Source organism: Heterodontus francisci, chromosome 37 (assembly GCF_036365525.1).
Source record: "Heterodontus francisci isolate sHetFra1 chromosome 37, sHetFra1.hap1, whole genome shotgun sequence".
Taxonomy (NCBI): domain Eukaryota; kingdom Metazoa; phylum Chordata; class Chondrichthyes; order Heterodontiformes; family Heterodontidae; genus Heterodontus; species Heterodontus francisci.
Window position 1 is genome coordinate 1,084,328 of NC_090407.1, and position 72,089 is coordinate 1,156,416.

Below are 72,089 nucleotides of genomic sequence, written 5' to 3' on the forward strand. Positions count from 1 at the left end.
CCAGGTTTTCTGATGGGGCAGTGGAGGCCTTAGTGCAGGAGGTTGAGAAGAGGCGAAAGATGATGTTTCCTAAGGGGCCAGGAGGCCCACAAGGCACATCCTGAGAAGAGACTGTGAGCATGTAGCCAGGGAGGTGAATCATCAGAGTCTGCTCCTGAGGGCCTGTCTACAGTGCCAGAAAAAGCTCAATGATCTCACACGTGTGGTCAAGGTCAGTGAATGCATCTTCAACTGACTTCTCGTACCCATCTCTCCAACAACCTCTCATGCTGCTCAGTGCACTCACCCACAGCAATCAGGACTTGTACTTAACGTTCAGATGCTCCACCTCACAGTCATACACTTACCAATGCTGCCAGCCTCATTACCACATACCTCCAGCTATTCAGCTATGGCATCCACTCCACCCAATCACATTACAACACACTCAATGACATCTTCCCGCTCTCTTTCAGTACTGCAAAGACAGCAATGCTGTGGAGGTTGCAGCAGACCATCATTAAGTTGGTGACCTGCTTCTGTGAGAACTGGAGGGTTCCCCTCAAGTGGTCTAAGTAGCAGGACCATTGTTTCAGAATTCTGCTCGTTTGCTCCACAATGTTCCTGATGGCAGCATGGCTCTCACTGTAGGTGTGGTCAGGTTGCAGAGTGGGGTCATGAGCCAGGTGTAGACCAGGTATCCCTTGTCATCAAGCAGCCAGCCTCTGATTCACTGTGGTGGCCCAAAGATGGTGGGTACGGTTGACTGGCACAAGATAATGGCATCATGGCTGTTGCTAGGATAGCAGACAGACATTCACCAACGTGATATTCTGTGCGTGGTCACACACCAACTGCACGTTCATGCAGTGGTAGCCCATTCTCCCTGTTAATATGTGGGCCTTGCACAGTCACGTGTGTGCAGTTGCTGGCTCCCTGCACCATTGAGAATCCTGCTAGCCTGGCAAAGCTGAATGCTCGCTCCTCTTGCTTCTGTCTGTTGAGAGAGATGATGATGAATTCCTTTCTTCTGGTGTACACGGCCTTTGTTACCTCCCTGATGCAGTGATATGCAGTGAGCTGTGAAATGTTGGAAATGTTGCCTGTTCCTGTCTGGAAGAATCCATTGGCATAGATGGAAGGCGATGGTGATCTTCATGGCCATTGGCATCGCCATCGGCACCCTGCTCTGCGGATACAGATCCAGTTGGAGGAGATGGCACAGTTCAGTGACCACCTCTTTGATGAATCATAGCCGGCTCAGCCACTGCTCCTGACTGAGGTGAAGGTAGAGGACCTACGCCCTGAAGACTCTAGGTGGGTACGGTCTTCTATTGAGAGCCCTCCTCCTCCTCCTCCCTCTGCATACAGCTTCCCCTCTCTGCTGCCTCTGCTCCTTCTCCCTCTATGTCCTTAGCCCCCATTATTACTGATTTCTCCTGACAGACCTTCCAACTCCTCTGACCTCCTTGTCAGATTCCAGCACCACTCCCTTGTGAATCCAAAAACTTTTCAAAACTCCTCCAACAACACAGTACACAGAACTTTCATAATAACAACAGCAAAATACTGTGGATGCTGGAAATCTGAAATAAAAACAGAAAATGCTGGAAATATTCAGCAGGTCTGGCAACATCTGTGGAGAGAGAAGCAGAGTGCACACAAAACTTCCACTCTTCAGCAACAAAGGAAAGTCAGAAGCACCTCACCTGGAGGTCGTGTTGTCATCCCTTTAAATAACACTGGAGAGGAGTTCCTCCTGCAGCTGAACTACATTCAGATGGGTGTGATAAAATGAAGGTGTGAACAGGACGTGTGAGGTCCAAAATGGCAGTTTGTGTGACAAATCAACATTAGACACTGAGTGACATCATGATCTGCCCACTCTGCATGTTTCCAGTGCACACACGGCACACCCATGCTAACATCCTTAATAACCATGACTCATCATGCAGGCCTCATCAGAAATGCCTGGAAATGGTCATCCCAACAGTTTTGTAGTTTAAGGTTTCCATAGTACAGGCACCAACAGTGCAATGCGGTTAAAAACACCTAGTCAGGATATAAACACTAACACATAAGTTGTTCAAGCAGAAATTAGTCCAACAATGCTACACACCATATTTCCTCATCTGTAGGGATATTTTTGAGTATTGCAGGTGTCCACAGACTTTAGTTGCGATCGGTGCAATGCTCTCATTCAGTAAAGTAGGGTTGGCCTGTGCAATCCAATTGCAAATCCAATTACAAATTGTACTGTTTCAAGTCTTTCTCTGTAACACTCAGTTTACCCTTAATGATTTAAAGAGTTATGTGGCCATTTTAAACTTTTTGGATGACTTCAGCCTCCCTAAATACCGAAATAGTTTCTCAGGTACTTTCCATGAATGAAGTTCATTATTTAAAAAATACTGCAGGCAATCTATGGACAAGCTACATCAAACTAATCATCATGTTCTAAATGCTGCAGAAATTTCAATATGGATTATTATTTGCTGCTTTGACCGTGTCTTCAAGCATTGTCCCAGTAAATGAGCATCTTTATAGAATTACCATCAACAATTTTGCTATTATTATGGACTGTGAGTAGATTATTTGCAAAAGGATTTAATAAAGATTTTACGTTTCACTTTCTGTGTTGTTTGAAGTGTTGGTGTCATTGTTGCTGATTTCATGTTACCTGAACTTTGCTGTTAAGAGGAGATAAAGATTCATTGTATTAAATTACCCTCTTAGATTTTAGTAATGAGATTAACTATATTGTTACTGAAGGGATCTTACTGTCAAACACCTACTTAATAAATGTTAACTGTAATACCATGTATTACATGTGTGTGTGCGTGTGTTAGAAACCTTCATTGTCCTATCTGTTGTTTAATGTTCAACCAGTTCAAAATTTACAAGGGGATTTCTGTGAAAACTACCATGTGAATTTCTTTTTGGCTGTTTTAGATTATCAAACCTACACAGGCAAATGAAAAGGAGATTTTAGCTTAAAAATATAGAACAAGCAAAACAGGATGAATATATATAGGAACTCTTTATGTCCTACTCTGGATTAATCTCCTTACTGCAGAATGTCCCCTCAGTGTCTCCTAGGAGTCCTCTCACAAGAATCCATTCGACAGAAGCATGATCCTGCAGCATGCCACAGTGTTCTGAGCAGAAACCAAATGAGATCAATTGCTGGAAGAGGACGTGCTGAGATTGTAATGTGGTGGAAATAACCACAGTTCCCAATATCATGAGCTGTGTTAATACAAACCCAGAGGCAGATTATAACATTTACTGTTGCTTACATTTTAAATTGAAAACACTATCCCAAAGAGACTTCAACAGTAAATGATTCTTGTGTAATTTCAAAGCCTTTGCTATCAGAATGCTAAAACATGGAATACTAACTGGATGAGCCTGTAATTCTCTGGAAAGTCATGCAATTTATTAATGATTCCAGACATTGATTTTGAAATAATTGAAATGTGAGATCACGTGCACGTTTGGAAACTCTTGTATAGAATATAAAAGTAATGGAAAAGATGCTGTATAGATTCACTAGGGATTTAATGTAGATGTGCAGTTTACAGTTATGAACAGACATTTGAGAAAGTTAATGCTTCAAGGGGACAGAGACAGGCTGCGGAATGGGTGGACAAGTGGCAGATGAAATTTAATGCAGAGAAGTGTGAAGTAATACATTTTGGTAGGAAGAACAAGAAAAGGCAATATAAAATAAAGGATACAATTCTAAAGGGGGTGCAGGAGCAGAGGGACCTGGGGGTATGTGCACAAATCAATGAAGGTGGCAGGGCACGTTGAGAAAGCGCTTAATAAGGCACATTGTATCCTGGGCTTTATATATAGAGGCATAGAGTACAAAAGCAAGGAAATTATGGTGAACCTTTATAAAACATTGGTTCGACCTCAAATGGAATTTTGTGTCCAGTTCTGGGCACCACACTTTAGGAAGGATGTGAAGGCATTAGAGAGGGTGCAGAAAGGATTTATGAGAATGGTTCCAGGGATGAGGAACTTCAGTTACATGGATTGACTGGAGAAGCTGGGGCTGTTCTCCTCAGAGAATAAAAGGTTGAGAGGAGATTTGAAAGAAGTGTTCAAAATCTTGAGGGGTCTGGACAGAGTAGATAGAGAGAAACTGTTCCCAATGGCAGAAGAGTCAAGAATCAGAGGTCACGGATTTAAAGTGATAGGAAAAAGAATCAGAGGCGACACGAGGAAAAATGTTTTTACTCAGCAAGTGGTTTAGGATCTGGAATGCACTGCCTGAGAGTGTGATGGAGACCGAATCAATCATGGCTTTCAAAAGGGAATTGGATAATTATCCGAAGAGAAACAAATTGTAGGGCTATGGGGGAATGGCAGAGGAGTGGGACTAGGTGGGTTGCTCTTGCAGAGAGCTGGCACAGATACAATGAGCCAAATGGCCTCTTCCTGTGCTGTGACCATTCTATGATTCTATGAGTCTATGAATCTCTGCAGCTGAGAAATTTGAAGGGTGACCTTATAAAAGTTTGCAAGATTATATAGAAATCACAGCGCAGAAACAGGCCATTCAGCCCAACTGGTCTATGCTGGTGTTTCTTCCAAGGCAGTCCTTTGAGATCAAGTATGACTTGCTTCCATTCCAGTTCTTTGCATTTTAATGTGGCTTACGGGTCCGATGCATGATCCACAGACTCTACTACATGTGAGGCAGGTAGTGTTTGAAGGATCAGGTAAATGAGTTGTTTGGGTGGCTGTGCGCCCCTTCTGTTGCCTGGACGTGGCCTCCGTGTGCTTCCATCGAAGTCTCTTGAGGTGCTTGATGCCTTCCCGAATGCTCCTTCTCCATTTTGGGTGGTTGCGAGCCAGGGATTGCCATGGTGTGGATGCTTGATCTCTTTAGGGATGCTTTGAGAACATCCCGAAAGCTTTTCTTCTGTCCTCCTGGGAGTTTCTTGCTGCGACAAAGTTTGGAGTAGAACAGTCATTTTGGGAGCCTGTGAACAATGTGACCTGGGCAGCGAAGCTGGTTTTGGCTGATGCTGGGAATGTTGGCTTGGGAGAAGATGCTGACATTAGACTGCTTACTCTGACAACAAATCTGAAGGATTTTTCTCAGACAGCAACCTGTGACCCTGCTATAACGGAGTCTGTTATAGCGCAGAACTTGGTATAACGCAGATCCATCATGGACCCAAAAATTTTCATATTAATTTATCATTTCAGAATGTATTTCAGAACATTATTGAAGTATAAATGCTCCACAAATGATTTAGAACCAGCCAATGAGATGGCAAGCTCATGACTATTTAAGGCGCCAGTTTTCTCGGTATAAATACAGGTCAAATTTGCATTGATATCCATTCAATGATCAAGACAAAGTCATGTGACTTGAGTAATGAAAGAGAAAATCTTACACCATCACCGAGAAGCTGAAAATTATTACCCAAATCAAGGAAAGTGCTAGAAAGGCATCTGTTTCGCAAAGAATGGGGATTGCTGAATTAACACTTTGTGGATGGCTTAAAGATGAAGAGAAGTTGAGAAGGGTGTTGATCGAGATGGATGCAGGTGGTCAAGCAAGAAAGAAATCTGAAATGCCAACAACACACCTCTCGACAAGGCCAGACATGTGCTTCACCCAGCAGAGAGCTGAGGTTGTACCCATATCTGGTCCTGTTATTCAAGCTCAGGACAAGATGTTTTGCCACCAAATGAATGGAAACACCAATGCCACAGTAGAGTTTTGAGCCAGCAAAGGATGGGTAGCAAGATTCAAAAACCGGCATGGAATTTCGCAAGTTACTGTAAGAGGAGAACAATGGTCTGTGGATGAGCCAGCTGCAACATCATTTCCCGCTGAATTAAAGAAGATTTTACATCAAAGAACAAGTCTACAACTGCAATGAGACGACCCTGTACTAAAAAAGGTTACCAGACAAGACACTAGCAACGAGTAACAAAACCAATAAAACGTTTGGACTTAAACAGATAATGTTGACAGTCGATCTTTGCTGCAACAAAACTGGCCTGCACAAGTTGACTCCGTTTGCCATCGAAAAATTTGCCAAACCATGTTGCTTCCACCACCTAAACCTAAAATTACTACAGTTATGGAATTTCTATTTTTTGTGTTAAAACTTGGGAAGCTGTATTTTTAAAAAACTAAAAAAGGATTGCATGGACATTGAAACATCTGGAGATAGCTGAACTTTATGGATGCTTTTTTAAAAAAGGAAGGTCAACAAGAGGTTCCTGGTTTTGACCAGTAAACAACTACTGGAAGCCAGGTGATTTCAAGTAAACACCACAGGGGGTTTGACTTAAGAGACATGCTTTGTTGTGACAAGAGAGAATGTATGACTAGCATGAGACTTGCTTGGAAAAGAAGCTTCATTTTGAACTGTTATAAAAGCCAGTGGGTTTGGACTAAAGCAGGAAATTGGAATTTGCCATGAACCTGCCAGGAGTTCAGAGGAAAGCTGTTACCTCTCTTTGAAGAATCCTTGCTCTTGGAAAGCAAAAGCTTGTATGAAGTTGTACTGTTGCCTCCTGCATTTCTTTTAAGAAGCCCTGAATATTTGAAGAAACCTTGCATCTTCAAAAGAACTTTGTATCGAATGTGTGTGAGAACTGACACCTGTTGCTGCACACCTGTTGGAAGACATATGTGAAGCCTTCTGCAACTGAATTTCTTTGAACCCCTACCCAAAACAAACTGTTCCTCAACCTCGCCTGGAAAGACTCCTAGTGGCCACCAACTATTCGAGTTTGGGACACCTTGCCAAACCAAAGGACTTCCTTCCAGATCTTTTCAGTGTAAGTTATTTTCTTTATTCCTTCTATTTCTTTGTAACGGCTGTAAACAAAAATCCCTTTTTTCCCAGTTAACCAGATTTTGGATGTACGTGCGTGTGTGTGAGGGCTAGGATATAAAAATATGGGGCTTTAATATTTCAATTCGTGTATGTATTTACCTCATTATTGGTTAAGACTTGGTTTTATTATAAACGGATAATTTTGTTGTTTATTAAAGAAACCTGGGTTGGTGTGCTTCATTCTGGGGACAAATAGAGTATCTGATTGGCTGTTTCAGTAAGTGGGAAAATTTATTGATATGCTGTGATCTGTGGAGAAGTGAATTAACAGTGCACTCCTCCCACCTCAGTCATAACAGGAAGCAGCCAATACTCAAGCAGCGCCAAAGCCTGGATGACTTCATCAATTTTCGAAGACTAGTTCCATCATAAATTTGTACCAAACGCCAGAAAACATCTTAGACAAACTAACGAAGAAGGCCACCTTGCTGCTTGACAACTGCCTTGCACACCCACCCCCAGAGAACCTGGTAACACGAGATGGGAACATCAAATGTCTCTACCTACCGAAAAACACAACAAAAATTCAACCCCTTGACCAAGGCATCATATTGACCTTCAAAAGTAACTACAGAAGAGAACTAATCAAGACAATGGTGGGCAGCAAGGACGACGTGACAATTTGCCTGAAGAAACTCAACATGAAAGAGGTCTGGCAAGAAGTGATAATCAACTGTATCAAACACTCCTGGAGACACTGCCAGGGTGTTGTATTCGAGACAGAAACCAACAGTGCTGACATGGAAGATTTTGAAAGCTTCACTGAAGAAGAAATACATGAAAGTGAGAAGAGTGTTGTGGATTACGATGGATTCAATGGCCAGGACTAAACAACGCCAGGTCCATCTTTGGAGCCTAATTAGAAACTGACGACATCAGTGCATGTCTGAATATCGACACCCAAGAACCTAACAAGATGATGTCAGGCGATGAAGAAGACCCAGAAGAATCACTGAGATGGTTGGAAGACAACAAGCATCAACTGCTGCAAGTGTGACACAACTTCAGAACACCCTACATCTAAAAATGACAGAGGTGAGGAGTAAGTGAACAGTTAAAAATTATTGATCTCTTCAACACGTGTCCATCCGTTCAATAATGATTGTCTGCAGTTTTCAGTAGTCTGATTGTACATGTATATTCACATTCCTGTTACCAGAAGAAATAACATTTAATTTATTTGAATTGTCTTCATTTTGTTTGTTTTATTATTCTGGCTACTGGCTTGGAGCTTTTGAAAGGACCTCGATAAAATGCCGTCTCGTGATGTGGACCCCACGGACTGCATTATAGCAGGTTCCCAGTGTATTTCTCCAATTCCCTGAGGTGTCTGCTGCAGATTAACTAACTTTCCGAAGCATGTAGCTGCTTGGTAAACTATGACCTCAGTCCCGGGTTTGCAGTCCTGATCCTTGAATACTCTTTTCCTCTTTTTACTCTTTTCCTGGCACATTGGAGGTGGTATTGAATTTCATCATCTATGTGTGCCTTCGTTGAGAGGAGACTCCCGAGATATGCAAAGTAGTCCATGTTTTCCAAGGTCTCGCTGTGGATCTTGATCGATGAAGGGTGATGTTGTGCTGCAGGAGTGGGTTGGAAGAAGACCTTAGTTTTTTGGGTGTTTAAAGTAAGGCCCATCCTCTCATATGCTTCATATGAAGGAGGCAACAATGACTTGGAGCTCAGCCTCCAAGTGAGCATACACACAAGCATCGTCTGTGTACTGAAGCTCAATGACTGAGATTGGAGTGACTTTGGTTTTGGAGTGGAGGTGACAAAGGTCGAATAATTTCCCATCCGTCCTATAGGTTATTTCTATTCCTGTGGAGAACTTGCCAGAGGTGAGGTGCAAAATTGCAGCAAGAAAGATGAAGATGAAGTGCATTACACAGCCTTGTTTGACCCCAGTCTTCACTGAGATAGGGTTGGTGCTGGTCCTGTTGATAAGGATCATGGCTTGCATGTTATCATGTAGTAGGCGAAGGATGATGAAAAACTTCTGAGGGCAGTCAAATTTGAGCAGGGCTCTCCATAATCCTTCATGACTGATGGAGTCAAAGGTTTTCATGAGGGCAATAAAGGGCATGTACAGTGGTTGGTGCTGCTCCCTACATTTTCCTGGATTTGCCGCACAGTGAAGATCATATCCGTAATGTCTCTTATTGAGCAAAATCTACATTACGACTCTGGAAGGAGCTCTTCAACCATTGGGAGAAGGCAGTTGAGGAGGATCCTTGCAATGATTTTCCCTGTAGCAGACAGCAGGGAAACTCCCCTGGAATTACCGCAATTAGACTTGTCTCCTTTCTTGAAAATAGTCACAAAAGAACATAAGAAATAGAAGCAGGAGTAGGCCATTCAGCCTGCTCTGCCAATCAATAAGATCATGGTTGACCTGATTATGGGATTAACTCCACTTTCCTGCCGGGCCCCCATAACTCTTGACACCCTTGCAGGTCAAAAATCTGTCTAGCTCAGCCTTTAATATATTCAATGACCCAGCCTCCACTGCTTTTTGGGGAAGAGAGTTCCAAAGATTAAGGACCCTCTAAGAGAAGAAATTCTTCCACAACTCCGTCTTAAATTATTTTGAAACTGTGCCCCTTAGTTCTAAATTCCCTCACGAGGGGAAACATCTTCTCAGTATCTACCTTGTCAAACCCCCTCAGAATCCTGTACATTTCAATAAGATCACCTCTCGTTCTTCCAAACTCCAATGAGTATAGGCCCAACCTGCTCAGCCTTTCCTCATAAAACAACCCCTTCATCCCAGGAATCAGCCAAGTGGACCTTCTCTGAACTGCCTCCAATGCAAGTATATTGCTCCTTAACCAAAACTGTACACAGTACTCTAGGTGTGGTCTTACCAACACCCTGTACAGTTATAGCAAAACTTCCCTACTTTTATATTCCATCCCCCTAGCAATAAAGGCCAACATTCCATTTGCCTTCCAAATTACTTACTGTACCTGCATGCCAACTTTTTGTGATTCATGTACGAGGACACCCAGATCTCTCTGTACCGCAGCATACTGCAGTCTCTCTCCATGTAAATAATATTTTGCTTTTCTATTCTTCCCTCCAAAGTGGACAACCTGACATTTTCCCACATTATACTCCATCTGCTAAATTTTTGCCCAATCACTTAATCTGTCTGTACCCCTTTGCAGAATCTTTGTGTCTCCCACGCAACTTGCTTTCTTATGTATCTTTGTGTCATTGGCAAATTTGGCTACCAATACATTTGGTCCCTTCATCCAAGTCATTAATATAGATCATAAATAGTTGAGGCCTCAGCACTGATTCCTCTGGCACCCCACTAGTTACAGTTTGCCAACCTGAAAATGACCCAGTTATCCTAACTTTCTGTTTCCTGATAGTTCGCTAATCCTCTATCCATGCTGATATGTTACCCCCAATACTATGAGCTCTTACCTTTTATGCGGCATTTTATCGAATGCCTTCTGGAAATTCAAATACGCTACACCTACTAGTTCCCCTATACTTACCTGGCTTGTTACATCCTCAAAGAGCTCTAATAAATTTGTCAAACATGATCTTCCTTTCACAAAACCATGCTGCTCTGCGATTTTATTATGATTTTCTAAATGTCCTGCTATACTTCCTTAATAATGGATTCCACCATTTTCCTGCTTTCTGTCTCCCTCCTTTCTTGAATAGAGGTGTTACATTTGCAGTTTTCCAATCCACTGGGACCTTTCCAATATCTAGGGTATTTTGGAAGATTATAACCATTGCATCCATTATCTCTGCAGCCACCTCTTTTAAGACCCTAGGATGTGGGCCATCAGGTTCAGGGGACTTGTCAGCTTTTAGTCCCATTAGTTTTCCTGGTACTTGTTCTGTAGCGATAGTGATTGTTTTAAGTTCCTCCATGATTACAGCATCACTGAGATCCTCGGTATGTGCTCCTCCTCCCACATGAGAGATACGAGGTTGCGGAATTGCATCAGGAGCGTAACTCTGCCGTGTTTCAGAATTTCAGCTGGGATTCCACCTGCTCCAGAGGCCTTGTTGTTTTTAAGCTCATGAATGTTTTTTTCAACTTCATTCTGGGCCGGGGGTAGTGCCAAGACTGAGCCGGATAATGTACTGAGAGATGAAGTTGAGGACACTCGGGTCAAGGACACAGTCTTGTTGAGGAGCTCTTCGGAATGTTCCCTCCAACAGATGCTGACTGCCTCTCTATCCTTGATGAGCTCTCCTCAGTTCTTGGCTCTCAGTGGGTTGGGGCCTTGAGTGTTTGGGCTATAGATAGTCTTGACAGTGTTGAAGAACCCACACATGTCATGGTTGCCCACAAACTGTTGGACCTCCCGCGCTCTTTCCACCTATCATTTGTTCTTTAGGTCTCGGGTTTTTTGTTGCACTGCTGCCTTCAGGTGCCTATAGATCTGATGCTTTTCTCTTGAAGTGTAGCGATGGTTCCAGTCTTCGAACACTTTGCGCTTACACTTGATTAGTTCCTGTATCTCTTGGTCATTCTCATCAAACCAGTCTCTGTATTTCCTGGTAGAGAAGCCAAGAACCTCTTCACAAGTAATGATTATGGCAGACTTTAGACTGGACCAGACACTGTGGACACACTGAGGCGTGGAATAGAGAGGTTTCCTGTGAGGCCTTTGCGGGATTCTTGAGACCTTCAAAGTTAATTTTCTTGTGGCAGTGTTTCTGTTGCTGCCGCTGTTTAGGAGCCAGATTGATGGTGATAATAGATCGGATTTGATGGTGATCGCTCCAGCAGTCATCAGGACCTGTCATGGTACGAGTGCCGGGACAGTCCGACGATCTCTCACTTGGACAAGGTCATCAAGCATTTCCCAGTGCTTGGATAGGCATATTGCGACAAGGTCTTGTGCTTGTGTCTCTGATGAAACAGGGTGTTGGTTATCACAAGGTCATGTTCTAAACATTTCATCAGGAGAAGGATTCCATTGCAGTTTGCTTTTCCTACTCCTCCCTTGCCAATCACACCATTCCAGAGGTTTGTGTCCTTCCCAACTCTGGCATTGAAGTTGCCAAGGAGAATCAGCTGTCCCCTTTTTGGACTCGGGTTAGGGATTGCTCAAGGTCGAAGAGAATCCCTCTTTAGCATTGCCTGTTGTATCTAGGGTAGGAGCATATGCATTGATGACAGTGAGAATTCCTCATTTATCTCACAGGGGAATCACTGAGATACCAAACCAGCTTGTTTTTGATGGCGAAGCCCACCCCATGAAGGCATTGTTCCTCTTCTGGATTGCCCTTGCACAAAAAGGTGTACCTGCCACCTTGTTCCTTGTGCTAGCCTTCTCCTGCCTACTATGTCTCACTTAGGGCAGGAATAGCGATGTCATAGCGCCTGAGTTCCCGAGCTATGATAGTGGTGCAACGGTCAGCTCTGGTGTTTATGCTCCACATGAGTCTCCTTCCACTCTGTTTATTTCACTCGGTCTATCAACATATCCTTTTATTCCTTTCTCCCTCATATGTTTATTTAGCTTCCCCTAATGCATCTATGCTAATCACTTCAACCACTCCTTGCGATAGCGAGTTCCACATTCTCACCACTCTCTGGGTAAAGAAGTTTTTCCTGAATTCCTGATTAGATTTATTAGTGACCAGCTTCTATTGATGACTCCTAGAGTTGGACTCCACCACAAGTGGAAACATCCCTATCTCTATCCTACCAAGTCCTTTTACAATTTTAAATATCTCTATCAGGTCATGTCTTCTCTTTCCTAGAGAAAAAGAGTCTCAGCCTGCTCAGCCTTTCCTGATAGTTATGTCCTCTGCATTCTGATATCATCCTTGCAAATCTTTTCTGAAATTTCTCCAGACTTTTGATGTCCTTTTGGTAATACAGAGACCAGAACAGGGCACAGAACTCTCAAGTGTGGTCTAACCAAGGTTCCATATAAATTTAACATTCTGTGTCTGCTTTTTAATTCTATTCCGCTAGAAAGGAACCCCAGTGCTTTGATAGCACTGTTATTGGTTTTATTAACCTACTTTTAATGATTTGTGAATCTGTGCTCCCAGATCCTTTTACCACTCTACCCCAAAAAGACTCTCATTTCCAAAGGAGTATTATTCGTCCTACCAAAATTCACCAACTCACAGTTATCCAGATTGAAAATAGTTTGTCATTTACACTCCTATTCAGAAAGTTTGTGCTTTTTTCTTGTTGTATTTTGTTGCAGTCTTCCTCAATATTAACTATAACCCCAGTTTGATATTGCACTTCTGTATGTAAGTGTTGACCAACACTGATCCCAGCTCCAATCTCTGTGGAACAACATTTGTTATGATCCAGTTAGAGACCAGTAACTTTTTAAAAAGAAATTCAAACTCCCAGTTATCACTGAAAGAATTACGCCACGAGATTTCACCTTTTAAACAAAAAACTTGACTGTACAACACTACAATTTGTAATCACCTATATTTTAAACTTAAAATCTTAACAGAGCATGAAGACGTATATTTTAAACTCTAAATCTCAACAGAATACTACCCATTTGACTTTTACTTCCACCCAAGAGTTCCCTTATACTTTACAGGATCTTGGAGGTCTGTTCACACCTCCTGGGACCAATCCAAAGCATACCACAGCTCTTAGGAATTCACTTTGATTTTCCTTAGTTTCTCAGCTATCTTCCAAGGTATGGCATTTCTTGTAGATTCTCCCTCTGGCATTCAGCTATGCAAATCCTCCAGCTCTCCTTCAACACCTCACAAATCTGGATTTCCCCAGCCTGAGCATGGGCCTCATTCAAATCAGAAACACCCCTGGTTCCTGATGGCCTCTCTGTTCCTGAGTACAACTACTTCCAAAGCCAACTCTTTCTGTCAACAAACACAGGCATAAAACACCTGATCAGGTGCAGGCATCGCCCTGCATCATATATCTTCAAAGCAATGAGGTACATAAGGGATGTCCCAGATAGCAATTTAAGCTAATTACCTCAACACCAAAACACCCCTTTGATTTCGGATACCCGCATGCATAATTTATACTGCTAACAATGACAGGACAATTCCCTCCAGACTTACTGGAGTTCCCCAACTAAACCAGCCCACCTGCTGTTTTATGAGTCCCACCTCTCTATCTATGTTTTTATAAGTACACATGGAAAGGTCTTTGAAATGTAAATCTTTTGTAAAGAACAAAAGAACATTCTAGTCTTCCAGATTATTGTCCAGGTGGGAAAGGTGGAAAATCTCTCCCATCCTGATTTTCCTGAGTGGACAGATCTTTTTTCCCCACTTACAGTCTTCTGGTTGAAAATTAAGTTCTGGGAGAAAACAAGTGGCAAAAAACATAAAAATGGACTGAAAAGATTCTATAAGTATGTAAAAAGGAAATGTTTGGCTCAGACAATGTGGGTCCATTACAGACAGAGTCAGGAGAATTTATAATGGGGAATAGAGAAATGGCGGAGAAGCTAAATTATTCCTTTATGTCTGTCTTCACTGAGGAAGATACAAGAAATCTTCTTGTAATTAGAGATTACAGATCCAAGGAATTAGGGGGAATGAGAAATTGAAGAAAATTAGTCAGGAGGTTGTATTGGTTATCTTAGATTATAGAAGTTTTAGGACTTACATTGATTGTAGGTTGGCGAGCATCAGAAATATGGCATTGAAGTGGATGATCAGCCATGATCATATTGAATGGTGAGGCAGGCTCGATGGGCTGAATGGCCTACTCCTGCTCTATGTTCCTATCTTCCTAATTCTCAAAGTAAGCCTGCCACCCTTGTTCACCATATTTCTAATGCTTGCCAGCCCTCCACATTGTTTCAAACATTTCTCCCACAATCAATGTAAGACCTGAAACTTCTATATATAAAATAATAACACACAGGTTTTTAAGATAAGTCCCCTGTTATGCTAAACTTATTGACCTGTGACTGTTAATTTCATATATTTCACCTCTGATTTCAGCAAGAGAAATGAAATAATCATAAATGTCTAATTGTGTATCGTGCATTTAATAACTGAGATATTTACTAAAAATCTTAACTTTCATGTATTTGATATAAACAAAATGTGAGCAATTATTCCTCAAGCATTATGTTTTTGTCCAGACTTAAAAATGCACCTGTAATTATATAAGATGCTTGCAGCATTAAATTGTATTAAATTGTATTCACTACTGCTGCTGTGTCTTTGGAGAGAGTAGAAATATTCAAGAAATCGCTTCAGAGAATAAGAAATCTGAATACTTTGTGAGCTGTCGTCTTTGATGCCACCCTGTAGTCTGTTGCCTTTTGAAGTGCTCAGTGATCTGACCTGTGATGTTTACCAGCACTTTAACTAAGGGTATAACAAAAGAAATATTGACTGCAATGTCTCTGATATCTGCTTCAACTGGATTATTTTCATCACAGACATTCTTTCACTGTTTAGTCACTTGTGTCATTTTCTTGCTAAAGTGTGAAAAGTCATTTATATAGTTACAATTATCATTGAATATAAGTAGTGTTCAGACACTGGGTTGTGTTTATTTTACAGGAAATGAAAACCATGAGATTTGGTTTCTATAAATAAAAGTTGAATTGGAAAAGAAGTTTTAAACCTTGATACAGTTGTTTCAGTGAGTAATCGCTCAGAAAGGTAGCTTAGCATTCTAACATACAAAAGCAGTTTCCTAATGCATTAGTAATACTGTATCTCAGTGTATAATTTAATAAATATGTGGCGTGTATCACTGTAGTGTACTATGAACAGTTTTTTTGTCTATATAATGTTTTTGATCTGGATTCTTTATGGCTAGAAACAACATGTAAGCAGTTAAATCCAAAAGATAAACAGAGTACTTCTCAACAGAAGAGGCATCAATTCACAACCCAGAAAGGTTTGTTGTTATGGGCTTCACAAGGTGCTGGTTGCTAAGGAAAGGACAATGGAATATCTAAAGAGTTCATTGAATGTGATAGCTCTGATCATTTAAACAATCACAGACTTGCTTGCCATTGTTAAAGATTGGCTACCCATTCAAAATTAATAAGATATATACAGCCTCAATGGATTGCTATTGATCTAATGGAATTATAGAAGCAGTCATTTATTGCCTTTTGTTTCAGTTTAATGTCAAAGAGATTGGTATTGTATTTCTGTATGAGTTAGTTTAAAGCCTTCCAAGCTAAAGCTTAGATTCTAGGGCTCTTAAGCCAATTATAAAACCCTAACTGTGGAGTGAATCCATGGACTTTTACAGTTGAAGTCTGGCAGTTCATTCAGTAAAGCTTTCGCATTTTTGCATCTCTTTGGATTAACCTACACAGTTCTCTCTGAAATCTAATTATAGAATCATAGAATGGTTACAGCACTGGAGGAGCCCATTCCGACCATCATGTTGATGCTGGCTCTCTACAAGAGCCACTCACCAACCCCCCCCCCCCCCCCCCCCACCCACACTTTTCACTGAAGCCCTGCAAATTCTTTCTCTTCAAATAATTTTCCAATTCCCTTTTAAAAGCCATGATTGAATCTCCCGCCAACACACTCTCAGGCAGTGCATTCTAGATCCTAACCACCCACTGGGTAAAAAGGTTTTCCCTCATGTCGCCTTTGGTTATTTTGCCATTCACCTTAAATCGGTGACCTCCGGTTCTTGACCCTTCCACCAATGGCAACAGTTTCTGTCTATCTCCTCTATCCAGACCCCTCATGATTTTGAACACCTCTATCAAATCTCCTCTCAACCTTCTATTCTCTAAGGAGAACAGCCCCAACTTCTCCAATCTATCCTCGTAACTGAAGTCTCTCATCCTTGGAACCATTCTTGTAAATCTTTCTGCACCCTTTCTAATACCTTCACATCTTTCTTAAAGTGTGGTGCCCAGAACTGGACACAATGTTCCAGTTGAGGCTGAACCAGTGATTTTGTACTGCATGACTTTATTTATAATGCCCAGGATTCTGAATGCCTTATTAACCACTTTCTCAAGATGCCACCTTCAACGATTTGTGCGCATATACCCACCCACCCCCACCCAAGTCCCTCCATTCCTGCACCCACTTTACAATTGTATCCTTTATTTTATATTGCCTCTCCTTGTTCTTCCTCCCAAAATGTATCACTTCATAGCTCTCTGTATTAAATTTTATCTGTCCCATGTCCACCCATTCCACCAGCCTGTCTATGCCATCTTGAAGTTTATCACTATCCTCCTCACAGTTCACAATACTTCCAAGTTTTGTATCATCTATATACACCTTCTATGAGTCCAAATAACAACTATTCACCACTACTCTCTGTTTCTATCACTCAGCCAACTTCATACCATGGTGCCACTGTCCTTTATATTCCATGGGCTTTAGCTTTGCTGACAAGTTTGTTATTTGGCACTTTATCAAATGCCTTTTGGAAGTCTGTGTACACCACATCAACTGCATTACCCTCATCAACCCTCTCTGTTACCTCCTCAAAAAACTCAATCAAGTTAGTTAAGCACAATTAATCTTTAACAAATCTGTGCTGGCTTTCCTTAATTAATCGGTATGACTGTAGCCAGTGGAGAGTTTGCCCCCTGATTCCTATTGACTTCAATTTTACTAGGGCTACATTCAATTGTTTTGGTATTTTTGTCAGCATTTTGAATGATTCAACTACAGGAGCAGCACAGCTGAGCTCCAGCTCACCTCATGACTCATGTCATGTTCATTGGATAACATCCTGAAGGCTGGCTGATATTTCACCTGGCAAGCTGAGCACTAAAGCCAATTGTAGAATCCCAGATATCAGTCCCCCGCTCCCCTCTCCTTCCCAAGTTATGTTATTCAACAGAATCTAGAAATCAGACTGAGACTTTCTGGTCTGTCTAACTCAGCGAACAGTTCATTTACTGACTAAGTCATGAGGTTTGAACATTCCATCTCAACTAAACTTCTAAATACTATCTACAATATTATTGGAAATATTGACAAAATTACACTTGCAATGATATTTTTTAGTTCTTAAAAATTCTAAGAAATAAGAAATACCCAATCTGAATTCCTGGGTAGATACTTTTTCTAGGTATAATGAAGAGTCACTGATCTGAAATGTTAACTCTGCTTCTCTCTCCACAGATGCTGCCAGACCTGCTGAGTATTTCCAGCATTTCTTGTTTCTAATTTTAGATTTCCAGCATCTGCAATATTTTGCTGTTATTATATTATTATGCCTTTACTAGGTGTTTGATCCTACTCCCAATGCCTCTTCCACCGCCCCCCACCCAGAAGGTCATGGTTTTAAACCTCAGTCCATGCACCTGAGTGGTAAACCGACACTGGCACTTCCAATGAAATACCATGTCCTGTCTGCCCTTTCTCTTAAAAGATCCCCTGGTGCTATTCAAAGATTAGGGGAGTTCTTCCCGTGTCCTGGAAAACATTTAGCCCTCAAACTCTTGCTGTGCCTAAATTGTACCTCGTTGCCTACGTTACACATCAAGGGCGACTACACCTCAAGGGTAGTTCTTTGCCTGTAAAGCACTTTAAGACATTCCGAGGTGGTGAAATGCGCTATATAAATGCAACTTCTTTCTTGGTCAGGGAAATTTTGTTGAAATGAGCTCCGAGTAGTTCACTTTAATCGAGATCTCTCTTGCTTTGGTTTACGTTGGCAGGAGATAGCTCCAGTTGCTATAACAACACACTGGTTCACGGATGTTTGTTTACATAAAATGTTCACAATTTACTGACTTCTACATAATACATCAAATGCTCGGCGATAAAACTTTATTTTGCAGTATCATTGCAACTCTTTATAATTTCTGTTAATTTTATTGTTAAAAGAACAAAGAACAAAGAAAATTACAGCACAGGAACAGGCCCTTCGGCCCTCCAAGCCTACGCCGATCCAAATCCTCTATCTAAACCTGTCGCCTATTTTCTAAGGGTCTGTGTCTCTTTGCTTCCTGCCCATTCATGTATCTGTCTAGATACATCTTAAAAGACACTATCGTGCCCGCGTCTACCACCTCCGCTGGCAACGCATTCCAGGCACCCACCACCCTCTGCATAAAGAACTTTCCACGCATATCCCCCCTAAACTTTTCCCCTCTCACTTTGAACTCGTGACCCCTCGTAATTGAATCCCCCACTCTGGGAAAAAGCTTCTTGCTATCCACCCTGTCTATACCTCTCGTGATTTTGTACACCTCAATCAGGTCCCCCCTCAACCTCCGTCTTTCTAATGAAAATAATCCTAATCTACTCAATCTCTCTTCATAGCTAGCGCCCTCCATACCAGGCAACATCCTGGTGAACCTCCTCTGCACCCTCTCCAAAGCATCCACATCCTTTTGGTAATGTGGCGACCAGAACTGTACGCAGTATTCCAAATGTGGCCGAACCAAAGTCTTATACAACTGTAACATGACCTGCCAACTCTTGTACTCAATACCCCGTCCGATGAAGGAAAGCATGCCGTATGCCTTCTTGACCACTCTATTGATCTGCGTTGCCACCTTCCGGGAACAATGGACCTGAACACCCAAATCTCTCTGTACATCAATTTTCCCCAGGACTTTTCCATTTACTGTATAGTTCACTCTTGAATTGGATCTTCCAAAATGCATCACCTCGCATTTACCCTGATTGAACTCCATCTGCCATTTCTCTGCCCAACTCTCCAATCTATCTATATTCTGCTGTATTCTCTGACAGTCCCCTTCACTATCTGCTACTCCACCAATCTTAGTGTCGTCTGCAAACTTGCTAATCAGACCACCTATACTTTCCTCCAAATCATTTATGTATATCACAAACAACAGTGGTCCCAGCACGGATCCCTGTGGAACACCACTGGTCACACGTCTCCATTTTGAGAAACTCCCTTCCACTACTACTCTCTGTCTCCTGTTGCCCAGCCAGTTCTTTATCCATCTAGCTAGTACACCCTGGACCCCATGCGACTTCACTTTCTCCATCAACCTACCATGGGGAACCTTATCAAATGCGTTACTGAAGTCCATGTATATGACATCTACAGCCCTTCCCTCATCAATCAACTTTGTCACTTCCTCAAAGAATTCTATTAAGTTGGTAAGACATGACCTTCCCTGCACAAAACCATGTTGCCTATCACTGATAAGCTCATTTTCTTCCAAATGGGAATAGATCCTATCCCTCAGTATCTTCTCCAGCAGCTTCCCTACCACTGACGTCAGGCTCACCAGTCTATAATTACCAGGATTTTCCCTGCTACCCTTCTTAAACAAAGGGACAACATTAGCAATTCTCCAGTCCTCCGGGACCTCACCCGTGTTTAAGGATGCTGCAAAGATATCTGTTAAGGCCCCAGCTATTTCCTCTCTCGCTTCCCTCAGTAACCTGGGATAGATCCCATCCGGACCTGGGGGACTTGTCCACCTTAATGCCTTTTAGAATACCCAACACTTCCTCCCTCCTTATGCCGACTTGACCTAGAGTAATCAAACATCTGTCCCTAACCTCAACATCCGTCATGTCCCTCTCCTCAGTGAATACCGATGCAAAGTACTCGTTTAGAATCTCACCCATTTTCTCTGACTCCACGCATAACTTTCCTCCTTTGTCCTTGAGTGGGCCAATCCTTTCTCTAGTTACCCTCTTGCTCCTTATATATGAATAAAAGGCTTTGGGATTTTCCTTAACCCTGTTTGCTAAAGATATTTCATGACCCCTTTTAGCCGTCTTAATTCCTCGTTTCAGATTGGTCCTACATTCCCGATATTCTTTCAAAGCTTCGTCTTTCTTCAGCCTCCTAGACCTTATGTATGCTTCCTTTTTCCTCTTTGCTAGTCTCACAATTTCACCTGTCATCCATGGTTCCCTAATCTTGCCATTTCTATCCCTCATTTTCACAGGAACATGTCTCTCCTGCATGCTAATCAACCTCCCTTTAAAAGCCTCCCACATATCAAATGTGGATTTACCTTCAAAGAGCTGCTCCCAATCTACATTCCCCAGCTCCTGCCGAATTTTGGTATAGTTAGCCTTCCCCCAATTTAGCACTCTTCCTTTGGGACCACTCTCGTCTTTGTCCATGAGTATTCTAAAACTTACGGAATTGTGATCACTCTTCCCAAAGTAGTCCCCTACTGAAACTTCAACCACCTGGCCAGGCTCATTCCCCAACACCAGGTCCAGTATGGCCCCTTCCCGAGTTGGCCTATTTACATACTGCTCTAGAAAACCCTCCTGGATGCTCCTTACAAATTCTGCTCCATCTAGACCTCTAACACTAAATGAATCCCAGTCAATGTTGGGAAAATTAAAATCTCTTATCACCACAACCCTGTTGCCCCTACATCTTTCCATAATCTGTTTACATATTTGTACCTCTATCTCACGCTCGCTGTTGGGAGGCCTGTAGTACAGCCCCAACATTGTTACCGCACCCTTCCTATTTCTGAGTTCTGCCCATATTGCCTCACAGCTTGAGTCCTCCATAGTGCCCTCCTTCAGCACAGCTGTGATATCCTCTTTGACCAGTAATGCAACTCCTCCACCCCTTTTACCTCCCTCTCTATCCCGCCTGAAGCATCGATATCCTGGGATATTTAGTTGCCAATCATGCCCTTCCCTCAACCAAGTCTCAGTAATAGCAATAACATCATACTCCCAGGTACTAATCCAAGCCCTAAATTCATCTGCCTTACCTACTACACTTCTTGCATTAAAACAAATGCACCTCAGACCACCAGTCCCTTTGCGTTCATCATCTGCTCTCTTCCTACTCTCTCCCTTAGTCACACTGACTTCATTATCTAGTTCCTTACAGGCTTTAGTTACTACCTCCTTACTGTCCACTGACCTCCTCATTTGGTTCCCATCCCCCTGCCACATTAGTTTAAACCCTCCCCAACAGCGTTAGCAAACGCACCCCCAAGGACATTGGTTCCAGTCCGGCCCAGGTGTAGACCGTCCAATTTGTAATAGTCCCACCTCCCCCAGAACCGGTCCCAATGTCCCAAAAATCTGAACCCCTCCTTCCTGCATAATGTAATAGCTTTTGTTAATTTTACACAATCATATTTTCACAGGTAATTTTACTGCAAAGATCAAACGAGGGGACATAGCTTTAGGTTGAGGGGTGAAAGATATAGGACAGATGTCAGAGGTAGTTTCTTTACGCAGAGAGTAGTAGGGGCGTGGAACGCCCTGCCTGCAACAGTAGTAGACTCGCCAACTTTAAGGGCATTTAAGTGGTCATTGGATAGACATATGGATGTAAATGGAATAGTGTAGGTCAGATGATCGGCGCAACATCGAGGGCCGAAGGGCCTGTACTGCGCTGTAATATTCTAATTCTAATTCTAATTCTAAAAAATAAAAATTGTGTAAAAGACATTTTGATCCCAGTTATTTTACATGAAGAAATATTCGCTCCACTTTACAGGTTTCTTTAAGAAATACATTTATTTTGGCCATAGTAGGAATTTAATGCAGGACATTTCCACGTTTCACTAATACGATTGAAAATTTGTTTCGCATCATTTCAGCGCGGCAGAAAGGAAATAAATATCGGATCTTAAAGATAAACACATCCTTTGAAATCATTGCTCGCATTTAGGAAGGACATTTTGTTATTGTAAATTACGATTCTATTAAATATTCGGGTTTAATCCATGTCTGTTTCTTCATATCCATGTATTTTCGCACCTAATGTTTTAAAAGAGACAAGGAGCTCTATTTATTTCAATGAGAGTCCATTGACCCAGCAACAATAACACTTTGCGTTTCAGTCTACCCCTCAATGCTCGTTTTCCAGAAAAATCGATTAATCTCTTAAATACCGAGATTCCTTTGAAGCTCTCCATTCCCGTCAAATATTATTTACAAACATCGTAATGTGAGTATTTTTAATCTCATTTCGACTTTTCTCATCTTAAGTATTTTGATATTTTGAATAACACAGATTTGATAATAAATGAAATCAGAATTCCCTGGACAGCTTGTTTCCCTAATTAATGAGTGTTGGTGTCAGATATTAAGTCTCTGCTCACAATGAGCCATCCTATTAAATGCAAGAGGCTCCCGAACTAAATCCCTTCTCCTTTTGTTCAGCCTCCGTGTGATGAATGGCTGGGACACAGTGAAAGGGCTCCCACAGACAAATAGAAAGAGTCATAGATTCATTAAATGCACAGAAGGAGGCCATTCGGCCCATTGAGTCCAAGCTTAAGCAAGTCATGCAATAGGAAAGGAGGAATGGATTTAGGGGATTTTGCATGATAACTGTATTTCTGCAGTGTGGGATGTAGACAGTCTGCGGAAGGAGTGACCTTGATAGGCCATTTGGACACTTGCCACGCTTTCGTCAGGTACATTAATATTGCCCTTTCAGGTATGCCAAGGTGGCAGTATAACTCGCTCAGGAGCTCAACTGATTTTCTGACTTCCAGATACAGTTAAGTCGCGAGGCGCCAGATCCGACTCCAGAACCCCATCTCATATTGCTTCGGAGTTGTACCCAGTGCAGTGTTAATTACAGCTCCTTTACAAAACCACAATTTAAATATATTCTTCCCCGAGCGGGACGGTAGCGCAGTGGTAATGTTACTGGACTAGTAATCTAGAGGTAATTAATTAGTAATCCAGGGGCCCGGACTAATGCTCCATTGCAGCAGGGGCAATGTAAATTCAATTAAATCATAAAATCTGGAATTAAAATGCTAGTCTCATTAATAATGATACATGAAATTGCCAGATTGTCATAAAAACTCATCCACTTCACTAGTGCCCGTCAGAGGAGGAAATCTGCCATCCTTACCCAGTCTGGCCTACAGCAATGTGGTTGACTCTTAAGTGCCCTCTGAAATGGCCTAGCAAGCCATTGTAAGAAACCACTACAGAAAAGTTAAATAAACATAAAACCGGATGGACCACCCAGCATTGACCTAGGCACCGGAAACGACAACGGCAAACCCAGCCCTGTCGACCCTGCAAAATCCTCCTTACTAACATCTGGGGGCTTGTGCCAAAGTTGGGAGAGCTGTCCCACAGACTAGTCAAGCAACAGCCTGACATAGTCATACTCACGGAATCATACCTTACAGACAATGTCCCAGATACTGCCATCACCATCCCCAGGTATGTCCTGTCCCACCAGCAGAACAGATCCACCAGAGGTGGCAGCACAGTGGCATACAGTTGGGAGGGAGTGTCCTTGGATGTCCTCAACATTGATTCCACACCCCATGAAGTCTTATGGCATCAGGTCAAACAAGGGCAAGGAAACCTCCAGTTGATTACCACTTATTGCCCTCCCTCAGCTGATGAGTCAGTACTCCTCCATGTTGAACACCACTTGGACGAAGCACTGAGGGAAGCAAGGGCACAGAATGTATTCTGGGAGGGGGACTTCAATGTGCATCAGCAAGAGTGCCTCGGTAGCACCATTACTCACCAAGCAGGCCCAGTCCCAAAGGACATAGCTGCTAGACTGGGCATGTGGCAGGTGGTGAAAAGCAAGTGGAAAAACCTACATGACCTCATCCTCATCAATCTACCCATCGCAGATGCATCTGTCCATTACAGAATTAGTAGGAGTGACCACTGCACATTCCTTGTGGAAGCGAATTCCTGTCTACACTGAGGACACCTTCCATTGTGCTGTGTGGTACTACCACTGTGCTAAATGGGATAGAGTCAGAACTGATTTAGTAGCTCAAAACTGGGCATCCATGAGGTGCTGTGGGCCAACAGCAGCAGCAGAATTGCATTCAACCTGCAATCTGTAACCTCATAGCCCGGCATATCCCTCACTCTATCATTACCATCAAGTCGGGGGACCAACAATGGGTCAATGAGAAGTGTAGAAAAGTATGCCAGGAACAGCAATAGGCAAACCTAAAAATGAGATGCCAAACTGGTGAAGCTACAACATCGGACTACCTGCATGATAAATAGTGGAAGCAGCATGTGAAAGACAGAGCTAAGCAATCCGACAATCAATGGATCAACTCAAAGCTCTGCAGTCTTGCCACATACAGTCGTGAATGGTAGTAGACACATAAACAACTAACTGGAGGAGGAGGCTCCAAAAACATCCTCATCCTCAAAGATGGGACGCTCAGCAGGTCAGTGCAAAAGAAAGGCTGAAGCATTTGCAACCATCTTCAGCCAGAAGTGTCGAGAGAATGATGCATCTTGGCCTCCTCCGGAGGTCCCCAGCATCACAGATGCCAGTCTTCATCCAATTCAATCCATGTGTTATCAAGAAATGGCTGAAGGCACTGGATACTGCAAAGGCTATGGGCCCTGACAACATGCTAGGTGTAGTATTGAAGACTTGTGTTGCAGAACTAGCCGCACCCTTAGCCAAGCTGTTCCAGTACAGCTACAACACTGGCATCTATCCAACAATGTGGAAAATTGACCAACAATGTCCTGTCCACAAAAAGCAGGACAAATCCAATCCGGCCAAATACCGCCCCATCAGTCTACTCTCAATCATCAACAAAGTGATGGAAGGTGTTGTCAACAGTGCTATCAAGCGACACTTACTCAGCAATAACCTGCTCACCGATACTCAGTTTGGGTTCCACCAAGGCCACTCAGCTCCTGACCTCATTACAGCCTTGATCCAAACATGGACAATAAAGATGAATTCCAGAGGTAGGGTGAGTGTGACCACCCTTGAGATCAAGGCAGCATTTGACCAAGTATGGCATCAAGAAGTCCTAGCAAAATTGAAGTCAATAGGAATCAGGGGAAAAATTCTCTGCTGGTTGGAGTCATACCGAGCACAAAGGAAGATGGTTTTGGTTATTGGAGGTCAATCATCTCAGTCCCAGGACATCATTGCAGGGGTTCCTCAGAGTAGTATCCTAGGCCCAACCATTTTCAGCTGCTCAATCAACGATGTTCCCTCCAACATAAGGTCAAAGTGGGGATGTTCACCAATGATTGCACAGTGTTCCATTCCATTTGCAACTCCTCAGATACTGAAGCAGACCTGGACAACATTCAGGCTTGGGCTGATAAGTGACAAGTAATATTTGCACCACACAAGTGCCAGACAATGACCATTTCCAACAAGAGTGAATCTAACCATTTCCCCTTGACAATCAACAACATTACCATCACTGAATTCCTCCACCATCAACCTCCTGGGGGTTACCATTGACCAGAAACTGAACTGGACTAGCTACATAAATGCTGAGGCTACAAGAGCAGGTCAGGGGCTGGGAATTCTGCGGTATTTCACATCCTGAATCCCCAAAGCCTGTCCACCATCTACAAGGCACAAGTCAGGAGTGTGATGGAATACTCTCCACTTGCCTGGATGGGTGCAGCTCCAACAACACTCAAGAAGCTCAACACCATCCAGGACAAAGCAGCCCGCTTGATTGGCACCCCATCGACAAACATTCACTCCCTCCAACACCGACACACAGTGGCAGCAGTGTGTACCATCTACAGGATGCACTGCAGCAACACACCAAGGCTCCTTCGACAGCACTTTCCAAACCTGCGACCTCTACCAACTAGAAGGACAAGGACAGCAGATGCATGGGAACACCACCACCTGCAAGTTCCCCTCCAAGTCACACACCACCCTGACTTGGAACTATATCGCCGTTCCTTCACTGTCGCTGGGTCAAAATCCTGCAACTCCCTCCCTAACAGTACTGTGAGTGCACCTACCCCACATGGACTGCAGCGATTCAAGACGGCGGCTCACCACTACCTTCTCAAGGGCAATTAGGGATGGGCAATAAATGCTGGCCCAGCCAGTGATGCTGACATCCCAAGAACAAATTTAAAAATAAGCACTTCAGGGAATCCTTTTTAGTGTTATGAGAATTACATTACATAGAATTTAGAGAACAAAAACGAGCCATTTGGCCCAACTGGTCTGTGCTAGTATGTTTGCTTCGCATGACCATCCTCCCACCCTACTTCATCTCACCCTATCAGAAAGGTGTGCTCCCATCTACACTCAGTAAGTCTTTCCCTGTGCAATTAAGGGCATGTTCTCTGAGATCTTCTACTTTCAACCTGCATAATGCGCAGTCAGTGGTATAACTCCAGTTTCCAGCTATGCACTGCACTACACATATTGGTAATCACAGTATAACTGAAGTCTTTTCAAGGTTATCAACATAAGAACATAAGAACTAGGAGCAGAAGTGGATCATACAGCCCCTGAAGCCTCCTTTGCAATTCAATATGAACATCGCTGATCTGGAGCTTCAACTCCACTTTCCTGTTCGCTCACTATATCCCATGATTCCCTGAGAGACTAAAAATCTGTCCATCAAAAGTTATCAAGTAAATGTTAAACATTTCCTTGGCCACAGAATTCTCTAAATAAACAGACAAGTTTATTCTTCTCAAAAGAGGAGCATTAGCCACCGTCTTTGCAAATATTAGTCTTTCAATTGCTCATTGAAACAGATCGGTTTTTCAGCATCTCAGCAGAGGTTACAGTTTCGCACCACTTCAGCAGCTCTGATGTGAATATTGTTTATTCTAGCTGTGGGTTTTACACAAACATTTTTACCTTGTTTCAGCTAAGCGCAAGTTCAAATTTCTACAAAATATCAAACTGCTTAACATTATCCTCCAGGTAGGATTCCCATTATTATAAATACTATTCATTTTAAATGTTGTGGACATTTTTCACCAGTTCAATCATCAGGGGTTCAACAATGAAGAGAAATTGCTGACTACATGTGAACAAAATGGGTCAGATTTTTCGATCATTGGTGGCAGTCGCTGCCAGTCTGCCATCATCCTTAGGACCAGACAATGTAGAAACTGTGAAATCTGGCTCCAATGGGTATTGTGGGTTTGATGTTCTCACAGGTCCAGGCTGATTCTAACCCATTCCCCTAAACATGCGAACATATGAATTAGGAGCAGAGGAAGGCCATTCGGCCCCTCGAGCCTGCTCCGCCATTCAATAAGATCATGGCTGATCTGTTTGTGTCTCAAATTCCACACTTCCATCTACCCCCGATAAACTTTGATTCCCTTATCTAACAAGAATCTATCTACCTCCACCTTAAAAATGTTCAATGACCCTGCCTCCACCACCTTTTGAGGCAGAGAGTTCCAAAGTCGCACAACTCCCTGAGAGAAAGAATTTCTCTCATCTCTGTCCTAAAAGGCAGACCCCTAATTTTAAAACAGTGCCCCCTAGTTCTGGACTCACCCACAAGAGGAAACATCTTTTCCATATCCACCTTGTCAAGACCGTTCAGGATCTTACTTACTTCAATCAAGTCTCCCCTCACTCTTCTAAACTCCAGTGAAAACAAGCCCAGTCTGTCCAACCTTTCCTCATAAGACAACCCGCTCATTCCAGGAATCAATCTAGTAAACCTCCTCTGAACCACCTCCAATGCATTCACATCCTTCCTTAAATTCTTTTGGGCCTCCTTATCTCGAGAGACAATGGATACGCGCCTGGAGGTGGTCAGTGGTTTGTGAAGCAGCGCCTGGAGTGGCTATAAAGGCCAATTCTGGAGTGACAGGCTCTTCCACAGGTGCTGCAGAGAAATTTGTTTGTTGGGGCTGTTGCACAGTTGGCTCTCCCCTTGCGCCTCTGTCTTTTTTCCTGCCAACTACTAAGTCTCTTCGACTCGCCACAATTTAGCCCTGTCTTTATGGCTGCCCGCCAGCTCTGGCGAATGCTGGCAACTGACTCCCACGACTTGTGATCAATGTCACACGATTTCATGTCGCGTTTGCAGACGTCTTTATAACGGAGACATGGACGGCCGGTGGGTCTGATACCAGTGGCGAGCTCGCTGTACAATGTGTCTTTGGGGATCCTGCCATCTTCCATGCGGCTCACATGGCCAAGCCTTAAATAAGGAGACCAAAACTGCACACAGTATTGGAGATGTGGTCTCACCAATGCCCGATATAACTGAAGCATAATCTCCTTACTTTTATTTTCAATTCCTCTCGTAATAAAGGATAACATTCTATTAGCTTTGCTAATTACTTGTTGAACCTGCATACTAACCTTTTGCGATTCATGCACTAGGACACCCAGATCCCTCTGCACCTCAGAGCTCTGCAATCTCTCACCATTTAGATAATATGTTTCTTTTTTATTCTTCCTGCCAAAATGGACAACCTTAAAGGAACCGAGGAAGGAATCCACCTGCTTTAAATCCAATAACTTCGCTTTGGGTAAAACAGAAAATGCAGCCGATCGATCAACATTTGAAAAGTGGAAAGAGGAGATAAGGGCTCTGGCGCAGGGCCCGTTTGTGCCGCGAATGTTAACTTGGTCTTTTCTGTTTGTAGACGCTGATAGGTAGCTCTGCATTTCCAGCGCTTTGTTTCTTTGACTAGCACAATGAATTGTAAGTGTGACAAACTTTGACATCAGTTGTAACATGTCTTCGTAAAACGTATTTACATGATTGAAGCGATAAAGCCATATGAATAACTCACATCTGGTCGGTTTTCAAAAACTGCCGGCTTCTGAGGAGACTATGATTTAGACAAACTGCTGATGATTATTAAAATCCAGCTTCTGATGAAGGGTCACAGACCTGAAATGTTATCTCTGCTTCTCTCTCCACAGATGCTGCCAGACCTACTGAGTATTTCCAGCACTTTCTGCGTTTATTTCAGATTTCCAGCATCCCCGTATTTTGCTTTCATATTAAAATTAATCTTACTTTTACAAGAATTAAAAACTCTGACTACACGAATTTGCACTTCTTCAAACTCCCGAGGATGCAGCTGCGCTGAAGAAATGTGGTACAGAAAAGTTGAGTTAGCTGCTCTCATTTGTGTTGGCTTACTTTAAATTTTATTCAACATCAATAAAGTTTCTTCTATGACGCAAGATGTCACTGTGTTATCTTTCGTCATGTATTTGTCAGTACAGCCAGAATTAAATCTAAGAATTTCAAATCTCATTGCTCTGGAACATTTGTCTGATATAAACAGCAAAATTGTTAAATCCTGTTTGAGAGGAACTGGCTGCAGGTCTCCAACATCACCATGCCAGCAGCTTCACCGGATGGACTGCAGTGATTAAAAGAAGGCAGCTCATCACCAGCTTCTCAAGGGCAATTAGGGATGGTCAATAAATGTTGGCCTGGCCACCGACACTCACATTCCAATCATAATTTTTTTTAAAAATCAGTTAACGTTCATCATTGAAAGAACATGATATTAAAGCTGCATTTTGCTGACTTTGGCTGATTAGGAGTCACGATTCCATAAAATTATGGTATCTTTCAAAAATTCTCTTGGATTCATTTCCCTGTCGATGATAACATGAGTGAAAGTCCTGGAGCTTTGTGGACGAATGGATTAGAACTGATATGAACACAATGTGCGGCATTACTGGTGTGTGATTGATGTTTATTTGTTTACAAATCTTGCTTTTAACTCAGTATAATGTTCGCTCCCAGTTTAAAGACAAAATGTATATTTCATTTCTACTAAAAAAAATAGCTTTTACAGTTTAACTGCAATGCAGAAGGTCTGGACAGCGGTGGAATATTAATTATAATCGAGAATATTACAACGAACCAAATTCTTCCCCCTCCCCCCAAAAAATCCATCGTAGAAACAGCGAGAGTGAATTAAAAATTCAAAATTCTCTGTCAAGCTCCTCTCAGTGTTACGGGAAACCCATTCTTCCTATCTCTTAGCCTTCATTTATTTTGTTTCTTACTGTTTTACAAATCACATCTGAAAATTGGGCAATTCTGAGCGTTTGCCAACCTCCTTCTAAAGGGGGTAATGGAGGAGTCCGCTCATCACCTGAAATTATCCACAAATATCAGGGCACAAGCTTCATTTGGAATCTACTCCTCACTCCCACACAAGGTTCCACGGTATACAGTAAAAACCGTAACATCCTGCTTTAATAAACCGAGCACGTCCCCCTGGATTCCTGCACATTCAGCAAATCCAAACAGCTTTGACCTTCGACTGTTTCATACCAAAGGCTGCGAGGCAAATCGGACAAAATAAATCTGAATTGAATCGGTTCGAGACGCGTATTCCGACTCTAGATAATTAGGCCCTAATTTCACATGATCCCAACCTTATTGTAACTGAAAACGAGCAGGTTTCAATCGAGGCTTTTCATGGCTGGAGGGTACTGCTGCGGATTGTAGGTTACCTACCTTCAGTAACCCTGTGTGCATTGAGCAATCTGCGGGACAAATACAGAGTTTACCGATTCTGAAACTTCCAGTATGCACTGATTTTAAAACATGCTAAAAGATAAGAAAAGCATTTTTTACATTTTGCGACACATTCGTCTCCCTGTCTGACACAAGCACGGACTGCATTGCTAAACATGCATATTTAAACTAGTCTCACTTTACCACCCACACACCCATTTAATCTTACTACTCACACTTCACAGACTCGAACTAATGGGCTGATGATGAAGGATAATGATAAAGGTCAGAAAACAATCAATCTCAGATTCGGGGGCAGCCCACAGGATGACATTATTCAAACAGAGTACAAGAAGTGCTCGTGGAAATCAAAGGGAAATATTGTTGCAGGGTCATTTCAAACAAACCATTGGCTTTATTCCATTAACCAAATCTGTTTCTCTGATTGACAAGATGTAAAAAACTGGAATTACAATTCAATTACTGGTTAGATCAAAAGACAACAAATTGGTTCAAACAAGATGAGAAACTCCCATTGTACAGACTGTTAGAAAAATGTAAACTATATTGGAAACCTGCCCGTGCTGCTTTGTAAACAGATTATATTTCATAGCCTTATTATTTTTGTGACAAGATTTCATATGCCTGATGTTTTAATCAAACTGATTTGTTAGCAATACACGGTCTTATTCTAAGAGCGTTCTATTACCGTTCCTTTAGACAATTTAAATTATCTAAAATAATAATTTGTAGGCAAATCTATCAATCGCGTCTATTACTACGTAGGATCGAACGATCAATCAGTCATTAGACAATCCGGCCGCTGTTATTGAAAATGTACTAATTGCCAGAAGCGCGGCATATCAAGATTACATAGAACAGCAACATTCTGAAAACTTAATGACGAGAGACGCGGTAGAGATATTTTTATCTTTTATTAATACTCTGCGGAAATAGCCCTGTAGAGGAGAGAGGTGCAACAAATACTGATATATAATCAATTCAGAAAAAAATCTTGAGGTCTGTCATTCAAAGTTGCAAACAAGATCTATAGTGATGTATAGACTGCCTCACCAGGCATTTTACACATTTTCATGCAGAGCAATAACTTCACCAGTAAAAAAAAAGAAAATAGTCCTTTAACATAAAAAACGGCAGCCAAGTAGCGTAACTTGATACATTCACAGAGAGCACAGAGAAACTGGTTGCCTTTTTGGGCGTTCTCGAGATATTTGGCACTGTCGTGATGATGCTTCATACAATATAGAAAGTATATTACTATAACGATAACAAAACATATTCTATTGATCGCACTGTACAGGATACACTGTTGTTTATAAATCCTAATATAGAAAATATTTCACTTTAAATTCAGCAGGCCGCATTATATCGCAACAAGAAAAAAATCAAGCTGCACAGAAGTTTTAAATTAAGAAACAATATTTCTCCATTCCTATAAAATGTTTGTCTTAAACATTCCCCAACACTGCAATAAAGAATAAAAATAATATTTTACATCCAAGGTGCACAGAATTACAGTATTTGCAAGATAAAGTATGTAAACAAGGTGCTCCATTCATAACAAGGTAGCCGCTAGCAATACAATACAAAGATTTGATTGATAGACATTTATGTGCTTGCTACATCATTCTCTTGCTCCATTGCTGGCTGCACATTTTGACCCTTGCTAGTCTGCTACAGACATCCTGCATATCGGTTTTAGACAATTTCACTGGGGCTGCGAGTTCAAGAGCAATCAATCCTTGCACATGACATTGAAAGGTTCACTCCATACTAACATTCATTACTCCTCCTTTCCCCCTTGGTACACCCCTCATATTCTGTCTCCAAGTGTGAGATACAATAGTTTTTTTTTAAGCAACGTGGATCACAGCTTTTATAAGTAAAGGTTAGTTCTGCGTCTCAAAGTGCTTGCTTTTTTTTCCGCCAACGAAAAGGTGGGACTTGTTTAAATGTATTTTTGTTGTTGATTGACACACTATCTTTCGGCGTTTTTTAAACACCCGGAGGGGACTTCTCTGTCATATTTTTCAGCACGTCGTCAATTCTGTCATCTTCGATGACAACTGGAACGCAGAAAAACAATTCATTTAAAAAATCTAATTACGTGACTAATCGGCATGCAAGGGAAATCAGTGCATCGAGACTGAGTCAAACAGGCAGCATAACAAAATAACTGGAAAGAGGACTGACGGGGTAGCAGATTCCGGTTACATCTACATTCGAAGCCATTAAATGCATTGCGAAGGATTTAGAATTTGAATATATGAACATTCACAGAATGTATTGTATAAAGCGGATCAAAGCAACAGTAGTTGTGCAAAACGGCACATTGCCCGCTACATCTCCTCTATCAATCGCACTGCATTTGGAAATGATTTCCACACCTGCAAAACCACAAGCCAGTAAAAATACACGGTTGGAAATAACCCCCCTCCCCCCCCCCACCCCCCCCCCCCCGACAATTATTTCCAGAAAAATAACGCAGATTGTTGCATTATTTAAATATCTGCATTGGAATTAGCGATTTAATTCCCAAGGATCTACACAAAATCTTCTGGATTTAAAATCCTTAAAGTCACCAGACCCTGGAGCTCGCTCTAAAGGTTTATTATTATTTTAATCCTACAGATATTGAACACTCACCCCGTTTGCTTCTCCCGATCTGCCCCAGTTTGGGCGCTCTTTTGTTCTGCCCAGATCCGAAAAAGTTGTTGGTGTCTTGGAGGCGGCAGGTGAAGGAGATTTGCCCCACTTCATCCGCATGGCCATAGTGCGCAATCTTTTCCTCGTTGTAAGGCAAGACCTCCGACATGGCGGCGTGTTTCCCCTCGGCGATCAAAGTGTAAACAAGCAACCGGAGCTGCACCGGAGGTGGAGGCGGAGAGAGAAGCAGCAGGAACGGGGGATTCACGTTGTCTTCACACTGGCCACAGCTCAATGTAGACATTCAATGCGCCTTCTCAATCACTCACATACTTCAACGCTACTTCCTTCCTGTGCTCCTGAGGAATTCCCTGGGGGGTTGTTTTGTTTACTAATTTCTGTCTCACTGTCGATGGCCGCGAACCGAAGCTGCTGGAGGTTTAATACAAACAGAGAGCGAAACGCAAAGAGCCAGCTCTCATTGACACGTCACTGAGCCGGAGTCTTGCTCTGCTGCAATAGTGACCGCCTCAATCCGGGAGGGGGGGGCTGTTCAGCGCTCTCTCTCTTTCTCTCTCTGTAGCTCTCTCTCTCTATCTCTCTGTGTGTAGCGCTCTCTATCTCTCTCTCTATCTGTGTGTAGGTCTCTCTCTCTCTCTGTGTCGCGCTCTCTCTCTGTGTGTAGCGCTCTCTCTCTCTTCTCTCTCTCTATTTCTCTCTGTGTGTAGCTCTCTATCTCTGTGTGTAGCGCTCTCTCTATCTCTCTCTCTCTGTAGCTCTCTGTGTAGCTCTCTCTCTCTGTACCTCAGCGGGAGGTAGAGGAGCAGATATGTAGACAGATTTTGGAAAGATGTAAAGGTAACAGGGTTGTAGTGGTGGGTGATTTTAACTTCCCCTATATTGACTGGGACTCACTTAGTGCTAGGGGCTTCGATGGGGCAGAATTTGTAAGGAGCATCCAGGAGGGCTTCTTGAAACAATACGTAGATAGTCCAACTAGGGATGGGGCCGTACTGGACCTGGTATTGGGGAATGAGCCCGGCCAGGTGGTCGAAGTTTCAGTAGGGGAGCATTTCAGGAACAGTGACCTTAATTCCATAAGTTTTAAGGTACTTGTGGATAAGGAGAAGAGTAGTCCTCGGGTGAAGGTGCTAAATTGGGGGAAGGCTAATTATAACAATATTAGGCAGGAACTGAAGAATTTAGATTGGGGGCGGCTGTTTGACGGTAAATCAACATTTGACATGTGGGAGTCTTTCAAACGTCAGTTGATTAGAATCCAGGACCAGCATGTTCCTGTGAGGAAGAAGGATAAGTTTGGCAAGTTTCGGGAACCTTGGATAACGCGGGATATTGTGAGCCTCGTCAAAAAGAAAAAGGAAGCATTTGTAAGGGCTGGAAGGCTAGGAACAGACGAATCCCTTGAGGAATATAAAGACAGTAGGAAGGAACTTAAGCAAGGAGTCAGGAGGGCTAAAAGGGGTTGTGAGAAGTCATTGGCAAACAGGATTAAGGAAAATCCCAAGGTTTTTTATCCGTATATAAAGAGCAAGCGGGTAATCAGGAAAAGGGTTGGCCCACTCAAGGACAGAGAAGGGAATCTATGTGTGGAGCCAGAGGAAATGGGCGAGGTACTAAATAAGTACTTTGCATCAGTATTCACCAAAGAGAAGGACTTGGTGGATGATGAGTCTAGGGAAGGGAGTGTAGATTGTCTCGGTCATGTCGTTATCAAAAAGGAGGAGGTGTTGGGCGTCTAGCAAAGCATTAAGATTAGATTAGATTAGATTAGAGATACAGCACTGAAACAGGCCCTTCGGCCCACCGAGTCTGTGCCAAACATCAACCACCCATTTATACTAATCCTACACTAATCCCATATTCCTACCAAACATCCCCACCTGTCCCTATATTTCCCTACCACCTACCTATACTAGTGACAATTTATAATGGCCAATTTACCTATCAACCTGCAAGTCTTTTGGCTTGTGGGAGGAAACCGGAGCACCCGGAGAAAACCCACGCAGACACAGGGAGAACTTGCAAACTCCACACAGGCAGTACCCGGAATCGAACCCGGGTCCCTGGAGCTGTGAGGCTGCGGTGCTAACCACTGCGCCACTGTGCCGCCCATTAAGGTAGATAAGTCCCCAGGGCCTGATGGGATCTAACCCAGAATACTGAGGGAGGCAAGGGAAGAAATTGCTGGGGCCTTGGAGAACTGGAGAATAGCCAATGTTGTTCCTTTGTTTAAGAAGGGTAGCAAGGATAATTCAGGAAATTATAGGCCGGTGAGCCTTACGTCAGTGGTAGGGAAATTATTAGAGAGGATTCTTCGGGACAGGATTTACTCCCATTTGGAAACAAATGGATTTATTAGCGAGAGGCAGCATGGTTTTGTGAAGGGGAGGTCGTGTCTCACTAATTTGATTGAGTTTTTTGAGGAAGTGACAAAGATGATTGATGAAGGAAGGGCAGTGGATGTTATCTATATGGACTTCAGTAAAGCCTTTGACAAGGTCCCTCATGGCAGACTTATACAAAAGGTGAAGTCACATGGGATCAGAGGGGAGCTGGCAAGATGGATACAGAACTGGCTCAGTCATAGAAGACAGAAGTTAGCAGTGGAAGGGTGCTTTTCTGAATGGAGGGATGTGACTAGTGGTGTTCCACAGGGATCAATGCTGGGACCTCTGCTGTTTGTAGTATATATATATATATATATAAATGATTTGGAGGAAAATGTAGCTGGTCTGATTAGTAAGTTTGCGGACGACACAAAGGTTGATGGAGTTGCGGACAGTGATGAGAATTGTCAGAGGATACAGCAGGATATAGATCGGTTGGAGACTTGGGCGGAGAAATGGCAGATGGAGTTTAATTTGGACAAATGTGAGGTAATGCATTTTGGAAGGTCTAATGCAGGTGGGAAGTATACAGTAAATGGCAGAACCCTTAGGAGTATTGACAGGCAGAGAGATCTGGGCGTACAGGTCCACAGGTCACTGAAAGTGGCAACGCAGGTGGATAAGGTAGTCAAGAAGGCATACGGCATGCTTGCCTTCATCGGTCGGGGCATAGAGTATAAAAATAGGCAAGTCATGCTGCAGCTGTACAGAACTTTAGTTAGGCCACACTTAGAATATTGTGTGCAATTCTGGTCGCCAGACTACCAGGAGGACATTGTGGCTTTGGAGAGGGTACAGAAGAGGTTTACCAGGATGTTGCCTGGTCTGGAGGGCATTAGCTATGAGGAGAGGTTGGATAAACTCGGATTGTTTTCACTGGAACGACGGAGGTGGAGGGGTGACATGATAGAGGTTTACAAAGTTATGAGCGGCATGGACAGAGTGGATAGTCAGAAGCTTTTTCCCAGGGTGGAAAAGTCAGTTACTAGGGGACATAGGTTTAAGGTGAGAGGGGCAAAGTTTAGAGGGGATGTGCGGGGCAAGTTCTTTACACAGAGGGTGGTGAGTGCCTGGAACTTGTTGCCGGGGGAGGTGGTGGAAGCAGGTACCATAGAGATGTTTAAGAGGCATCTTGACAAATACATGAATAGGATGGGAATAGAGGGATACGGACCCCGGAAGTGCAGAAGGTTTTAGTTTAGGCAGGCATCAAGATCGGCGCAGGCTTGGAGGGCCGAATGGCCTGTTCCTGTGCTGTACTGTTCTTTGCTCTTTGTTCTCTGTGTAGCTCTCTCTATCTCTGTGTGCAGCTCTCTCTCTCTCTGTTGCTCTCTCTCGCTCTGTATCTCTGTGTAGCTCTCTATCTCTCTCTCTGTAGCTCTCTCTCTGTAGCTCTCTATCTCTCTCTGTGGCTCTCTCTCTCTATATATATATCTCTGTGTAGCTTTCTCTCTCTCTCTGTGTAGCTCTCTCTCTCTGTAGCTCTGTGTAGCTTTCTCTCTCTCTCTGTGTAGCTCTCTCTCTGTAGCTCTGTGTAGCTCTCTCTCTATCTCTGTATCTGCGTAGCTCTTTATCTCTCTCTCTGTAGCTCTCTATCTCTTTCTGTGTAGCTCTCTGTACCTCTGTGTAGCTCTCTCTCTCTCTCTCTGTATCTCTGTGTAGCTCTCTATCTCTCTGTATCTCTGTGTAGCTCTCTATCTCTTTCTGTGTAGCTCTCTATCTCTTTCTGTGTAGCTCTCTGTACCTCTGTGTAGCTCTCTATCTCTCTCTCTGTATCTCTGTGTAGCTCTCTATCTCTCTGTATCTCTGTGTAGCTCTCTATCTCTCTCTGTCTATCTCTGTGTATCTCTCTATCTCTCTCTATCTCTGTGTAGCTCTTTATCTCTCTCTCTGTATCTCTGTGTAGCTCTCTATCTCCCTCTCTGTATCTCTGTGTAGCTCTCTGTCTCTCTCTCTGTAGCTATCTCTTTCTGTGTAGCTCTCTGTATCTCTGTGTAGCTCTCTATCTCTCTCTCTCTATCTCTGTGTAGCTCTCTATCTCTCTCTCACACACTCACACCCTGTCTCTGGGGAAAGGATTACTTCCCCGCACATGCTCTGTGCTCGCCTACTCAGTAAAAGTTAGCCACGGCCAAAGGTCAGACTCGGAGTGACAATCTCAGCGGAGTCCGGGCGGGTAATTAGTGCGGTTTTCAGAGACTAAGATCACACTCAAACAGCTGAAAGAAAGCGCTGCAGGGGGTCCACACACAACGTTGAAATCATCATTGATCAGCAATTGATCGGGTACAGCCCCCACCGAGATTAAAAGGGAAAGTACAGGTAGGAAGCAGGCGAGGTGAATAAGTAAACACACAAACAAGGCAGCAGACACCCCGGGACATAAGAAAGCGCCAGAGAGATTAGAAACAAGCAGGAAGCTGAGATAAGCGGTTGCAATTTAAAAAAAATTGTGATATTTGCATTGTTTTTCTGATTGCCGTTGATGCATTTGCAATACCAATTTCCGATTATTAACCAGAATTCCAATGTTTATTATACACTATTTGAATTGTAAGATTGTCGCGGTTAAATATAAATTGCCGATATATTGTTGAACCGGCCTAAAAGTGTCAGATAATTCATAAGGTGCAGAAATATTGCGGGCACTTTGCTCAATCCTGGTGTGACCAATAAACTAGCATCATACTTCTTTTGCAACTGATAATTGTCGACAGAAAAATCTTAAAAGTAATTTCTAAAGATGCAGCTTAGTGCAGTAGGAATAGGATAGGTTTCCACCTCCCTCTACTGTGAGGAAGACGCATTGCTAACGACCGGCAAGTCTCAGACCGGATTTCAGGCACATTTGCGGTTTGATAAATTTTAACAAAATGTTCACTATTATTAAAGCCAAACTGGATGCAATCTCCAGGATAAGTCTTTAAAGACATTATCGGGAACTAGTTGTTCGGAAAAGGTGAATGTTAAAGAAAATTGGAAGCCAGCAAGAGAAAATTAGACCCGCTGGTTCATGTGGAGAAAAAGTACTGTCTTGCAGGGAAAAAGGCGAGAGCACCCCATTATCCCAATCAGAGTAAGAAATGATGGCTAAATATTAAAAAAAATTACTATAAAAATACTGTCAGGATGATACTAAATTAAGTAAATATGTAACTTTGTTCAACGTAAAACAATTTACTAATTTCTTAAAATTCTGAAAAGAAGCCCCTATAATTGGGCGGCAGATTAGAAGCAGTGTAAATTCACTGCATGTCAGGCATATTGATTCGGAACACACTTCACAACACAGCCTGATCTGACAGTGTTGCAAAGATTGAATAACTCTGCACCTCACCGTCACATCTGACTAGCATATTTAACTTTCCCCAAACACTGGGACAGAAGGACAGGGGCACACTTACCCGCACCTACCCAATCTCACTATCCTGGCTGATTTACACTATCTCCCTGTTCTCTCTTTATTTCCTGGTCAACCTTGAGAACAGAAACATTTCGAAACGAAAACAGGTAAAACCCCAATGGTATAAAAATATAAATCAATTTTAAATCCACCCAGAAACCACAGGGTGAGGAAGTTAAATGGAGCGGAGGATTTCAATTTCAAATTGCAGGCATCCCAAACTGGCCGGTTCCCATCACATCATCGGGACCATGTCTGCTATTTTAACTTAAGGCCTGAGCAGAGAAGCAAAGTGGCTTCTGTCTCTCCTCTTGTCCATTACCACAGCACATAACTGTGAAAGGGAGAGGTTTAATAGAGTAAGACAGAAAATCTTTGGATATGGGGAGGGACTGGGGGGCATATTAGCTTCATAGTGATTGTTCATAGTGATACGTGACTTTCTAGACATTTGATGGTAGATGCCCAAATTAGTAGTTTACTCAGGGTAAGCCCTGAGTAAACTAATAGCTTCTGTAATCTATGCCATTCCATTAGCTGTATATCACTGACATTGCAATCCTCTAAACCACACTGGAACCTTGATCAAACCAGAAAGGAGACAACCCCTATGCTAAATAATGGAAATTATTACTAAAATAAACAGCAGTGTAACAATCCCCTGTACATATATCTATGTTTGACATGGAATTAGTATGATTAAAGGAGGAGTTGTAACTCCCAGGCTGGACCTCATTAAATTCCCTCCTGGCCAGCAGCCCATACACCACCTACTGACACTCAGCTAAATCACCAGTGATGGGGGAGTTTTGTTCCGTCACAGTCTTGCAGACAAAAGAAGGCAGCGGAGGCTCGTGGGGCCCAGAAGAACATTTTTGCTCCTTCTGGCACCACAGAGGAATATTTACCAGGAACCTCCCGGGGCTTTTCTTCCTGCAGAGCAGGTTTCACAATGCAGGGAGTAATGACAGTTTTTTTTGCTTAATCAGCAGTTAAAATGCCATTGGGACCCTAAACGTTTCAAGGCTCTGATTTCCATAAGTGTATTAGATTCCTGCCTGATTTGTGCAAATGTCTCGGCTGCCAAGGAAAAGTGCGACATTAAAATTGCCGCTGGATGGGAATAGAGTGGGAAATTGACCTGCCTCATTTTGACTTCCAAACACCTCCCAGTTTCCATTAGGATGGAGTTAAAATTCTTCCTCCTGTACTTGTGTCCCAGTTTTTGAGAACTGATTTTTGAAAAACATGACAAATGGATATATTCTTATCCTTGCCAGAAATGTTTGCTGCTAAATGAGATATTGTATTTTCAGATGCTCATTTCCTCCTCCCTCTCTATCTGAGCACATATCAGGTGGGGCGTAACCGCAGTATGTGTCAGCCTCAGACTCTTCAACTACCCTGTGTGTGTGTGTGTGGGGGGGGGGGGGGGGGGAATCTTAAAAGGGAACTTTCATATTTCAATCTGTGTGTTAATACTTTACTTCATTACTGGATAGGTCTTGTTTGATAATAAACTGATAATTTTGTTATTTATTAAAGAAACCTGATTGGTGTATTTTAGAAACATAGAAAATAGGAGCAGGAGTAGGCCATTCAGCCCTTCGAGCCTGCTACGCCATTCATGATGATCATGGCTGATCATCCAACTCGGTAACCTGTTCCCGCTTTCCCCCCATATCCTTTGATCCCTTTCGCCCCAAGAGCTATATCTAACTCCTTCTTGAAAACATACAATGTTTTGGCCTCAACTGCTTTCTATGGTAGCGAATTCCACAGGCTCACCACTGTCTGGGTGAAGAAATCTCTCCTCATCTCAGTCCTGAAAGGTTTACCCCGTATCCTTAGACAATGACCCCTGGTTCTGGACTCCTCCACCATCAGGAACATCCTTCCTGCATCTACCGTATCAAGTCCTGTTAGAATTTTATAGGTTTCTATGAGATTCCCCCCTCACTCCTCTGAACTCCAGCGAATATAATCCTAACCGACTCAATCTCTCCTCATACGTCAGTCCCGCCATCCCAGGAATCAGTCTGGTAAACCTTCGCTGCACTCCCTCTATAGCAAGAACATCCTTCCTCAGATAAGGAGACCAAAACTGCACATAATATTCCAGGTGTGGCCTCACCAAAGCCCTGTATAATTGCAGCAAGACATCCCCGCTCCTGTACTCGAATCCTCTCGCTATTAAGGCCAACATACCATTTGCCTTTTTTATCGCCTGTTGCACCTGCATGCTTACCTTCAGCGACTGGTGTTCGAGAACATCCAGGTCTCATTGCATATTCCCTTCTCTCAGTTTATAGCCGTTCAGGTAATAATCTGCCTTCCTGTTTTTGCTACCAAAGTGGATAATCTCACATTTATCCACATTATACTGCAACTGCCATGCATTTGCCCACTCACTCAACTTGTCCAACTCACCCTGAAACCTCTCTGCATCGTCCTCACAACTCACCCTCCCACCCAGTTTTGTGTCATCTGCAAATTTGGAGATATTACATTTAGTTCCCTCATCTAAATCATTAATATATATTGTGAATAGCTGGGGTCCTAGCACCGATCCCTGTGGTACTCCACTAGTCACTGCCTGCCATTCGAGAAAATAAACATTTATCCCTACTCTTTGTTTCCTGACTGCCAACCAATTTTCTATCCATCGCAATGCACTACCCCCAATCCCATGCACTTTAATTTTACATGCTAATCTCTTATGTGGGACTTTGTCGAAAGCCTTTTGAAAGTCCAAATAAACCACATCCACTGGCTCCCCCTCATCAACTCTACTAGTTACATCCTCGAAGAATTCTAGTAGATTTGTCAAGCATGATTTCCCTTTCGTAAATCCATGCTGACTCTGTCCGATTCTACCACTGTTCTCCAAGTGCTCTGCTATAAAATCTTTGATAATGGACTCTCGAATTTTCTCCACTACCAACGTCAGGCTGACTGGTCTATAATTCAATAAAAGCAAAATACTGCGGATGCTGGAAATCTGAAATAAAAACAAGAAATGCTGGAACCACTCAGCAGGTCTGGCAGCATCTGTGGAAAGAGAAGCAAAGTTAACGTTTCGGGTCAGTGACCCTTCTTCGGAACTGGTCTATAATTCCCTGTTTTCTCTCTACCTCCCTTTTTAAATAGTGGGGTTACATTAGCTACCCTGCAATCTGTAGGAACTGTTCCAGAGTCTATAGAATCTTAGAAGATGACCACCAATGCATCCACTATTTCTAGGGCCACTTCCTTAAGTACTCTGGGATGTAGATTATCAGGCCCTGGGGATTTATCGGCCTTTAATCCCATCAATTTCCCCAACACCATTTCTCTACTAATACTGATTTCCTTCAGTTCCTCCCTCTCACTAAACCCTGTGTTCCCCAACATTTCTGGTATGATATTTGTCTCCTCCTTTGTGAAGACAGAACCAAAGTATGCATTTAGTTGGTCAGTCATTTCTTTGTTCCCCATAATAAATTCCCTTGTTTTTGACTGTAAGGGACCCACATTTGTCTTCACCAATCTTTTTCTCTTCACATACCTATAGAAACTTTTACAGTCAGTTTTTATGTTTCCCGCAAACTTACTCTCGTACTCTATTTTTCCCTTCTTAATCAATCCCTTGGTCCTCCTTCGCTGAATTGTAAACTGCTCCCAATCCTCAGGTCTGTTGTTTTTTCTGGCAAATTTGAATGCCTCTTCCTTGGATCTATTGCTATCTCCAATTTCCCTTGTAAGTCATGGTTTGGCTACCTTTCCCATTTTACTTTTGCGCCAGACAGGAATAAATAATTGTTGCAGTTCATCCATGCACTCTTTGAATGTTTGCCATTGCCTATCCACCGTCATCCCTTTCAGTAACATTTCCCAATCCATCATAGCCAACTCGCGCCTCATACCTTCTTAGTTTCCTTTATTAAGATTCAGGACCCTAGTCTCAGAATCAACTACGTCGCTCTCCATCTTGATGGAGAATTCTATCAGGTTATGGTCGCTCACAACTAGATTGTCAATTATTCCTCTCTCATTACACGATACCCAGTCTAGGATGGCCTGTTCTCTAGTTGGTTCCTCAACGTATTTGTCCAGAAAACCATCCCGTATACACTCCATGAATTCCTCCTCTATGGTATTGTGACTAATTTGATTTGCCAATCTATGTGCAGATTAAAGTCACCCATAATTACAGATGTTCCTTTACCGTATGCATCTCTAATTTTCTATTAATGCCATTCCCAACATCAGCACTACAGTTTGGGGGTCTATATACAACTCCCACGAACGTTTTTTGCCCCTTAGTGTTTCTCAGCTCTACCCATACAGACTCCACATCGTCAGAGCTAATATCTTTCCTCACTATTGCGTTAATTTCCTCTTTAACCAGCAATGCAACTCCACTGCCTTTTACTTTTTGTCTGTCCTTCCTAAATACTGAATACCCCTGGATGTTCATTTCCCATCCCTGGTCACCTTGCAGCCATGTCTCCGTAATCCCGACTATATTATACCCATTTACATCTATTTGCACAATTAATTCATTCACTTTATTGCGAATGCTCCGCACGTTAAGGCACAAAGCCTTAAGGCTTGTCTTTTTAACATTACTTGTCCCCTTCCCACTATTTTTCACTGGGTCCCTGTTTGATTCTGGCCCTTGATTTCTCTGCCTATCACTTTTCTTATTCCCCTTACTGTCTTTTGTTCTTGTCTTTGATCCCCCCTCCTCTGTCTCCTTGCAAAGGTTCCCATCCCCCTGCCATTTTAGTTTAAACCCTCCCCAACCACTCTAGCAAATACTCCCCCTAGGACATCAGTCCCGGTCCTGCCCAGGTGTAACCTGTCCAGTTTGTACTGGTCCCACCTCCCCCAGAACCGGTCGCAATGTCCCAGGAATCCAAAAACCTCCCCCTCACACCATCTCTTCAGCCACATATTCATCCGATATATCCTGCTATTTCTACTCTGACTAGCACGTGGCACTGGTAGTAATCCTGAGATCACTACCTTTGAGGTCCTGCTTTTCAAATTACTTCCTAACTCCCTATATTCTGCTGTCAGGACCTCATCCTTTTTATTACCTGTGTCGTTTGTACTAATGTGTACCACGACCACTGGCTGTTCACCCTCCCCCTTCAGAATGTCCTGTAACCACTCTGTGACATCCTTGACCCTAGCACCAGGGAGGCAACATACCATCCTGGAATCTCGTTTGCAGTCAGAGAAATGCCTATCTATTCCCCTTACAATTGAATCCCCTATAACTATTGCATTCCCATACTTTTTACTCCTCCCCCGTGCAGCAGAGCCAACCGTGGTGTATCGAATTGGGCTGTTGCTGCTTTCCCCTGAGAGGCCATTCCCCCCAACAGTATCCAAAGCAGTATATCTTTTTTGCAGGGGAATAGCCACAGGAGATTCCGGAACTGCCTGTCTAGTCCTCTTGCTCTGCCTGGTGGTCACCCATTCCCCTCCTGCCTATGGAGTCTGAGCCTGCGGTGTGACCACCTCTCTATACATGCTATCCACGATACTCTCCACCTCGCACATGCTCCACAGTGTCCCCAGCTGCCGCTCCAGCTCCGAAACCCAGGCTTCCAGGAGCTGCAGCTGGAGACACTTCCTGCGCACATGCTGGTCCCGGGCACTGGAAATGTTCCCAGCTTCCGACATGGAGCACGAGGAGCACACCACGGCTTTGAGCTCTCCTGCCATGACTTAACCCTTTAAATTAAACCTTTTGGAAGATGCTTAATATCAAATAATATCAATTACTCTAGGGCCCTTCTTCCCTGGTCCTTGTTACTGCAGAACTCCCTAAAAAACACTACTTACTATATATGAAAATAAACTGTAGACCTTTCTTACCTTAGTTACTAAGCCAGCTATTTAGAGCTATTCCCTAACAGCAGTTACTCACCAATCAATCACCTTGCAGCTTTCCAGTGATGTCACTGTTGATGTTTTTTTCAAACACTCCGGCGGGCCTTGAATGTGTCTGTGTTTATCCTTTCCTCGGTCTGTGATTCTCCCCGCAGGTCCACTCCACTCCGCTCAGCTCCCAGTAGGTGTACCCAGGCCGTGATCGTCGGCCTCTATTTATGCTCTCCTCGGTTGGTGATTCTCCCTGCAGGTCCACTCCACTCCGCTCGGCTCCCGGAAGGGAGATATTCTGGGATATTGTATTCTGGGATAAAGAGTAGAGTATATGATTGACTGTATCGGTACCGGGTAAACATTTGAATATATGTTGTGACCTGTGAAGAAGTGGAACTAAAAAAGACAGTGCATTCCTCCCATCTCTGTCATAACACTATGTTCTTTCTATGCAGACACAATACTCAGGCTCCTTTAAATGCTGTGAGTAGTCTTGTTAGGTCTTCTCATTGTTCTGCATCTAAATATGAATGCATGTTGTCCAATTTTCCTAGCCATTCTGTAGTAACTAACCGGATAGTAGAAGAAGAAGAAGAAGAATATTACAGCGCAGTACAGGCCCTTCGGCCCTCGATGTTGCGCCGATCATCTGACCTACACTATTCCATTTACATCCATATGTCTATCCAATGACCACTTAAATGCCCTTAAAGTTGGCGAGTCTACTACTGTTGCAGGCAGGGCGTTCCACGCCCCTACTACTCTCTGAGTAAAGAAACTACCTCTGACATCTGTCCTATATCTTTCACCCCTCAACTTAAAGCTATGTCCCCTCGTGTTTGCCATCCTCATCCGAGGAAAAAGACTCTCACTATCCACCCTATCTAACCCTCTGATTATCTTGTATGTCTCTATTAAGTCACCTCTCCTCCTCCTTCTCTCTAACGAAAACAACCCCAAGTCCCTCAGCCTTTCCTCGTAAGACCTTCCTTCCATACCAGGCAACATCCTAGTAAATCTCCTCTGCACCCTTTCCAAAGCTTCCACATCCTTCCTATAATGTGGTGACCAGAACTGCACGCAATACTCCAGGTGCGGCCTCACCAGAGTTTTGTACAGCTGCATCATGACCTCGTGGCTCAATCTGAGAATTGTCTAGGTCTCCTTCTACCTCATCCTCACTATCCTTTTCATTCTTCACTGTCTCTACTACCTGACATACCTGTACTTGCTTATCCTCCTCCCGGTGATGATATTGTTTCAACATATTGATATGACACAGCCGATTCTTTTTCCGGTGATCTGAGGTGTCAATCAAATAATTTACCAATTTTTTTGACCACTTTATATGGACCACAGAACCGTGCTTTCAGCGGTTCACCCTGTAAAGGCAGTAATGCCAGTATCTCATCCCCTGGTTGAAATGTTCAGGTCTTGGAATGCTTGTCTGCCCATTTCTTCATAGTTGTTCGGGAAGCTTTAAGGTGTTCCTGAGTCAGTTTGCAGGCTCTCGTGAGCAGCTCCCGGAACACAGATACATAATCTCGCACAGAAGACTTGTCCCTCTGTTCTAAAAAACCTTTCTTTAATTAGTTTTAGAGGACCTATTATCTCATGTCCATAAACTAATTCAAAAGAACTAAAACTGGTAGAATCATTAGGTGAATCCCTAGTGGCAAACAGAAGAAATTCTAGCCCTTAATCCCAATCATGAGGATATTCATGACAGTATACCCTGATCATCATTTTGAGGGTCTGATGGTACCATTCTAAAGCTCCTTGTGTCTGTGGGTGGTATACTAAAGACTTTAACTGAGTTATACCCAAATTATTCATAACTTTCTGGAAAATTTTAGACATAAAATTGGAACCTTGATCTGACTGAATCTCAATCGGTAATCCATATCTGGTGAAGAACTGGGTTAACTTCTCTACCACTACCTTAGCAGAAATTATTCTCAAGGGACTGGCCTCTGGAAACCAAGTAGCCATATCCATGACAGTGAGTATATAGTGGCGTCCTGCTTTTGTTTTCCGTAAAGGTCTTACCACAGTCTACCAACACCCTACTAAATGATACCCCAAAAATTGGTATGGGAATTAGAGGTGCCGGTTTTATGGCAGGTTGCGGTTTTCCCACAATCTAGCATGTATGGCACGACGTTGAGAAGACCTGGCCAGTAGAAATGTCTACTTATATCTGATTGGGTCTTCCTGGAAGGTGGGATTAGATTGGGCGGCTAGTTTTTTCAGCCGGCGCATACACGATGGGCTGAATGGCCTCCTTCTGTACCGTAATTTTTCTATGGTTCTATGGATCCCCTCATGTCCCGCTGTAGGAATTTCATGGGCTATTCTTAATATTTCTGGCGATACTTGGGCGGTACCACTATCTGATGAACAACCGTCCATTCTTTGTCCACAGGTCTCTGAGGAGGTCTTCACTTCCTGATCAGAATCCCATTTTTAATATAATAGCCTGCTGGACCTCCCTTTGCCTCAGCTTCAGTTAGCACCAATTGTACCACTTTACTTAACTCTGGATCTGCTTGCTGAGCCTTGATCAGAGAAGACTTACTGAACAGTTCCTTCCGATTATCCAAATCCCCAAAGAAAGTTTCTGATAGTCGGCAATCTATCTGTGATGCCAATTTAACCTCTAACAATGGAACTTGTTTAGCTTTTGCTCATGTCACTACACATGAAGGAAAAATTCCTGGAACCTTTTCCTGCAATTGCTCTGTCTCTTTAACTTCACTTGGTTTTTCTATGACTTCTGGAGAAGCTACTACTTTCATTCCAACCAAATCATTCCCCAGGGGTAGGTCAACTCCGTCTACCGGCAAACTATGGACAACTCCCACAGCTATCGTTCCAGACATTAGGTCACACTCTAGGTGCACCCGATACAAAGGTACGGATATAGACCCCACCATTCACTAAAACCTTGGCATCCAGGTTGCTATCTGGTGGAAAGGTAAGCCTTTCCCCAGCAAAAGAGTTTGGGTGGCTCCTGTATCCCTAAGTATAACTATAGGTTTACCTGCCTCACATGAGGGATAAGGAGTTACTTTTCCTTTTGACAAGAATTCCCTATAACTCTCTGGTATCTTGTTCACATTCCCCACACTATCAGCGCTTTTTGTACTTGGCTTTACAGCTGCAGTCAGAGTTACAGCCTGATCAGTCGTACTGTCGGTCAGGGCCTCTTTCTCTGCATTGGCCTTGTGTACCCCAATAAGTCCCACGGGTTTACCCTGCATGAAGGCATCCCACCTTGTGGCAATGGTAATACTGAGGCTTTCAGACCTCACTTCCAGCTTCACCATCTTCCTTTCTGGCCTGAGGAGGAGATCTCGGGGCATTCCAGGCTATCCCTTCTTGTCCCCAGCAACATGCCTTCCTTTCACCCTCCCACCTTCTATCCTCTCGGGTTTGTGGGGGTGACGGACAAAGGGTTTGAGCTTGTAAACAACCTCATAATCATTGATTTCCATTGTCTGTCTGGCTGTTGAAAACTTCTGGTTCTGTACATGAGTTCTAACAAACGGAGGGAGTGAATTTTTAAATTCTTCTAGGAGAATTATTTCTTTAACGTAGCATTCAAAACACAACAGATGTACCGAAAGCACAAATAGAAATAAATATTATCTGATAGCCATTAAAGAGACATGGCTGCAGGACCTGATTATTGTACATGAACATGACCTTTAGGATGGACAGGAAGCTAGGAAAAGCTGTTAATTAATGATGGCATTAGCACAATAGAGAGGGATGATCTATGTTCAGGAAACCAGGGCGTAGAAGCGGTTTGGGTCGAGAGACAAATGATAAAGGCAAGAAGTCACTTGTGGGAGTGGTGTACAGACCCCTGAACAGTAACCACACAGCAGGACGGGGTATAAAGGAAGAAATAATAGGTGCTTGTCAGAAAGGTATGGCGATAATCATGGGGGATTTTAATCTACACTTTTTTTTATTCGTTTCATGGGATGTGGGCATCACTGGCCAGGCCAGCATTTATTGCCCATCCCTAATTGCCCTTGAGAAGGTGGTGGTGAGCTGCCTTCTTGAACCGCTGCAGTCCATGTGGGGTAGGTACACCCACAGTGCAGTTAGGAAGGGAGTTCCAAGATTTTGACCTAGCGACAGTGAAGGAACGGCGATGTAGTTCCAAGTCAGGATGGTGTGTGACTTGGAGGGGAACTTGCAGGTGGTGGTGTTCCCATGCATTTGCTGCTCTTGTCCTTCTAGTTGGTAGAGGTCGTGGGTATGGAAGGTGCTGTCGAAGGGGCCTTGGTGCATTGCTGCAGTGCATCTTGCAGATAGTACACACTGCTACCACTGTGCAACGGTGGTGGAGGGAGTGAATGTTTGTAGATGGGGTGCCAATCAAGCGGGCTGCTTTGTCCTGGATGGTGTTGAGTTTCTTGAGTGTTGTTGGAGCTGCACCCATCCAGTCTTCCATCACACTCCAGACTTGTGCTTTGCAGATGGTGGACAGGCTTTGGGGAGTCAGGAGGTGAGTTACTCGCTGCAGGATTCCTCGCTTCTGACCTGCTTTTGTAGCCATGGTATTTATATGGCTACTCCCGTTCAGTTTCTGGTCAATGATGATCCCCAGGATGTTGATAATGGGGGATTCAGCGATCATAATGCAGTTGAATGTCATGGGGAGATGGTTAGATTGTCTCTTGGTCTCTTGTTTGAGATGGTCATTGCCTGGCACTTGTGTGATGTGAATGTTACTTGCCATTTATCAGCCCAAGCCTGGATATTGTCCAGGTCTTGCTGCATTTCTCCACAGACTGCTTCAGTATCTGAGGAGTCACAAATGGTACTGAACATTGTGCAATCATCAGTGAACATCCCCACTTCTGACCTTATGATTGAAGTAAGGTCATTGATGAAGCAGCTGAAGATGATTGGGCCTAGGACGCTACCCTGAGGAACAGTGATGTCCCAGGGCTGAGATTATTGACCTCCAACAACCACAACCATCTTCCTTTGCGCTAAGTACGACTTCAACCAGTGGAGAGTTTTCTGCCCGATTCCATTAACTCCAGTTTTGCTCGGGCTCCTTGATGCCATACTCAGTCAAATGCTGCCTTGATGTCAAGGACAGTCACTCTCACCTCACCTCTTGAGTTCAGTTCTTTTGTCCATGTTTGGACTAAGGCTATAATGAGGTTCAGGAGCTGGATGGCCCCGGCGGAACCCAAACTGAGCGTCACTGAGCAGGTTATTGCTAAGCAAGTGCCACTTGATGGCACTGTCAATGACACCTTCCATCACTTTACTGATGATTGACAGTAGACTGATGGGGCGGTAATTGGCCGGGTTGGATTTGTCCTTTTTGTGTACAGGACATACCTGGGCAATTTTTCACATTGCCGGGTACATGCCAGTGTTGTAGCTGTACTGGAACAGCTTGGCTGGGGACATGGCAAATTTTGGAGCACAGGTCTTCAGTACTATTGCCGGAATGTTGCCAGGGCCCGTAGCCTTTGCAGTATCCAGTGCCTTCAGTCATTTCTTAATATCACGTGGAGTGAATCAAATTGACTGAAGTCTGGCATCTGTGATATAGGGGACTTCAGGAGGAGGCCGAGATGGATCATCAACTCGGCACTTCTGGCTGAAGATTGTTGCAAATGCTTCAGCCTGGACATAAGTCTGGAAAAATCAGATGGGCAAAGGTAGCCCACAGAATGTTTTCCGGATAGTTTCTTAGAACAGCACGTTCTGGAGCCAACCAGAGAACAGGCTATAGTAAACCTGGTATAAAAACAGAAAGTGCTGGAAATACTCAGCAGGTCTAGCAGCGTCTGTGGAGAGAGAAGCAGAGTTAACGTTTCAGGTCATCAGTTCTGATGAAATGTCCCTTCCTCCAAGTCATTAATATAGATAGTAAATAGTTGAGGCCCTAGGACCGATCCTTGTGGCACCCCACTAGTGACGGCTTTCCAACCTGAACAAGACCCATTGATCCCGACTGTCTGCCTTCTGTGTGTTATCCAATCCTCAATCCTCGCCAACACATTACCCCCAATACCCTGAGCTCCTATTTTGTGCAATAACCTTTCACGTGGCACCTTATCAAACGCCTTCTGAAAATCCAAATACACTACATCTACAGGTTCCCCTTTATCCACTCTGCTTGTTATATCCTCAAAGAACTCTAACAAGTTTGTCAAACAGGATTTCCCTTTCATAAAACCATGTTGACTCTGTTTGTTTGCATTGTGTTTTTCTAAATGTTCTGCTATTTCTTCCTTAATAATGGACTCTAACATTTTCCCAATGACAGATGTTAAGCTAACTGTCTATAGTTTCCTGCTTTCTGTCTCCCTCCTTTCTTGAATAGGGGCGTCACATTGGTGGTTTTCCAATCTGCTGGTACCCTACTGGAATCAACCATTCATTTATACTAATCCTACATTAATCCCATATTATCTGCCATTTCCCTGTTCCCTGTTATTAATTCCCCAGTCTCATCCTCTAAGGGTCCCACACTTACTTTAGCTACTCTCTTGCTTTTAATATACCCGTAGAAGCTCTTACTGTTTTTATATTTCTTGGCAATTTACTCTCATAATCAATTTTCTCCCTCAAAGGATATTGTGGAAAATAAAAGCTCATGGTGTAGTGGGTAACATTTTGGCATGGATAGAATATTGGTTATCGGACAGGAAACAGAGAGTAGGCATAAATGTGTTACTTTCTGGTTGTCAAGATGTGACGATTGGTGTGCCACAGGGATCAGTGCTGGGTCTCAACTTTTTACAATTTATATAAATGGCTTAGATGAAGGGATCAAAAGTATGGTTGCTAAATTTGCTGATGATAGGTACGAAAGTAAGTTGTGAAGAGGACATAAGGGGGCTACAAAGGGATATAGATAGGTCGTGAGTGGGCAAAGATCTGGCAAATGGAGTATAATGTGGGAAAATGTGAAATTGTCCATTTTGAACAAAGAACAGTACAGCACAGGAACAGGCCATTCGGCCCTCCAAGCCTGCGCCGATCTTGATGCCTGCCTAAACTAAAACCTTCTGCACTTCCGGGGTCCGTATCCCTCTATTCCCATCCTATTCATGTATTTGTCAAGATGCCTCTTAAACGTCTCTATGGTACCTGCTTCCACCACCTCCCCTGGCAGCAAGTTCCAGGCACTCACCACCCTCTAAACTTTGCCCCTCTCACCTTAAACTTATGTCCCCTAGTAACTGACTCTTCCACCCTGGGAAAAAGCTTCTGACTATCCACTCTGTCCATGCCGCTTATAACTTTGTAAACCTCCATCATGTCGCCCCTCCACCTCCGTCGTTCCAGTGAAAACAATCTGAGCTTATCCAACCTCTCCTCATAGCTAATGCCCTCCAGACCAGGCAACATCCTGGTAAACCTCTTCTGTACCCTCTCCAAAGCCTCCACGTCCTTCTGGTGGTGTGGCAACCAGAATTGCACGCAATATTGTAAGTGTGGCCTAACTAAAGTTCTGTACAGCTGCAGCATGACTTGCCTATTTTTATACTCTATGCCCCGACCGATGAAGGCAAGCATGCCATCTGCCTTCTTGACTACCTTATCCGCCTGCGTTGCCACTTTCAGTGACCTGTGGACCTGTACGCCCAGATCTCTCTGCCTGTCAATACTCCCAAGGGTTCTGCCATTACTGTATACTTCCCACCTGCATTAGACCTTCCAAAATGCATTACCTCACATTTGTCCAAATTAAACTCCATCTACCATTTCTCCGCCCAAGTCTCCAACCGATCTATATCCTGCTGTATCCTCTGACAATCCTCATCACTGTCCGCAACTCCATCAACCTTTGTGTCGTCCGCAAACGTACTAATCAGACCAGCTACATTTTCCTCCAAATCATTTATATATACTACAAACAGCAAAGGTCCCAGCATTGATCCCTGCGGACCACCACTAGTCACATCCCTCCATTCAGAAAAACACCCATCCACTGCTACCCTCTGTCTTCTATGACCGAGCCAGTTCTGTATCCATCTTGCCAGCTCCCCTCTGATCCCATGTGACTTCACCTTTTGTATCAGTCTGCCATGAGGGACCTTGTCAAAGGCTTTACTGAAGTCCATATAGATAACATCCACTGCCCTTCCTTCATCAATCATCTTTGTCACTTCCTCAAAAAACTCAACCAAATTAGTGAGACACGACCTCCCCTTCACAAAACCATGCTGCCTCTCGCTAATAAGTCCATTTGTTTCCAAATGGGAGTAAATCCTGTCCCGAAGAATCCTCTATAATAATTTCCCTACCACTGACGTAAGGCTCACCGGCCTATAATTTCCTGGATTATCTTTGCTACCCTTCTTAAACAAAGGAACAACATTGGCTATTCTCCAGTCCTCTGGGACCTCACCTGTAGCCAATGAGGATGCAAAGATTTCTGTCAAGGCCCCAGCAATTTCTTCCCTTGCCTCCCTCAGTATTCTGGGGTAGATCCCATCAGGCCCTGGGGACCTATCTACCTTAATGCTTTGCAAGACACCCAACACCTCCTCCTTTTTGATAATGAGATGACTGAGACTGTCTACACTCCCTTCCCTAGGCTCAACATCCACCAAGTCCTTCTCCTTAGTGAATACTGATGCAAAGTACTCATTTAGTACCTCGCCCATTTCCTCTGGCTCCACACTTAGATTCCCTTCTCTGTCCTTGAGTGGGCCAACCCTTTCTGTGGTTACCCTCTTGCTCTTTATATACCTATAAAAAGCCTTGGGATTTTCCTTAATCCTGTTTGCCAATGACTTCTCACAACCCCTTTTAGCCCTCCTGACTCCTTGCTTAAGTTCCTTCCTACTTTCTTTATATTCCTCAAGGGATTCGTCTGTTCCTAGCCTTCCAGCCGTTACGAATGCTTCCTTTTTCTTTTTGACGAGGTTCACAATATCCCGCGTTATCCAAGGTTCCCGAAACTTGCCAAACTTATCCTTCTTCTTCACAGGAACATGCTGGTCCTGGATTCTAATCAACTGACGTTTGAAAGACTCCCACATGTCAGATGTTGATTTACCGTCAAACAGCCGCCCCCAATCTAAATTCGTCAGTTCCTGCTTAATATTGTTATAATTAGCCTTCCCCCAATTTAGCACCTTCACCCGAGGACTACTCTTCTCCTTATCCACAAGTACCTTAAAACTTATGGAATTATGGTCACTGTTCCCGAAATGCTCCCCTACTGAAACTTCGACCACCTGGCCGGGCTCATTCCCCAATACCAGGTCCAGTATGGCCCCATCCCGAGTTGGACTATCTACATATTGTTTCAAGAAGCCCTCCTGGATGCTCCTTACAAATTCTGCCCCCTCCAAGCCCCTAGCACTAAGTGAGTCCCAGTCAATATAGGGGAAGTTAAAATCACCCACCACTACAACCCTGTTATCTTTACATCTTTCCAAAATCTGTCTACATATCTGCTCCTCTACCTCCCGCTGGCTGTTGGGAGGCCTGTAGTAAACCCTCAACATCGTGACTGCACCCTTCCTATTCCTGATCTCCACCCATATTGCCTGTCCAGGTGAATCTGTGCCAGTGCTACATTGTCTCTTTATGATTCTGCTCATCCCTCTGGCTCTTTCACTTCAATCTCCAACTGTCTGGCCACTAGTCTCTGAATTTCAGCCTGCCTAGCTTTCAGTCTAATCTCTAATTTCAAGTGCTGCACCTCGCTTGACAGCTTATCAGTGGACAAAGCCTTTAAAGACTCGTAATCTATTTGAGGCTGCTGCACAAAAACACACTTGCATCAAAAGTATCCATTCTGGCAGTGTAAGCTTTACTCTAATGTACAAGAAATCTGTTTTTTTTTCCCCTTTTCAATTATTATTACCCCACTTAACAATTGCACTGTGTCAATTCGTTTGGGTTATCCTGGACGAGCCCCAAATTATATGTTACAACCGAGGTGGGAGGAGTGCACTGTCTTTTCTAGTTCCACTTCTCCTCAGGTCACAACATATATTTAAATGTTTACCCAGTTACTGATACGGTCAATCATAGACTCTACTCTTTATCCCAGAATAAAATACACCAACCAGGTTTCTTTAATAAACAACAAAATTATCAGTTTATCAAACAGGACCTATTCAGTAACGAAACAAAGCATTAAATGGTGAGAGGTTGCAGAGCTCTGAGATGCAGAGTAATCTGAATGTCCCAGTGCATGAATCGCAAAAGGTTAGTATGCAGGTACAGCAAGTAATTAGGAAAGTTAATCGAATGTTATTGTTTATTGCGAGGGGAATTGAATACAAAAGTAGGGAGGTTATGCTTCAGTTATACAAGGCTGAATAACTGTATATTATTCAATATCTGGAGTACTGTGTACGGTTTTGGCCTCCTTATTCAGGTTTTATAATGGATATCAAGCTTTATAATGAGTATCAGGCTTTATAATAGGTATCAGGCTTTTTTCCGGGTATCAGGCTTTATAATGGGTATCAGGTTTTATAATGAGTATCAGGCTTTATAATGAGTATCAGGCTTTATAATGAGTATCAGGTTTTATAATGGGTATCAGGCTTTATAATGAGTATCAGGCTTTATAATGAGTATCAGGCTTTATAATGGGTATCAGGTTTTATAATGAGTATCAGGCTTTATAATGGGTATCAGGTTTTATAATGAGTATCAGGTTTTATAATGAGTATCAGGCTTTATAATGAGTATCAGGCTTTATAATGAGTATCAGGCTTTATAATGAGTATCAGGCTTTATAATGAGTATCAGGCTTTATAATGAGTATCAGGCTTTATAATGGGTATCAGGTTTTATAATGAGTATCAGGCTTTATCATGGATATCAGGTTTTATAATGGATATCAGGTTTTATAATGGGTATCAGGTTTTATAATGAGTATCAGGCTTTATAATGAGTATCAGGCTTTATAATGGATATCAGGTTTTATAATGGGTATCAGGCTTTATAATGAGTATCAGGCTTTATAATGAGTATCAGGCTTTATAATGAGTATCAGGTTTTATAATGAGTATCAGACTTTATAATGAGTATCAGGCTTTATAATGAGTATCAGACTTTATAATGAGTATCAGGCTTTATAATGGGTATCAGGTTTTATAATGAGTATCAGACTTTATAATGAGTATCAGGCTTTATAATGAGTATCAGACTTTATAATGAGTATCAGGCTTTATAATGAGTATCAGGTTTTATCATGAGTATCAGGCTTTATAATGAGTATCAGGCTTTATAATGAGTATCAGGTTTTATCATGAGTATCAGGCTTTATAATGAGTATCAGGTTTTATAATGAGTATCAGGCTTTATAATGAGTATCAGGTTTTATAATGAGTATCAGGCTTTATCATGAGTATCAGGCTTTATAATGAGTATCAGGTTTTATCATGAGTATCAGGCTTTATAATGAGTATCAGGTTTTATAATGAGTATCAGGCTTTATAATGAGTATCAGGCTTTATAATGAGTATCAGGCTTTATAATGAGTATCAGGCTTTATAATGGGTATCAGGCTTTATAATGAGTATCAGGCTTTATAATGAGTATCAGGCTTTATAATGAATTTCAGGCTTTATAATGAGTATCAGACTTTATAATGAGTATCAGGCTTTATAATGGGTATCAGGTTTTATCATGAGTATCAGGTTTTATAATGAGTATCAGGCTTTATAATGAATTTCAGGCTTTATAATGAGTATCAGGCTTTATAATTAGTATCAGGCTTTATAATGAGTATCAGGCTTTATCATGGGTATCAGGTTTTATCATGAGTATCAGGTTTTATAATGAGTATCAGGCTTTATAATGGGTATCAGGCTTTATAATGAATTTCAGGCTTTATAATGAGTATCAGGCTTTATAATTAGTATCAGGCTTTATAATGAGTATCAGGCTTTATCATGGGTATCAGGTTTTATCATGAGTATCAGGTTTTATAATGAGTATCAGGCTTTATAATGAATTTCAGGCTTTATAATGAGTATCAGGCTTTATAATTAGTATCAGGCTTTATAATGAGTATCAGGCTTTATCATGGGTATCAGGTGTTATAATGAGTATCAGGTGTTATAATGAGTATCAGGCTTTATAATGGGTATCAGGCTTTATAATGAGTATCAGGCTTTATAATGAGTATCAGGCTTTATAATTAGTATCAGGCTTTATAATGAGTATCAGGCTTTATCATGGGTATCAGGTTTTATCATGAGTATCAGGTTTTATAATGAGTATCAGGTTTTATAATGGGTATCAGGCTTTATAATGGGTATCAGACTTTATAATGAGTATCAGGCTTTATCATGGGTATCAGGTTTTATCATGAGTATCAGGTTTTATAATGAGTATCAGGTTTTATCATGAGTATCAGGCTTTATAATGAGTATCAGGCTTTATAATGAGTATCAGGCTTTATAATGAGTATCAGGCTTTATAATGAGTATCAGGCTTTATAATGAGTATCAGGCTTTATCATGGGTATCAGGTTTTATCATGAGTATCAGGTTTTATAATGGGTATCAGACTTTATAATGAGTATCAGGCTTTATCATGGGAATCAGGCTTTATCATGGGTATCAGGCTTTATAATGAGTATCAGGCTTTATAATGAGTATCAGGCTTTATAATGAGTATCAGGCTTTATCATGAGTATCAGGCTTTATCATGAGTATCAGGCTTTATCATGGGTATCAGGCTTTATAATGAGTATCAGGCTTTATAATGAGTATCAGGCTTTATAATGAGTATCAGGCTTAATCATGGGTATCAGGCTTTATAATGAGTATCAGGCTTTATAATGAGTATCAGGCTTTATAATGAGTATCAGGCTTAATCATGGGTATCAGGCTTTATAATGAGTATCAGGCTTAATAATGGGTATCAGGTTTTATCATGAGTATCAGGCTTTATAATGAGTATCAGGCTTTATAATGAGTATCAGGCTTTATAATGAGTATCAGGCTTTATAATGAGTATCAGACTTTATCATGGGTATCAGGTTTTATCATGAGTATCAGGCTTTATAATGAGTATCAGGCTTTATAATGAGTATCAGGTTTTATAATGGGTATCAGGCTTTATAATGAGTATCAGGCTTTATAATGAGTATCAGGTTTTATAATGAGTATCAGGTTTTATAATGAGTATCAGACTTTATAATGGGTATCAGGCTTTATAATGGGTATCAGGTTTTATCATGAGTATCAGGTTTTATAATGAGTATCAGACTTTATAATGAGTATCAGGCTTTATAATGAGTATCAGGCTTTATAATGAGTATCAGGCTTTATAATGGGTATCAGGCTTTATAATGAGTATCAGGCTTTATAATGAGTATCAGGCTTTATAATGAGTATCAGACTTTATAATGAGTATCAGGTTTTATAATGAGTATCAGGCTTTATAATGGGTATCAGGCTTTATAATGAGTATCAGGCTTTATAATGGGTATCAGGCTTAATAATGGGTATCAGGCTTTATAATGGGTATCAGGCTTTATAATGGGTATCAGGTTTTATAATGAGTATCAGGTTTTATAATGAGTATCAGGCTTTATAATGGGTATCAGGCTTTATAATGAGTATCAGGTTTTATAATGAGTATCAGGCTTTACAATGAGTATCAGGCTTTATAATGAGTATCAGGCTTTATCATGAGTATCAGGTTTTATCATGAGTATCAGGTTTTATCATGAGTATCAGGCTTTATCATGAGTATCAGGTTTTATCATGAGTATCAGGTTTTATCATGAGTATCAGGTTTTATCATGAGTATCAGGCTTTATCATGAGTATCAGGCTTTATCATGAGTATCAGGCTTTATCATGAGTATCAGGCTTTATCATGAGTATCAGGCTTTATAATGAGTATCAGGCTTTATCATGAGTATCAGGCTTTATCATGAGTATCAGGTTTTATCATGAGTATCAGGCTTTATCATGAGTATCAGGCTTTATAATGAGTATCAGGCTTGATAATGAGTATCAGGCTTTATAATGAATTTCAGGCTTTATAATGAGTATCAGACTTTATAATGAGTATCAGGCTTTATCATGAGTATCAGGTTTTATCATGAGTATCAGGTTTTATCATGAGTATCAGGTTTTATAATGAGTATCAGGTTTTATAATGAGTATCAGGCTTTATCATGAGTATCAGGTTTTATCATGAGTATCAGGTTTTATCATGAGTATCAGGTTTTATCATGAGTATCAGGTTTTATCATGAGTATCAGGCTTTATAATGGGTATCAGGCTTTATAATGGGTATCAGGCTTTATAATGAGTATCAGGCTTTATAATGAATTTCAGGCTTTATAATGAGTATCAGACTTTATAATGCGTATCAGGTTTTATCATGAGTATCAGGTTTTATCATGAGTATCAGGTTTTATCATGAGTATCAGGTTTTATCATGAGTATCAGGCTTTATCATGAGTATCAGGCTTTATCATGAGTATCAGGCTTTATAATGAGTTCAGGCTTTATAATGAGTATCAGGCTTTATAATGAATTTCAGGCTTTATAATGAATTTCAGGCTTTATAATGAATTTCAGGCTTTATAATGAGTATCAGACTTTATAATGAATTTCAGACTTTATAATGAGTATCAGGCTTCATAATGAGTATCAGGCTTCATAATGAGTATCAGACTTTATAATGAGTATCAGGTTTTATAATGAATTTCAGGCTTTATAATGAGTATCAGACTTTATAATGAGTATCAGGTTTTATAATGAATTTCAGGCTTTATAATGAGTATCAGGTTTTATAATGAGTATCAGGCTTTATAATGAGTATCAGGCTTTATAATGAATTTCAGGCTTTATAATGAGTATCAGGCTTTATAATGAGTATCAGGCTTTATAATGAGTATCAGACTTTATAATGAGTATCAGGTTTTATAATGAATTTCAGGCTTTATAATGAGTATCAGGCTTTATAATGGGTATCAGGCTTTATAATGAGTATCAGGCTTTATAATGGGTATCAGGCTTTATAATGGGTATCAGGCTTTATAATGAGTATCAGGCTTTATAATGAGTATCAGGCTTTATAATGAGTATCAGGCTTTATAATGGGTATCAGGCTTAATAATGGGTATCAGGCTTTATAATGGGTATCAGGTTTTATCATGAGTATCAGGTTTTATCATGAGTATCAGGTTTTATCATGAGTATCAGGCTTTATCATGAGTATCAGGCTTTATCATGAGTATCAGGCTTTATAATGAGTATCAGGCTTTATAATGAATTTCAGGCTTTATAATGAATTTCAGGCTTTATAATGAATTTCAGGCTTTATAATGAGTATCAGACTTTATAATGAATTTCAGACTTTATAATGAGTATCAGGCTTCATAATGAGTATCAGGCTTCATAATGAGTATCAGACTTTATAATGAGTATCAGGTTTTATAATGAATTTCAGGCTTTATAATGAGTATCAGACTTTATAATGAGTATCAGGTTTTATAATGAATTTCAGGCTTTATAATGAGTATCAGGTTTTATAATGAGTATCAGGCTTTATAATGAGTATCAGGCTTTATAATGAGTATCAGGCTTTATAATGAGTATCAGGCTTTATAATGAATTTCAGGCTTTATAATGAGTATCAGGCTTTATAATGAGTATCAGGCTTTATAATGAGTATCAGACTTTATAATGAGTATCAGGTTTTATAATGAATTTCAGGCTTTATAATGAGTATCAGGCTTTATAATGGGTATCAGGCTTTATAATGAGTATCAGGCTTTATAATGAGTATCAGGCTTTATAATGAGTATCAGGCTTTATAATGAGTATCAGACTTTATAATGAGTATCAGGCTTTATAATGAGTATCAGGTTTTATAATGAATTTCAGGCTTTATAATGAGTATCAGGCTTTATAATGAGTATCAGGTTTTATAATGAGTATCAGGCTTTATAATGAGTATCAGGTTTTATAATGAGTATCAGGCTTTATAATGAGTATCAGGCTTTATAATGAGTATCAGGTTTTATAATGAGTATCAGGCTTTATAATGAGTATCAGGCTTTATAATGAGTATCAGGCTTTATTTGCCAAATTTTCTGTCGTTGATACCTCAACAATATTAGATGCTAAGAATGGTAGAATTCAAAAACTTCAAGTATTGCTAGAAAACAAGGAATCCAAAATAAAGAACTTTAGGACAAAGCAACCACTCCAATCAATGAAGAGATGATCGAAGAAAATAGATTAAATGCGGAAAAGTAAATTCTTTAGCGGAGGCAGCCGTTTTGAACACATGGGTGACGCTGTCCTGCCCTTTAAGCTGCTGCAGTCATCTGACTTCTGCGGCTATTTCCATTTTGCGCTCTCAGCCCCTTGCACTCCAACACCAAGCTCCAAAGTACAAGCAGGAATACTACTGGGGGTGCTAAAAATATATTAAATGAAGTTGAACCTGTAAACTCACCAAGATCATCAGTGGGTCAGTCAGGCAGGTGCAAAGTCTCCCCCACTACGGTAGAGAAAAACTCATCCAGGCAATGTTAATATTTATTTTTGGTACTTAATGTTCATAAGAAATTATCCTTTTTTTCCACAAGTGTACAAGGAGTGCACACTCCCTTTAAAAGTAGACTGTCGGAAATGACTGAAACTGATCATTTTATATATGAAATGTTACTGTATGAGAAAATCTTCATACACCTGAATAGACAATTGGATTTACATTTGCTCTCTGAGGAAGCAGTAATATTGAGGCACTGTGTTTTGTATAAAAAAGTGTTACCAATGTATCCAAAAATAAAATAAATATCTTCATGTTTTATCTACTCGTCAGTTTTGATCGTAAATTGAGTGGGTCTCTTTTTGACACATATATAATGAAGGGCTGAGGGTTCAGGTGTAAGCCAGCTTTGGGGCTCTTGTGAATGCACAGCATTATCAGAGTTGCCAGGGTAGCGTGAAATGGAAGTTTACTAGAGCATTGCAGGCACTGATTAGTAATTAAAGAAAATGTTCAAAGAGCAAATGATGGATTGTTTTCATTTTTACTTTGGTAACTGCTCAAATTATCTTTGATGCAAGCATTTGACTTGAAAAAATTTTCAGCCGTTAAGTTACTGGGCTAGAAATTCAATGGTTCCATGTCATCATTCAGGCACAAACGGGCAACTAAACATCTAATATTGCCTGGAAATGTACAGCCTGCCATATTGGTAAAGAGAGAAGAAGAGATATCCAGGGCAGTGCCTAAAACAGGCTTTTGGCCTTTTGCCTATGGAAATAGAAGCTTAATATGTAAAATTGGGCTAATGCCTATTTGAGGTCCCTTTTGCTGAATGTGGTCTACATTTGGGTTAACCAGAATTCTTTAAAAGCCAATTGAGGCCACCACCAATAAATAAGTTTTTTAAAAGTATGTACCGGCATGTGAACCCAGAAGAGCAGAAATGCTCCCTGCTCCACTGCAGTGCTGAAGACCTTTGCTGGACCATACTCAGGCACTTCCTGATCATTTCCCGCGCCCCTTCCCCCCCGCCCCCCCCCCGCTTTCCTGATTCCTTCCTCCCTCTTCTGATTGGACCCCTTCCTGACCACCCTCCCCTCCCAATCACTCCCCCCTCCCAAATTCCCCAACCCCTCTCAATTGGTCATTCCTGTTCACCTCCCTTTCTCCCAATCACCCACCCCCAAATCCATCTGCGCATCCCCCCAATCATCCACTGCCCATCCCTCAGGAGCTACCTGAGAGCTGCCTTCAGCAATGCAGTGACTAAAAGTTGAAATCCTCTCTGTCAGTGAGCTGCCTGGGATGCCAGCAGGCATTTGCAGCAAGCTTTAAAGCCAGGCTCGGGTATACAACTAAAACCCGACCCGGGCCCGACCCAACAACAGCCAACCCGAACCCAAACCGGGCCTGACCCATCCACAGCCAATCCAAACCCAAACTGGGCCTGACCCGACCACAGCCAAACCGGGCCTGACCCGACCACGGCCAACCCGAACCTGATCCAGGCCTGACCCAACCCGAACCTGACCCGGGCCTGACCCGACCACAGCCAACCCGAACCCAAGCCGGGCCTGACTCGACCACAGCCAACCCAAACCCAAACCGGGCCTGACCCAACCACAGCCAACCGGAACCTGACCCGGGCCTGACCCAACCACAGCCAACCGGAACCTGACCCGGGCCTGAGTCCTTTAATTTTTTTTAAATGCCCGACCCGACCCGAACCTGACACATAGTCGGGTTTGGTCAGGTAGCCAGGCTTTACTGCACAGTGCGTAATCCGGACTGCACATTTCCCGCCTTGATGTCCTGAATGTTCAGTTGAATGTTAGTACAGAAAAAAAATTATGTCAAAACATAGATTAAAAAGAAAACAATATAAAATAAAACCCGACCACAACCAACCCGAACCCACCCGACCCGAGCCCGAATGCTGGACACATGTAATTGGGTTTGGGCGGGTTCGGGTCGAGTAGTTAGGCTTTAATGCAATCTCTCAATTTCTGTTCCAGTCAGGAACCTGTCCAGCTCCTGCTTGAAGGCAATCAACCAAATATGCTTTTATATTGCAGAGGGATAAAATACAAATTAAAAACAGATATATATTTTCATGCACTGGACAAACCCCATCTGCAGCAGTGTGCAGTGCCAAAAGTCTCACAATAGAGCGTATTGTTGGCCTCCCAAAGGTGAACAATGAAGCTTATTCCAGGTATCAGGAATTAAACTAGTAGCAAAAGGTTAAGGAAGATGGGTTTGTTTTTTAATCGATAAAACAAGGCTATAAGGTATGAAAGAAGTTGGTGTCGTTGATCCAGGCAAATTATCCACTACAAAAAAATTCAAATACCAGGAAATGTTGATTTAAAAATTCAGAACGTCATAGTAAGAATATCTTTGTTACCTCTAGACTTGACAATTCTAATGCACTTCTGGCTGGCCTCCCACATTCTACCCTCCATAAACTTGAGGTCATCCCAAACTCTGCTGCTTGTGTCCTTACTCAAACTAAGTCCCATTCATCTATCACCCTTGAGCTCACGGACCTAAATTAGCTCCAGGTCAAGCCAAACCTTGATTTTAAAATTCTCATCCTTGTATTCAAATCCTTCCATGGCCTCACCCCTCAGTTTCTCTGTAATCTCCTCCAACCTCACAACTCTCCAAGAATCTGTGCTCCTCTAATTCTGGCCTCTTTAGCATCCCCAATTTTAATCACTCCACCATCGGTGGCTGACTCTTCAGCTGCCTAGGCCGAAGGTCTGGAACTCCCTCCCTAAACCCCTCGACCTCCCTTTCCACTTCTTAAGATGCTCCTTAAAATCTACCTCTTTGACCAAGCTTTTGGCCATCTGGCCTAATATCACCTTACGTGGTTCAGACTTAAATTCTGTTTTATAGTGCACCTGTGAATCGTCTTGAGATGTTTTATTACATTAAAGGTGCTGTATAAATGTAAGTTGTTGGAAGAAGGTTAGTTAGGTGGCATTCCTCATGCAAAGGGTAATATCTTTGTTGATCAAGCTGGCAGGCAAAGCTATTGAAGCAGGCAGTATGTGTTCAGGAGGCATTTAGAGGTTTATCTGGAAAGAGAAAGGATCAAAGGATGTGATGAAAAGGGTGGGTTTGAAATAAATGAAAAGGGCAATGACCTTGTGATTAGGGTTTTGTGGTCATTAGTAAATAGGCAATTGGGAGTATTTGAAGATTAATTTGCATGGTAACATTCACTGCTTGCTTTCACATGCACAAAAGATCTAGATTTAAAAGGTACACAGATGCATATGATTATATAGATCATTTGTACAAGTGAAGGAACACATTACAGTACATCAGGAGGGGGGAAAAATCAGCACAGTTTATGCACCTGATTTCTATACAGCAGTTTTCTCTGGAAACTGCATAGGTTGATTTTCACTGTCTTTGACTGGTGTTAATGGGCAGTAACGGCCACAGGATGGGGATGGCCTCCTTACTGACACCTTAACCTTGCCATGTCACCAGCTCCATTTTGCAAGTGGCCGAATGCCAAGTCTATGTCCAAAGTGTTTCAGGCAATAGGTCCCTTTTAATATGGAAATCAGATTAAATAGAATCCCAATTATCACATTTGGTCAGAGCCTGTTCAGTGTCAGAACCGTAATTGTTCCCGCCCCCAAAACAAAATTACTTAATTTTGAGGCCTCAATCCGGCCTCCCTGGTTTAAATGAGCTGATAAGTTGCCATAAAGACAAAATATCCCCTGCCCCCCCCCAAGTGTGAGGCAGTTGGGTGAGGAGAGATTTGGGTTCCCTACAGTTGAATGCAGTTATTGGCAGGGCTCACATGTGAAGCATGGTCTCTTGGGTAGGGTATTGATGGAGGGCAGCGCCTGTAGAACCATCCTCCATAATGAGCATGAGTAAAAATTTTACACCGTGCCACTTGAATAACTGTTCCGTTTACTTTACATGGGGATTTGAATAGGTGCACAGTGAGTTAGATTGTGTGTACATAATGGAAATGTTATCTCACATGTACAAATTACATCTTCTTCGAGCTGGAACATTTCTAGTGTTGCTTGAGTGCACAGAGTGTGAAGATGGGAGTTTGGTGAGTGTGGGGATCTTAAGGGTTAATCTCTCTCTAAGATCTAGTTTCTGTTTGCATTTAACAATTAACTAAAAATTACTATTTAAGTTAAGAGGTAAATTAATTTTCTCCCTGTCTTAAATAGGGATATACAAGCTCTCGAGCAGCTGTAGTTAGTTAATTAGGTAGCTAGCTTAAACTGGTTTCTGAGCTGTAGCACAGCTAACTCATCATTGTTTTTCAGAGAGTATAAATACAGGTCTCTGTTAGCTGCTTGAGTGCACAGAGTATGAGGCCGGAGTTTGGTGAGTGATGGAGTTGGTAAGGAGGGGAACTATAAATTAATTAAGAAAAAAATTAATTAAATTTAATTAACACATTAAAGATGGCAGGACAGCTGGTGTGTTGCAGCTGAGGCATGTGGGAGCTCCTGGATGCCACAGTAATCCATGGCAAGCACATCTGTATTAAGTGTCGGCGGCTTGCGGAGCGTCAGTTCAGAGTTAATGAGCTGGAGGCAGAGCTGCAGACACTTACATGCATCAGGGAGCCAGAAAGTTACCTGGACACTTTGTTTCAGAAGGCAGTCACACCCCTTAGGATAGGGTCATCTGATTTGGTCAGGGATAGCAGGGTGTGAGTGCAAATCAGGCAGGTAAGGGGATCGAGAAGATGGGAGTGAAGAAGCCTCAGCCCTGGCAATTGAGTGACAGGTTTGAGGTTCTTGCAGCTTGTATGGACAAGAGCGAGGGCTGTAGTGTCAATGAGCAGACTGACCATGGCACCATGGTACAGGAAGCCATTCAAGTGGGGGGAGTTAAAAAGAATGTAGTGGTAGTAGGGGACAGTATAGTTAGGGGAATAGACACAGTTCTCTGCAGCCAAGAGCGAGAGTCCAGAAGGCTGGGTTGCCTGCCCAGTGCCAGGGTCCAGGACATGTGCTCAGGAGAAGAACTTGCAGTGGGGTGGAATCCAGTTTTCGTGGTCCATGTAATGCCAGCAACATAGATAGGACTACGAACGAGGTTCTGCATATAGGCTATGAGCAGCTAGACACTAAATTAAAAAGCAGAACCTCAAAGATAACAATCTCTGGATTATTACCTGAGCCATGTGCAAATTGGCATAGCATAAATAAGATTAGAGGGATGAATGCATGGCTCAAAGACTGGTGTGGGAGAAAGGGGTTCTGGTTTGTGGGACACTGGCACCAGTACTGGGGAAAGTGAGGGCTGTCCCATTGATTCCAGTGTTCTAGGGAAGTAGAGAGGGGTTTAAAGTGAATAGAGGGGGGAAGGGACCCTGTAGGGGAAGATTGAGTAAATTAAAGGGAAATGACAAGGCAATAAATCAAGGTAGCAATAAAGGTAATGATGATCAGAGTATGGCAGGAAGGGACAGTGATTGCAAACTTAAGAGTGTGCCAGCAGATAGGGCCAGAGTTTACAAAAACTATTAAAAAAAACTGAGTTAAGGGCTCTGTATCTGAATGCCCATAGCATTCGCAATAAAACAGATGAACTGTCAGCTCAAATAGAAATTCATATGTATGACCTGATAGTCATTACAGAGACGTGGCTACAAGGAAATCAAAGCTGGGACCTGAATATCCAAGGGTGCATGCCATTCAAGAAGGACAGGAAGCTGGGGAAAGGTAGTGGGGTAGCTCTGTTAATTAAAGAGGGCATTAGTACTGTAGTGAGAGATGATCTTGGTTTTAAAGATTAAGATGTAGAATCAATTTGGGTGGGACTAAGAAACAGCAAGGGGCAGAAAGCATTGGTGGGAATTGTTTATAGGCCACCAAACAGCAGTGGTAATGTAAATCACAATATAAATCAGGAAATTAGAGGTGCATGTGACAAGGGTAATACAGTAATCATGGGGGGATTTCAATCTATATATAGACTGGATAAACCTAATTAGTACTAATGTTGTGGAGGACAAATTCTTCGAATGTATGCAAGATGGTTCTCTAGAGCAATACATTGAGAAACCAACTAGGTAATGGGCTATTTTAGATCTAGTATTATGCAATGAAAAAGGGCCAATTAATAATCTTGTTGTAAAGGTGTCTTGAGGAAAGAGTGACCATAATATGATAGGATTTTACATTAAGTTTGAAAGTGATGTAGTTCAATCAGAAACTAGAGTCTTAAATCTAAGCAAAGGAAACTATAAAGGTATGAGGTACAAATTATGATAACAGGTATGACGGTAGATAGGCAATGGCTAACATTTAAAGAACTAATACATAGTTTACAATAAAAATACATTAATTTAATAAACAAAAACCCAACAAGGAAGGTGTTCCAACTGTGGCTAATGAAAGAAATCAAGGATTGTATTAGAGCAAAGGAAGAGGTATAAAAGTTGCCAAAAAGATGGTAAGCCTGAGGGTTGGAAGCATTTTAGAATTCTGCAAAGGAGGACCAAGAAAAAGATTAAGAAAGGAAAAATAGAATATGAGAGTAAACAAGCAAGAAACATAACAATGGTCTGTAAAAGCTTCTATTGGTATGTAAAAAGGAAAAGAATCGCAAAAACAAATGTGGGTCCATTACAAGCAGAGTCAGGAGAATTTATAATGGGGAATAAGGAAATGGCAGAGAAACTAAACAAATACTTCGTGACTGTCTTCAGAGGAAAATACTAAAATCCTCCCAGAAATAATGGAGAATCAAGGGACTAGTGTAAATGAGGAACTGCAAGACCCTCAATGAGTAATGTGATATATGAATTTCAATGCCAGTGTGATGCTAGGTATATAGGCCGTACATCCCAAAGACTGGCGGATTGTATCAAACAATGTATCCCTTGCGCTGTTCGCAACTGGTAAGGTACAGGCCGTACTCAGCCAGCCCGTGCTTACAAAACTCAAAACACAGTGCCCAACATTAGATGTGATTCCACAATTGGACATCATTTGCTAAATAATCCTCAGTGTGCAAATAATTATGCTGACAACTGATTTAAGATTGTCAGTAGGACTCGCAGTTGTGCTTACTGGAAGCTACATATATTAATACACAGGGCCCTGTTCTTTGCAGACAGAAAGAACATGTACACACATTGCGCCTGTTTCAGCTAAACAAAATAAGTTTATTCCTCAGGGCAATGCCGTGACCAATCAGAGTCAAGCCGCCTGGTTTAAATTTCAAACAAAGCTTGGCAGCTAACTGTCTATCGACATAAACTCAACTGGTTTATTTGGACTTTCAGAAAGCTTTCGACAAAGTCCCACATAAGAGATTAGCATGTAAAATTAAAGCGCATGGGATTGGGGGTAGTGTATTGTGATGGATAGAAAATTGGTTGGCAGACAGGAAACAAAGAGTAGGGATAAATGGGTCTTTTTCCGAGTGGCAGGCAGTGACTAGTGGGGTACAGCAGGGATCGGTGCTAGGACCCCAGCTATTCACAATATACATTAATGATTTAGATGAGGGAACTAAATGTAATATCTCCAAATTTGCAGATGACACAAAACTGGGTGGGAGGGTGAGTTGTGAGGAGGATGCAGAGAGGTTTCAGGGTGATTTGGACAAGTTGAGTGAGTGGGCTAATGCATGGCAGATGCAGTATAATCTGGATAAATGTGAGGTTGTCCACTTTGGTAGCAAAAACAGGAAGGCAGATTATTATCTGAATGGCTATAAACTGAGAGGGGAATATGCAACGAGACCTGGGTGTTTTCGTACACCAGTTGCTGAAGGTAAGCATGCAAATGCAACAGGTGGTAAAAAAGGCAAATGGTATGTTGGCCTTCATAGCGAGAGGATTCGAGTACAGGAGCAGGGATGTCTTGCTGCAATTATACAGGGCCTTGGTGAGGCCACACCTGGAATATTGTGTGCAGTTTTGGTCTCCTTATCTGAGGAAGGATGTTCTTGCTATAGAGGGAGTGCAGCGAAGGTTTACCAGACTGATTCCTAGGATGCAGGACTGACGTATGAGGAGAGATTGAGTCGGTTAGGATTATATGCGCTGGAGTTCAGGGGAGTAAGGGGGGATCTCATAGAAACCTATAAAATTCTAACAGGACTTGACAGGGTAGATGCAGGAAGGATGTTCCTGATGGTGGGGGAGTCCAGAACCAGGGGTCATAGTCTAAGGATATGGGGTAAACCTTTCAGGACTGAGATGAGGAGAAATTTCTTCACCCAGAGAGTGGTGAGCCTGTGGAATTCACTACCACAGAAAGCAGTTGAGGCCAAAACATTGTATGTTTTCAAGAAGGAATTAAATATAGCTCTTGTGTCTAAAGGGATCAAAGGATATGGGGGGAAAGCGGGAACAGGCTACTGAGTTGGATGATCAGCCATGATCATAATGAATGGCGGAGCAGGCTCGAAGGGCCAAATGGCCTACTCCTGCTCCTATTTTCTATGTTTCTATGTAACTGGTGCATTCTCCATGGCAATGCCTTTACCAATCACAGTTCACTTGCCAACCAGTCAGCACTCTTCTTATACAGTATAAAGTTGTTTTCCCTTACATTGGTATTCTTGTGGTCTGTGCTAATGAGTGCAAGGTTTCCTGGATAATTGGGGCTCTTTCTGGGGTAGGTGGGACCTCTACAAACAGGATGGTCTTCACCTGAACCAGAGGGGTACCAATATCCTGGGGGGGAGGTTTGCTAGTGCTCTTCGGGGGGGTTTAAACTAATTCAGCAGGGGAATGGGAACCTAAATTGTAGTGCCAGTGTACAGGATGTTGAGAGTAGTGAGATCAGGGATATGGTTACAAGGACGCAAGAAGGCACTGGCAAGCAAGAACCTGGTTTAAAGTGTGTCTATTTCAACGCCAGGAGCATCCGGAATAAGGTGGGTGAGCTTGCAGCATGGGTTGGTACCTGGGATCTCGATGTAGTGGCCATTTCGGAGACATGGGTAGAGCAGGGGCAGGAATGGATGTTGCAGATTCCGGGATTTAGATGTTTCAGTAAGAACAGAGAAGATGGTAAAAGAGGGGGGGGTGTGGCATTGTTAATCAAGGAGAGTATTACAGCGACAGAAAGGACGTTTGAGGACTCGTCTACTGAGGTAGTATGGGCCGAGGTTAGAAACAGGAGAGGTGAGGTTACCCTGTTGGGAGTCTTTTATAGACCTCCGAATAGTTCCAGAGATGTAGAGGAAAGGATAGCGAAGATGATTCTCGACAGGGGCGAGAGTAACAGGGTAGTTGTTATGGGGGACTTTAACTTTCCAAATATCGACTGGAAATACTATAGTTCGAGTACTTTAGATGGGTCAGTTTTTGTCCAGTGTGTGCAGGAGGGTTTTCTGACACAGTATGTAGACAGGCCAACCAGGGGCGATGCCACATTGGATTTGGTACTGGGAAATGAACCCGGCCAGGTGTTAGATTTAGATGTAGGTGAGCACTTTGGTGATAGTGATCACAATTCGGTTAGGTTTACCTTAGCGATGGGCAGGGACAGGTATATACCGCAGGGCAAGAATTATAACTGGGGGAAAGGAAATTATGATGCGATTAGGCAAGATTTAGGATGCGTAGGATGGGGGAGGAAACTGCAGGGGATGGGAACAATCGAAATGTGGAGCTTATTCAAGGAGCAGCTACTGCGTGTCCTTGATAAGTATGTACCTGTCAGGCAGGGAGGAAGTTGTCGAGCGAGGGAGCCGTGGTTTACCAAAGAAGTTGAAGCGCTTGTCAAGAGGAAGAAGAAGGCTTATGTTAGGATGAGACGTGAAGGCTCAGTTAGGGCGCTTGAGAGCTACAAGCTAGCCAGGAAGGATCTAAAGGGAGAGCTAAGAAGAGCAAGGAGAGGACACGAGAAGTCATTGGTGGATCGGATCAGGGAAAACCCTAAGGCTTTCTATAGGTATATCAGGAATAAAAGAATGACTAGAGTTAGATTAGGGCCAATCAAGGATAGTAGTGGGAAGTTGTGTGTGGAATCAGAGGAGATAGGGGAAGTGTTAAATGAATATTTTGCGTCAGTATTTACAGTAGAGAAAGAAAATGTTGTTGAGAATACTGAGATTCAGGCTACGAGGCTAGATGGGATTGAGGTTCACAAGGAGGAGGTGTTAGCAATTTTGGAAAGTGTGAAAATAGATAAGTCCCCTGGGCCAGATGGGATTTACCCTAGGATTCTCTGGGAAGCTAGGGAGGAGATTGCAGAGCCTTTGTCCTTGATCTTTATGTCGTCATTGTCGACAGGAATAGTGCCGGAAGACTG

At 42.4% G+C, this 72,089-nt stretch overlaps 1 protein-coding gene across 1 annotated transcript; it reads right to left on the reverse strand.

Moving 5' to 3' along the window:
- Positions 1 to 31,899: 31,899 nt before the first annotated feature.
- On the reverse strand, positions 31,900 to 34,136 carry camk2n1b (calcium/calmodulin-dependent protein kinase II inhibitor 1b). The gene is made up of 2 exons (XM_068016746.1): positions 33,620 to 34,136; positions 31,900 to 33,039 (listed from the first exon to the last, which is right to left on the reverse strand). Exons 1-2 carry the CDS (start codon positions 33,921 to 33,923, stop codon positions 32,969 to 32,971), a joined length of 375 nt encoding a protein of 124 aa, XP_067872847.1. The 5' UTR covers positions 33,924 to 34,136; the 3' UTR covers positions 31,900 to 32,968.
- Positions 34,137 to 72,089: the final 37,953 nt, after the last annotated feature.

Bases quoted from the DNA above. Each gene is read 5' to 3' on its own strand.
- camk2n1b (XM_068016746.1), bottom strand. From the start codon at position 33,923: ATGTCTACATTGAGCTGTGGCCAGTGTGAAGACAACGTGAATCCCCCG. The intron at 33,040-33,619 runs GTGAGTGTTCAA...TCTGCGTTCCAG, and splicing joins GATCGGGAGAAGCAAACGGG to TTGTCATCGAAGATGACAGA.